At 44.0% G+C, this 59,033-nt stretch overlaps 2 protein-coding genes, 2 long non-coding RNA genes and 6 other non-coding genes across 13 annotated transcripts; 6 read left to right on the top strand and 4 right to left on the bottom strand.

The window, feature by feature from the left end:
• The first annotated feature begins 4,966 nt into the window (after nucleotides 1–4,966).
• Nucleotides 4,967–8,533, top strand: LOC141563877 (uncharacterized). The gene is made up of 4 exons (XR_012488531.1): nucleotides 4,967–5,101; nucleotides 6,624–6,662; nucleotides 7,216–7,253; nucleotides 7,608–8,533. It is a non-coding gene; the product is annotated as an uncharacterized LOC141563877 (long non-coding RNA).
• Nucleotides 6,344–6,542, top strand: LOC141565224 (small nucleolar RNA SNORA73 family). The gene has a single exon (XR_012488903.1). It is a non-coding gene; the product is annotated as a small nucleolar RNA SNORA73 family (small nucleolar RNA).
• On the top strand, nucleotides 6,940–7,142 carry LOC141565225 (small nucleolar RNA SNORA73 family). Its single transcript, XR_012488904.1, has one exon. It is a non-coding gene; the product is annotated as a small nucleolar RNA SNORA73 family (small nucleolar RNA).
• LOC141565223 (small nucleolar RNA SNORA73 family) lies at nucleotides 7,326–7,525 on the top strand. Its single transcript, XR_012488902.1, has one exon. It is a non-coding gene; the product is annotated as a small nucleolar RNA SNORA73 family (small nucleolar RNA).
• Nucleotides 8,534–11,715: 3,182 nt separating the features above from the next.
• RCC1 (regulator of chromosome condensation 1) lies at nucleotides 11,716–27,827 on the top strand. 2 transcript variants are annotated; one of them, XM_074305604.1, is made up of 10 exons: nucleotides 11,716–11,858; nucleotides 16,528–16,609; nucleotides 18,597–18,784; nucleotides 19,097–19,276; nucleotides 20,660–20,756; nucleotides 21,134–21,256; nucleotides 21,744–21,899; nucleotides 23,676–23,795; nucleotides 24,254–24,406; nucleotides 24,825–27,827. In XM_074305604.1, exons 2-10 carry the CDS (start codon nucleotides 16,537–16,539, stop codon nucleotides 24,998–25,000), a joined length of 1,266 nt encoding a protein of 421 aa, XP_074161705.1. In that variant the 5' UTR covers nucleotides 11,716–11,858; nucleotides 16,528–16,536; the 3' UTR covers nucleotides 25,001–27,827. The 2 variants fall into 2 exon arrangements, with proteins under 2 accessions (XP_074161705.1, XP_074161706.1); XM_074305605.1 differs by lacking the exon at nucleotides 11,716–11,858 and adding an exon at nucleotides 12,128–12,497.
• Nucleotides 27,828–30,071: 2,244 nt separating this feature from the next.
• TRNAU1AP (tRNA selenocysteine 1 associated protein 1) lies at nucleotides 30,072–44,108 on the top strand. 2 transcript variants are annotated; one of them, XM_074305607.1, is made up of 9 exons: nucleotides 30,072–30,224; nucleotides 32,437–32,534; nucleotides 38,937–39,036; nucleotides 39,695–39,747; nucleotides 40,320–40,451; nucleotides 40,699–40,818; nucleotides 41,695–41,851; nucleotides 42,219–42,252; nucleotides 43,855–44,108. In XM_074305607.1, the coding sequence occupies exons 1-9, from the start codon at nucleotides 30,198–30,200 to the stop codon at nucleotides 43,989–43,991; spliced, it is 858 nt and encodes a 285-aa protein (XP_074161708.1). In that variant the 5' UTR covers nucleotides 30,072–30,197; the 3' UTR covers nucleotides 43,992–44,108. The 2 variants fall into 2 exon arrangements, with proteins under 2 accessions (XP_074161708.1, XP_074161707.1); XM_074305606.1 differs by having other exon boundaries at nucleotides 30,073–30,224; nucleotides 41,689–41,851.
• Nucleotides 44,109–44,512: 404 nt separating this feature from the next.
• On the bottom strand, nucleotides 44,513–47,573 carry LOC141563876 (uncharacterized). Of its 2 annotated transcripts, none has more exons than XR_012488529.1 (4): nucleotides 47,256–47,573; nucleotides 45,789–45,849; nucleotides 45,101–45,165; nucleotides 44,513–44,717 (listed from the first exon to the last, which is right to left on the bottom strand). It is a non-coding gene; the product is annotated as an uncharacterized LOC141563876 (long non-coding RNA). The 2 variants fall into 2 exon arrangements; XR_012488530.1 differs by having other exon boundaries at nucleotides 47,260–47,573.
• Nucleotides 44,798–44,871, bottom strand: LOC141565278 (small nucleolar RNA SNORD99). The gene has a single exon (XR_012488954.1). It is a non-coding gene; the product is annotated as a small nucleolar RNA SNORD99 (small nucleolar RNA).
• LOC141565254 (small nucleolar RNA SNORA44) lies at nucleotides 45,378–45,507 on the bottom strand. Its single transcript, XR_012488931.1, has one exon. It is a non-coding gene; the product is annotated as a small nucleolar RNA SNORA44 (small nucleolar RNA).
• LOC141565239 (small nucleolar RNA SNORA16B/SNORA16A family) lies at nucleotides 46,139–46,275 on the bottom strand. Its single transcript, XR_012488917.1, has one exon. It is a non-coding gene; the product is annotated as a small nucleolar RNA SNORA16B/SNORA16A family (small nucleolar RNA).
• Nucleotides 47,574–59,033: the final 11,460 nt, after the last annotated feature.

Raw genomic sequence — 59,033 nt, 5'->3', positions numbered from 1 at the left:
CCACCTTAACAAAAGGTGACTGCTGCCTTCTTTGCTTTCCTTATCTAGACTGTTTCTCTTTTCCTCAAATCTTTTTCAGAATTCCTGCCTGCTTCAAACTGGCATCCAGGATCCTTTGTACTCTGATGCCATTCTTTCTCTCCAGGCGTATTTCACTTCCTTCCTCTCCACCCGTGGTATGCTCCAGACAAAACAAATTCCATTTTTGGCCCCAACAGAACACACCCAGAACTTCCTTTGCCTCTTTCCTTTTGCTGTATCTACAATGTCCTCACCTTGTCTTCTGTTGAATTCCTATCTATTCTTTCAAAACCTACTAAAATGGCCCCTACTCTAGGAAGCCTTCCCTTATCTTCCCCCAAGGTGTATAACCTGACCTTTTAGACTTACCACATAGGTAGTTTCACATAGCACTTATGTAATCTTGTACAGTAGAAGTATCTCTACAGGTGATTCAAGGCAATTCCAATAGATTCGTAATAAAACCATCTGCATCCAAAGAGAGGACTATGGAAACTGAAAGTACATCACAACATAGTATTTTCACCATTGTTGTAGTTTGCTTTTTTTTTTCTCTCTCATTTTTTCCATTTTTGATCTGATTTTTCTTGCACAGAATGACAAATGTGGAAATATGTTTAGAATTACACATTACTATCTAGGAAAGGGAGGGAGAAAAATTTCCAACACAAAGTTTTGCAAGGGTGAAATTTTCTTTGTATTTTGAAAAATAAAAAGCTATTTTAAAAAAAAATTATGTCTAGATATCATATTCCCCATTCCTATATAGTGAACTCAAAGAGACAATGTTTTACCTAAATATTCCATTTGCCAAGGACCCTGGGATAGTATGCTACAGACAGAATACAAGAAGGATGTGGGATTTCTTTGGCCCAGGGAATCTGCAATGTGCGAATTTTTTCACATTTTCACATTTGTGGAATGTCACACATTTGTGACATTCACAATTTTTGTGCATGTCACAAATCATACCCATCTATGATTGTCATAGGAGTTAGGTCATAGGATCATCACACAGCTAGAAAAGATAAGTAATACTTAAATTCAGATAGTCTTATCTCCAAATGCATCATTTTATCTTACAAAATATTTATTTTTAAAATTCCTTTTAAAAAAAAATCTGAATTCTGAATTTTGTCTCTTCCTCCCCTTCCATCCATTGACAAATATCATACATTTATATCATTTATACACATGAAATAATGCAAAACACTTCTATATTTGCTATGATGAAAAAAAAAATCAAGAAAAAGAAAGTGAGAAAATTGTGCTTCAATATTTACCCTCAGATTCCACTGATTCTCCCTTGGTGGATAGCAATTTTTTTTTTTTTTAATCAAAGGTCCTTCAGAATTTTCTTGGATCATCATATTGCTGAGATTGATCCTTAAATCATTCACAGTTTTTCTACTACTCTGTTGTCAGACTTTACCAAGGTATTTTCAGGGCTGTTCATCTCCTTTTGCTGACCACTTTTATTCATTTCTTACTTAGGGCTCAAAAACTGTAGTTTACTTGGGAAAAATTTTTACAGTCAGTGTTTCTGATAAAGCTCTCATTTCTCAAATATACAGAGAACTGAGAATTTTATAAGAACACAAATCTCCCCAATTGATAAATGGTCAAAGCATATGAACAATTTTCAGATGAAAAAATTAAAGTCATAGGCTCTAAAATCACTATGGATTAGAGAAATGCAAATTAAAACAACTCTAAGGTGCCACCTCACATTAGTTACTTTAAGGTACCACTTAGATTGGCTAAAATGGCAGGAAAAAAAAAAGATAAATATTGGAGGGAAAACTGGGACACTAATGCCTTGTTGGTGTTGTAACCATTCTGGAGAGCAATTTGCAACTTTGCCCAAAGGGCTATCAAACTGTGTATACCCTTTGATCCAGCTGTGTCACTATTGGGTACATATCTCAAAGAGATCATAAAAGAAGGGAAAGGATTCACATGTAGCAATTTATTTTATGGTGGCAAGAAATTAGAAATAGAGTGGATGTCCATCAATTGGGGAATAGATGAATAAGTTATGGAAAAAACATTCTTGGAAGGTGAAAATGACAAGTTCTCCCAAAGGGAAGTATGCAGCAAACTGCAAATGTTCCTTAGACCAGGCACATCCCCAGTCAAAGAAGATATGCTTGAACATAGAGTTCACTGAAGCTCATCAATGATTCATGAGCCTTCCTAGAGACTGCCAGATGTCCTTGCTATTGGAGAATAACAAAGAAAAAATGCTAATCCAATAGCACTCCCCTGGAAAAAAGTCTTGGAGATGACTGATGACCAGAACAGCCTTCCAAGAGGCTTCTGGGTATCCCAGTTATAGGGGGAAAAAAAAAAAAAAAATCTGATATCTCTAGTTGTCCCAAAAGAATTTGTAGGGGCAAAAAGTGGGTTAAATTCCAAGAGGAGTTAGGAATTAAGAAAAGATAAATTCCTTAGTGGAATTTACAATTAAATCAGGAAGAAGACACCATTAAAGGGAAGACTCAGTGAGATGGGAACAAGTCATTGACTTGGGGGGAGGGGACTAACTCTAACGAGTTTAGCAAGACCTACTGTACAAACAGGTCCTTTATAAGGATTTGACATTAAAAATAGCCTTTCTGATTGGATAAGTAAAGGTGGGGTTTCTAGAGACCTCTACCTGGGTGGAAACTGTAATAGAAAGTCCAATGAAAAAAAAAGGCCTTTTACCTTCTTAATTCTAAAGAAGATCCAATCTGTGTTCCTCCCACTTTGCCTTCCAGCTAGGCTCCCAGACTGTATACAGGCGGGGACTCTGAGCCCCCCTAGCTACCTAGCACCACGTCAGATCCTTTTCTCCCTCTGTACTCTATATTCAATTGGTGATCTCATCAGGTCCCATGGATTTAATCACATTTCCTACTCCAATCTCTCAGCTGACCTCCAATCTGGTATCTCCAACTGCCTTTTAGAAATCTCAGACTAGATGTCCCTTAAATGTCTTAATTTTCAGTATCTTCCAAACAGAGAACATGACCTTTCTCCCAATCCCTTCTTCCCACCTTTTCTTTTATTGTAGAAGACAAGATTCTCTTAGTCCCTCAGGCTCCCAATTTAGTAATCATCTTGATAATGGTGTGATGGTTTGAGTGGTCTAATTCCTGGTGGCCTAGAGGTTAGTGGCAATAAGTACCCTAATCTCTTCCCTTTGACCGAGTCTTTCTCCTTACTATAGCTAATCGTGATTAGTCTTCTAAAGCCTACTGTGGATTTAGTCTGCCAGTCAATGGTGTCCTCCTGTCTCTTGTTTATGTCTCTGTCTCACACACACACACAAACACCCTCCTATAGACTCCAATGGCTCCCCTACTGCCTCCAGTATCACACAAAAAAATTCTTTGGCATTTGAAACCTCTCCTAACCTAGCTTCCTCCTCTCTTTTCCGTCTTCTCCCTTATCCCCTGACAGGTGTTCTCTCATCCAGCGACACTATCTTTCAGGCTATTGCTCCAACAAGACATTCCATCTCTTGACAGGAACCTAAGCTGTACGGAATCCTTCCTCAGCTCCTTTAAGTCTCCAGGAAACAGTACGGGAAGTCTCCAACCCTTTTTAAGTGCCTTCAGTTTGTTAATAATCTCTGCTTGTGGTGTATATAACTTGCTCTGGATGCATTTGCTAGCTGGCTTCCCTTTTACAAGGGCTGATTTTTGGCACTTTTGGTATCTTCTGCACTTAGCACTAGGCCTGACACACACATGGTGCTTCATACATATTTATTGATTATATATTTTATCTCCTTTCAGATGTAAACTATTTTCTATGTATCTTCCCAGCATTTGGCACTCTTCTTCATCCGCAGGAAAACCGAGATAAATGCTTTTCTCATATTCATTTGTAACACAGTGCCGCACTTGAAGTTCTAGGAGACCTAAGTGAAGATTCAGACTTAGCTGTGACCCTGGGCAAGCTAATGAATGTCTGTAAAATGGGGGTAGTAATACCCCCAACTCCCAGGGTTCAGGAGGATCAAACGATATTTGTAGAAGCCTTTTGCAAGCTTCAGAGGCCAAGTGAGCACTACCCATCATTTCATTTATTCATTCGCTGAGGCCAGAGACAAACCATAGGAAACAGGACTACTTTGCTGTCCCAGAACAGTGTTTTACATGCACTGAGACAGGGCTAAATTATTCCTTCTTGCTTTCAGGGCCTTCTTCACCTGCACTTTCTCTTCCTAGAAAGAGGTCAGTGATTCTTTTATTCTTGGTAGGAGCTACCTACCAAGCTGGTTTTGAATTGGATTCACTCTTGTCTTTTTTTTTTTTTAATTAATTTTATAATTATAATTTTTTTGGAAAGTACATATGCATGGGTAATTTTTTTTTTTACAAGATTATCCCTTGTAGTCATTTTTCCAAATTTTCCCCTCCCTCCCTCCCTCTACTCTCTCCCCTAGAAGACAGGCAATCCCATACATATTAGATGGATTCACGCTTGTCTTAAGCCATCACTGAGAAGAGGCACACAGTTGGCACTTAGTATAGGCTTTTTGGGGGCAGATAGGGGGCGCAGTGGATGGAGCACCAGCCTTGAATTCAGGAGAACCCGAGTTCAAATCTGATCTCAGACACTTAACACCACCTGGCTGTGTGACCCTGGGCAAGTCACTTAACCCCGAGGGGGGGGGGGAGAAAAAAAAAGTATAGGCATTTTGAACTGCACTGAATATCCAAAAGTCTCCGGGAAAAAATACTTTTGTTTTCCTAAATTTGTTCCCAGGTCTGTTACTGAGCGACTGCATACAGAGCTTTGGCTGGCTGCCCGCTTCCCGGTGCACTTGGGAAACACGATCAACAAAACGATAAAATCCTAAGTCAGCTATCTCGCGAGACTTCCTTATCCCACCCTTCGACTGTCGCCATATTTTTCGTCACTTCCGCTCCAAGGTGCACTTTCAGCGCATGCGTCCAAATGTGCGCCTGCGCAAAACCTCTTACGCTCCCTCCGCGCCTTTCCCCTTCGGGTATAAATTGGTGTGCTCTAAGCCAACTACTTCTTTTCGGCCGTGATGTTGGGATTGTCCATTTCTGGTGAAGAGGTAAGTTCCCATGCTTTCCCCTATCCGCTTTCTCTGGCATGCCCTTCTTCGCAGTCTTCTGTTTTCTGACTTTGTTTCCTCCTTCCTGCTTGACTGCAGAGGAGTGCACGGGGCTCCTCGCGCTGAGGGAGACTCTCGGGTTCTCGCCGCCATGCCGGCTCTAAGGCTTTGCCGTGCCTTGGGCCCGCTGCTCCCCAGCTCCAGACAGCCTGGTGGTGCAGACCCTAGGGCACCGGGCCTGAAATTGGGAAGAGTGGATTTCACAAAACTGAACTCAGCCGTGGCTTTTAGCTGGTTTGCCTCGGTTTTCTGCGCTCTAACGGGGAGGTAGTAACTCTCCTCCCAGAGTCCACGTGCCTGGCACTCAATGGTTGTTGACTCATTTACTCCACCCCCAGGAGAGCCTTTAAATCCTGTCCCATCAGCGGTAGTTAATACATGCCCCGTGCTAAGATGCGCTGTGGGCAGAGTAAGCAGGCCAAAGATTGAGCCGGAAGGACCTTGGACCTAACTTGGCCCCTTACCTTAGATTCCACAACTTGGTTAAGACGTGAAAATGTGCTCAGGATGAACACCACCGTTCATCTCCAGGGGCTTGTGGTTATGTCTGATTGGCGGCGGTGGAGAGGGCAGAAGTAAAGGCGGAGGGAGCCACACTGAAATGGTGAAAGCTTAATGGAGGCACACTTAGTACAGGGTTAGGAAAGGTCTTTGGATGCACAGCCACCGGCTGTGGAAAGCGGCCACGTGGGCTGATGGTGCCCCCTAGCGGGAATAGGTAAGGTTGGCGGTAATGGAATATGTTGGAGTAAGGTGGGATGTTATGAAAGCCTTCTGAGCTACTTCACAGTGCCAGGGGAAGCTCATTAGGGAGCCACTCGAGCATTGGGCAGGGCAGTGGTAGCTGTAGGAAACGGGGCTTCTCAGGGTAAAATAGCAGCTGAGTAAAATGAATCTTCCATAATACTGTTTGATATTTGGAGTAATCTTGTAAGAAATGGCTTTTTCTTTTTCTCTTGGAAGGTGGGGTAGGTAGTCCTTGTAGAGAACCAATCGTACCTACAAAGAAAATGTTTGACTTAGAATGACTTATGTCATGGGTTTTGAGGGCATGATGGTAATAACATGGCCATGCTAAAGACAACTGACCTTCTTTAGAAAATAGTTGATAAAGCCATATACGAGAAATGCTCTTTGAGTCATGTCAGGTTTATTTCCGTAAGTTGAACCTTCCTTGAATATTCAACGTGGATATCCTGGCTAGATAATGCCAGGCTCTGTCCAAGTGGCGAAAGGGAGCGTATGGTCTTGTCCTATGACGTACAGTCCCATTCCACAACGTTGGAGATCAAGCCGGGCCTTGTGTCTGCACCTGCATATTCCTAAACCTTCTCAGAGTCCTGGACTATGACTGAGGAGACAAACCATGCAGGAAACAATATTACTGCTCCACTCATTTGGGGAGCATGAATTTGTTTCTTGCATTGAAAAATGTTGTAACCTGTTTTCTCTTGCTCTTTAGGGTTCTCATGCACAGAAATAACTCCTGAAGAGACTTGGGGTGAGTTCACAAGCAATTAACTTAAACGTCTGAAGCTACCAATCCAGTGCACTCTGATTGTCCTTTGGGAGGTGTTTAATACAATGCTTGTAGAAACTGTTGTATTTTCCTTTAACCTGTGGGAAATTTGTTAACTACCCCTTAAGTGTCCTGAGGTGGCAATTGGTAACTTGGCAAAATTTGGGAGTCCTGGCCCCTTACCCCCCTAGGTTTGACAGCTTGGTGAGACGTGATAATGTGATAATTAGTGCCCAGTTAATCTTTTTAATACCAGTATCCAACATAGATACCCTGTAGAGATGAATCTCTTCAGGCTGTGTCTTTGTGGCGGAAGGGAGTGTAGGGCTCAGCCCTATGACATAGAGTCCCATTCCACAATGTTGGAGATTAAGCTGGGCCTTCTGTCTGCACCTGCATATTCCTAAACCTTCTCAGAGTCCTGGACTGTGACTGAGGAGACAAACCATGCAGGAAACAGTACTAATTTATCCAAAATAGTTTTATATGCACTTTTTACATGACACAGGAATAAATTATTGCTTCTTGTTTTCAGGACCTTCTTCATCTGCAGTTTCTTTCCCTGGAATAGAGGTAATTCCTTTATTACTAGAAACCTGTGGTGGCTAGCTTTGAAGTTGAAAAACTTGTCCTAAGCCATTCATTCCAACGTGAATATCCTGAGGGTCACTCCCCAGGCACTGTTCATGTGGCGGAAGGGAGCATAGGGCTTTGCCCTGTGATGTACAGTCCCATTCCACAACGTTGGAGATCAAGCCGGGCCTTGTGTCTGCACCTGCATATTCCTAAACCTTCTCAGAGTCTTTGGACTATGACTGAGGAGACAAACCATGCAGGAAACATTTTTTAACATTTGATGTAATTTAACTGCTTAATTTTTTTAAACAATTTTTTTGGGGGTAGTAAAATATATTTTTTCTTTTTTAGGTAAGATTTTGAAGCACTCCACTGCTTAGTGACCTTACTTAAGGAATGTATGTGATGTTGACCCCAGATGACGCCTTTTTTAATAATGGTTTTTAAATAGACTGTTGGGTATTGTAGCTCTTAATATGGGTAAGTCAAGGATCATTCTAGTGCGCAACAAAAAGGGATCTCTCACCCTCCAAAGCACAAAAGTAAAATGTAGAAAAAGGAAAACAAGGAATGACAACCTTTTGCTGAAAGTAGTCTAATCCTCAGAAGACAAGAGACCTGGCAGCTGAAAGAGTTGTAGTTGCTTCTTCCACAGTGAAGGGGTATGCTGGACATTGGCAGGATGTCCAGACCAGTAAGAAAGCACCTGCTGACCACAGCTAGTCCTGGGCAAGACAGTACAAAGACTGAATGCTGAAGATTGGGAAAGTAATCTTTACTGATAAAACTAAAACTCCATTAAAGGTTACATGGAAATCTTTTGGGTTTTTTATACTTCTGTGGGTCTGGGACTCTTGTCTATGGTAAATTATGAGAAATTTTATGAGGTTAGATTATGAGAAATATATTGCTAGACTGAGGGACAATTCCTCCAAAATTGCAGAAAATCTCGAGTGGGGTATAAGCGTTGCAATATTGTCTTGCAACATTCCCCTCTTGCTAAAACAAATTGATCCAATAAATGGAGATAAACGTGCTTAAGTGTTTTGGGGACTCACCTGATTTAAATCCTGTAAATTTTGTGGTCGGTCCAGAAATGGCCTGCTCTTCATTTTGGCTGTTAAGTATGCCTTTGAAGATGGTTTCATTATTACAAAACTTGTCCATTCATTCCATGCTGAAATGGAATGATTGCAGCATAACATGATTAAAAGTTGCATGTTAAAAGATGTGAAAAAATTGTAATCTTTGATTTCAATAAATTTTGTTGACTTGTGCATCATTGTTGGTGTGTTTTATTAACCCTTAGAGTGTTTAGGTTTTAAACAATTGTAAGCCAATAATCAAGTTACTGAAGTAACCAGTGCAAATTAATAAGATAAACCTTCCTGCTCCTCATTGAGCCTAATGTTAATCCTACTGACAATTCATAAAGGATGGGAACTCATGTTTTGTGGACAAACCTGCTTGGCAGGTAGAACTGGCCCCTTGGGTACTTAACTTTGCATTTCCAAGCCTTCTACCTTTCCTTTTCGATTTAGGGTTTTTAAACCTCTAAGGGGAAGCTTTACCTGAACACAATCAGGCAATTATCCTTGCCTCTCCCCCCCTGAATTGGGGTGAAGCGACTTGCCCAGGGTCACACAGGATGTATTAAGAGGTGGACTGGTACTATATCCACTGTGCCATAACTGCCCCACCATAGAATACTTAACAAGGAATCCTTACAAATATATGTCCAGAAAAGGGTGGGGGAAAATGGTTTTTTGCAGTACTTGGAAAAAGTTGCTCAACTTTCCTAGGTTTCCTAGATTTCTGACCTGGAAGCTGTAAAACTGATCCTATGTATAATGGAAAAAGCAAAAATATGTGAATTGTCATTTGCTTTGCCTCACTTTGTTTCCTATATTTTAGTGTATTTAGTGTCACCTTGATCTGTCTGAAATACTTGGTCCAGCAAATTTTCACAATTGCTCAATCTTTTCAATACAAATTTGTGAAGCTACTCCCTAATATAAAATTGTTTAGGTATGACTCATTCCTACTCTGCTCTTTCCCTACTCTCCCTGAGTTAGGCAGTTAGGTGTTGACATAGTGCATATGTGTTGGCCCTGAAGTCAGGACATCGCTTTAAACTGCCTCAGTTTCCTCATCTGTAATATGAGTGGCAAATTAGGTATCAGCCAAGAAAATCACAAATGTAGTCATGAAAAGTTGAATCCAAGTGGAGAAAAAAGATATATTTCTATAGAGGGTCATCTCAGTGGAGTGGTGATGGCAGAAATAGCAAACAGGTGGAAAAAGAAAGGTGGTCACTGTAGGGGACAAGAAAAACGTAGAAGAGGGTTTTCTACCTGAGAATCAGCTTAGGCATCCTTAAATGTAAAGTTGGAAATCACTGGGAAAGGTTGAGAATGATATGGCAATCCGCTTTAGGATTGCACACTTGCAACTTATTTTTATTTATAATTTTTTTATAACATCCCTTGTATTCGTTTTTCCAGATTATCCCCTCCCTCCCCTTGATGACAGGCAATCCCATACATTTTACATGTGTTACAATATAACCTAGATACAATATATGTGTAAATACCATTTTCTTGTTGCACATTAAGTATTACATTCCGAAGGTATAAGTAACCTGGGTAGATAGTAGTGCTAACAATTTACATTCACTTCCCAGTGTTCCTTCTCTGGGTGTAGTTGTTTCTGTCCATCATTGATCAACTGGAAGTGAGTTGGATCTTTATGTTGAAGATATCCACTTTCATCAGAATACATCCTCATACAGTATTATTGTTGAAATGTACAGCTATCTTCTGGTTCTATTCATTTCACTCAGCATCAGTTGATGTAAGTCTCCAAGCCTCTCTATTCGTCCTGCTGGTCATTTCTTACAGGACAATAATATTCCATTATCTTCAATGCTTTAAAAGAAACTTTAACTTCAATTTCATGCATTCAAGTAACATGTATTTTGAAAGAAGGGGGAAAAAAACCCAGCACCATCCTTTCATTCAAAGGACTGCAAGTCTATTAGGTAGTTAACTATCATGTGAAGATTCACAAAATAAATTAGTTCAGGAAACTTGGGCTTTGAATGAAGAAGCTATCCCCCATGAGTACCTCCCTGGGCCCTGTGATGTTTGATTTAGAGCTTACTTTTGGGCAGGTGGAATTCCTAAAACACTCAATGAATAGCATTTGGAGATATGGACAAGAAAGTTTTGTCCAGTGGTGTGCTGAAATCCCACAGAAGGATAGGGAAATTAGAGTAACAATTTTTAAAGTTGAATTCATCTGGCAGAATGGAGAGTTTCTGAAGGTGATAAAGCCTAGAAATGAGGTGAATTCCCAGAGAGCTTTCCTTTTCAATACTGAAGCTCTCCAGCATCCATCCACCAGAGGTATGAGTTTCTCAACAGAATGAATCTATTCTGGAGATAAGGATCAGAGAAGTAGCCAGTTAGAAAATGAGAATTTCTTGCATCCCATTTTTAAACAGTGGAGGTTCAGGAAAGATTTATCTTTAGTATTCAGATGAAGATCCGAGATGTACAGAACAAAGATGAGAAAGCTATCCAAGACAATCCCCTTTGGATAGAAAATAACATCTGCATCCAGAAAAGGAACTATGGAGATTAAATGTAAAATAACACATACTGTGTTTACTTCTTTTTCTCTCCCCGATGGTTTTCCCCATTTGTTCTGATTTGTCTCTCCCAATATGATACATAAAGAAATGTGTATTAAACAAATTTTGAAGAAAATAAAATGTCCTCTGTAAACTGGGGGAGGAGGAGGGGATGAGAAAGCTTGAGGTGCAGAAACAGATTTTGCATGAGAAAGGAGGAAAGGAAGCATCAGAGATAGGCTCCTCAGCGACCAAGCAGTCAACTCCATATTTGCCTATTATAGATTAAAATAATCTATAATATAGATTAAAATAATCTATAATAGAGGCTGGATTTTCAAAGCTACAACTCTGACATACCTCAAGATTCACATCTGGAAGGAACCTCGAGTTCAATCTGAAGGGAGGTCTGAGGAAGCCTAGCAAATTAACTGAACTCTTGTCCATCTTCTCTCTTCTTGACAACTGAACGTGTGAGTTAGGAGTCTTGAGGGAGGAGAGAGGAGAAAGCATTTACTAACGTCTCCTACAAGATACCCGGAACTGCGCTCAGCATTTTGCAATTCCTATCTCATTTAGAAAGCCCCTACTAAGTGTGAGGCACTGTGCTAAACACTGCATTTGGTCCTCACAGTTACCCTGGGAAGGAGGCGCTGTTCTTAGCTCCATTCTGCAGCTGAGCAAACAGGTAAGAAAGTAAGTGACTGGCCCAGGATTACACTGCCTAGTGTCTGAGCTTCCTGTCTCGGGAGGAGGGCGGTGACTCCCTCCCTTTGAATCATCTGGATTAACTCGCTCAGCCGAAACCAGCCGGGCGTACTTCTCGGGGTAGCCAGCAGAGGTCGCTAGGCTTTTTTTTCCCCCATTCTCCCGCCCCCAACAGCGGAGACTGCAAAGCGCATGCGTGAGAGCAGTTCGCGGCCCGGCCTGGAGAGTAGGGGAGTTCCGTTTAGCCCACCTGGATTGAGGTAAAACACCCTGGGATCTAGGCTCTAAGCCTAAAATGGGAGGTGGGAGGGTACTGCTACAGGCCCGGCTTCTGCCGGCTTCGCGGTGAGGGAGAGGAGGACTGGCACCGGCAGGGGCGGACGACTTGAGCGCCGCGCGGCCCCACGTGAAGCCCGCCAGAGGAGGAAGCGGCGTCCGCGTGTGCACACCCCCTTCCTCCGGCTGCCGCTTCTCCAAGCTGGGTGAGCCGCGTGCGCGCGCGGTCTGTGCCCCACGCTGCGCGTCTCGGGAAAGGCGCGTGCGCCCGGTTCGGAACGTGCCCGGGAAAGGCGCGTGCGCCCGGTTTGGAACGTGCCCGGGAAAGGCGCGCGCACGCTGCCCTCCCCGCGCCGAACTTCCCGGGCGAGGCGCGTGCGCCCGGCTGTGAAGGTGCCCCGGAAAGTTTCCCGATAGTGCCCGACCATCAGCCGGGAGCCAGCCGCCAAGCTCCGTCCCCGCAGGCTGTCCCCGCGTCTGGCGGGTTCGTCGGTGCGCTCCCGCCGCGTGCTCTCTTGGGTCCTCCATTTAAGCGCTTGCGCCGGGCGGGAAATTTCAAATTGCGACCTCTCGGTCTTGAGCCCCGAGAAGCTGCGGGGAGAAGAGGAAGAGGTTGTTGAGCGGTGAGAGGGCGCCGGGAGGAGGGAGGGCCCCCACCTACGCCTCTGCTCGCCTCTCGAGCTCCTCATTCTTCGGCTGGCTGGAGCCGGGCTCGGGGCGTGCTTCTTCCCCGCCTCTTCCGAAGGGAGCGGGACAGAAACGGGGCTGGAGCCTCTGGCTCCGGGGGCTCCGAGGTGCCCGCTGTTTTGAGAGCTCCCATTCGGCACTAAGACACTGCTCGAGACCACAGGGCTGGGCTCCTGCGTCCTTGGGTCATGACCCACTCCTGTCACAGCTTCAGGTGCTTCCTTGTAAAGGGCTTAAGGTGACGTCAACTCTGAAGCTTCTTCCAGGGCTTCGGACTCTTCCAAGCATCCCTGCTGGCGAAGAAGGCTGACCACTCCGAGTCCTCCTAACTCACCCTTCTCCCCTAGCGCGTCGGCCAGAATCCCGCAGCCTCTCTCAACTGGCCCTCTCCCAGGAGAACTTTTCAGTCTGGGACAGGCCTTGGGGTGGCTCTCGAGGCCAAACAGCTGAAGACGGTCAGAGGTTACAGTGACTCCTCAGTGAGAGCCAGCGTGGAGAGCACTTGACAGTTGCTCATTTTTAAGCTTTAGAAACCATCTGGTCCAGGACTGGACCGGGACTTCCAAGGGCTCTCATTGTCGGATTTATGCCGTCCCAAGGGAGCGGAGGAGAGCGTGCCTGTCTGAGGGGAGAGGGCCTTCAGACAGATGGAACAGACCAAAATATGTGTCTGGCCATCGTTTGATTGTTCATGACCAGTTGTCCATTGGAAGCCAGGCGGCCCTCCATAGACAGCTCTCTGGGGTTTGTCCCTTGTGTTTGCATCTAGGAGAAACGTCAGAACTGGAAAGGACTTTAGAGGAGGAGGAAGAGTCTTTAGGGATTGTTGCAGCACTTGTTCAGTCATGTCCCACTTTCTGTGACCCCATTTGGATTTCCTTTATAAGGAATTTCCTTCTCCAGCTCATTTTACCAATGAGAAAACTGAGGCAAATTTATTTCTCTTTTTTTTTTTTTTTTTTTTGGCAAGGCAGTTGGAGTAAAATATCTTGACAGGGTCACACAGATAGGAAGTGTTAAGTGTCTGAGGCCATCAGGTCCTCCTAACTTCTGCATCATCTAGCGGCCCCCATGGAGAATATTCAGGAAAGAAGTGAGGAGTAGAAGTGCTGGTGTGAGGATTAGGTCTTTTCCAAAGTCTCATCTGATCTGTGCTTCTGTGACGGGTGGAGCACAAGAAACTGGAAGATGTTCAGAGAGAAAAAAGGAGACGACAATGATGTGCTGCTAAATGTGCCACAGCCTACTAATCTTGCAACACAGTTGTGTGTGGAGTATGAGACACTTCAGCCAGAGAGAGGGGAGTGTGTCTGTCTATCTGTCAGTCTGTCTAAATTTAAGTGTATTTAGGGTCTTGAGGAAAGGCAGAGGTGACCTAAAATATTGTTTTGTAAATTAATTAGGACCTTAGAACTGGTATTGTCTGAGCTACTGGTTAACTCCCTGGGGTAAGGGAAAGTTTGGTTTTTCTCTGAACTTTACACTCTGCCCGCAGCCCATTAAAAAAATACCTTAGACCCTGGAATGTTAAGATTGAGGAAGAGAATCGGGAATGCAGAATGATTCTCAGCTCTATGTGTCAAGCCCAACTCCCTCCTGAGCCCCAATCTAGATCATCAGCTGCCTAACATTTCCTCCCCAAACCCTCCCCTTTCCCAAACTTGCATGTTACCATGAAGGGCAACGATCTCCCAGTGGCCCAGAATGAAAACCTCAATCTCATTCTTGACTCCTCAAGTATTCAGCCCCTTGCTACATCTTGTCACCTTCAGGTCTATCATGTATGTCCTAATCTCTTCACTCACACTGCTGCTGACCTGGCCCAGGCCCTGTCACCTTTCTCCTGCAGTAGCCTTCTAAGGAGACTCCCTGGCCCAATTCTCTGGCCACTCTATCAAAATGATTTTCCTAAAGCACAGCGTTGACTGTATTACTTTCCCCACTCAGTCCAAAAATGACAGTGGCCCCATTATTTCTAGAGTTAAGTAGAAAATATTCTTTTTGTGCATTTATATCTTTTTACAACCTCTACTCTTCTGGTATTTTTACACAGACCAGAGACACTAATAAATACAGTACCTCATTTCCCAGGCCTTGCCTTTGCCCTGGCTATCCATTGTGCCTATAAATGTTCTTCCCCTTAGTCCTGATGTCCCAGGTTCCTTCTGCAGGAGGCTTTTCCCAGTTCTCTTCTTCCCCTTTAAACACTCCCATGACCTCCTTGAGATGACCATATTTGGGTACATACCTATATCTATATATATATATATATATATATGTCCCTGTGTTGTCTTTTCCTTTAGAATGTAAGTTTCTTGAGGGAAGGTGCCATCTTTGGGCTTTTTTTGTATCCCTGATACTTAATAGTGCTTAGCTATTGATGAACACATAGAACCACTAGAACCAGATCGATATGTGATCAATCAAAAATTTCATTAACTGGCAGCTAGGGGGAGCAGTGGATAAGGTCCCAGGCTTAGAGTAAGGAAGACCTGAGTTAAATTGTGCTTCAGATATTTACCTGCTGTGTGATACTGGACAAATCACTTAACCCTCTTTGCCTCAGTTTCCTCAACATGTAAAATGTGTTGTTTTGTTTTGTTTTATTTTTTTGTCAGGACCAGATGAAATATTTGTAAAGCACTTAGCACAATATTTGGCACATAGTAAATGCCATATAAAGTTAGCCATTATTAATTATGCATAACAGATGAATTCAGAGACAGAATGGAGTTGGCTTTCTCTCTTTTTTAGACTTAGGAGGTAAGGAGAAAATAGTTCCTTGGTCAAGTGTCTTCTAAGAAGAATATAGAAGAGGTTGAGAGGCATTCTAGGGGAGAAAGGAAAGACGAAGGAAGTGGGGAGCATTTATTAAGCTCTTAAAATACTTTAACAAAGCCTTAGAATACTAATTCAAAAGTAAGACTGTCAAGGACCTTCCTTTCTAATGGGGAGAGCTTTGCAACAAAAGTGTTCTTGGAAGATTAGTTGTTCTTTTAAATTAATGATGATGGTATTGATTTGATTCTGTCCAGAGCAGGAGGTTGAGAGCTTGAAAATGGCAGCTGCCAAGTGGGTGGCCAGGGTGAACAGTTGGTTGGGATAGCTATCATTGTGTAAGACTGGCTGGACAAAGTAGACAAGATGAATTTATCCTCACTTCCCAGTCAAGACAGCTGAAGCCCAGGGCTGAAGTCCAAAGATGGGTGGCTTGTCCACCCCAGGTTCCAGCTGTCTGGGAAAGCTGCATGAGGTGGGAAGTATATACTATTTGGAGTCTGATTATACCATAATCCAACTCAAATACTCTTTATTTGTGGGGCCATGGACGAATTCTTGCACCTCAGAAGCAAGGTTTTCTCATCTGTGAGATAGAAATGATGTTTGCTGATACTGTGTCGGTTGTGAGGAAAGTGTGTTGTAAACTATTACACAGGAATAATGACCATGATAAGGAGAGGAAGCATTACATAGTCTGGTCAAACTTTAATACTAAAAATTATGAAAAGTAGATTCTGGTTTTCAACACAGCTGTTTCTTCTTAGTGCTCCTCCCTTCTTTCTTAGAAGTTAAAAAAAAAAAAATGTTGGCCATGTCTGACTGCGTGTGCCACATGCCAAACCTGTAGTCTACCATCTCTGCCAGGATCAGTCCTTTTGAGTCAAGATTGTTTACTGCCCTGGTAGCAGTTCTTTCTGGGATGTTTTCTCAGTTGTGGTGTCCAACATTCTCTTGGTTTTGTTTACTTTGTCCTGCATCAGTCACCTAAATCTTAACAAATTCCCTTGGATTCTTCATAGTCCTTGTTTCTTAAGATTCTGTAACACGTGTGTGCCACTACTTATTTATTCCTAATTTTGCTGCCTCCCAAAAGTGCTTCCCATCCTCTTTGCCTTATAACAAGGCCCTGATGTATTAATTAGGAGTAGTGGTGATTAATAAGGCTTTAAATTTTTTTTTTTTCAGCTCTCCAAGATGCCAGCCAAACGCTTGAACAAGAGAAGTCCTCCAGCAGAAAATGCCACCATAGAAAGCAAAAAAGTAAAAGGTAATTAATTCATTTGAATGAGCCATTATTAACAGCTTGCTGAATGCCAGGTGCTGTACGAGGATCCAAAATGATACTGTCCACAAGAAGTTTACCACTTTACAGGGTGGAGAGGCCACATCTGCATACATCAGGATAAGAGATCAATAAGGTAGTTCAAAGTAGACTTCTCATATCATTCTATCTTATTGCCCCCCAAGAGCAATAGCTGCCCTTTGGAATGTTTGATGCCCCTACTGTATGTACTCTTAGCTCCCCTGAACAGATGTATCAGAATGGGTGCGTCAGAATGTAACAGCTGGGAAGATCCTTAAAACAGAAAGTATCAGAGCTAGGAAGACTTCCAGAACTCAGAATGTCTGCTAGGAGGGTCTTTACAACATGAGAAGTCAGAGCTGACGCTTTAGAATCCAGGATGTCAGAGCTGGTAGGACTCTTAGAACACAGGATGGGGCTTTAAAAACCATCCTAGGTGTGCCTAGTCTAATTTGCTCATTGTACTGATGAAGAAATTGAAAACCTCAGGGCAAGGTGTCACACAGATAATTAGTGGCAGAGCCAGGGGCTGATCTCTTTGTTCCCTATTTCAGATTCTTTTCACTTTGCCCTACTGAGGATACATAGAGAGAGCCATCTCTATTTCCCATGCACACCATATAAACCTCTCTTTCCTCAGGTGTATAGGCGAGGTGGTACATGAGGGGAGGGGGGAGTGAGACATCCCAGGGCCAGCACAGTGGGTTGGCTCTGTAAGCAGGGCGCTTTGTGCTTGGGGGAAGGTAGCAGGGAGGTACAAGGAATGCTGCCCCTGGGGTGAAAGGCCTCTCAGCAGCTGGTAAACTCAGACTCTGTTTCTTCCTAATGCTGGGGCAGATGCGAATCCACCAGTCACAAGTAAGAGCTGTAACTTCCTGATGTTCATCCCTTCCCTGCCCGCTCCTTGCCTGACCTCAGTCCTTCCAAACTACAGCTCAGCTGATCCCTACCTTTGGGCTTAGGGGGAGAGAGGTGGCAGCCACTGCTGTGCCATTGTCCTTTCTCCCCCCAGGTTCCCACTGCCATCCTGTCCCATGCCCAGGCCTGCCTGGTTCTAGACATCACCAATAACTGAGGGGGGAGGGACAGTAACAGTAAAACTTGGACTTGAGACCTTTCTGGAACCATTGGCAGAGTTCTGGGCTCACAAGGAGTCACCAGAACAAGCATGATTATTCCCATTTTACAAGTCAAGTGATTGAGGGTAAATGAGACAATGGCTTGCTGAAAGTCACCCCTGATAAAGGCAGGACTGTCTGTGGGAGGTCTCCTCATGCCCATATCCAGTGCTCATGATATTCCCTCCCTGACTCCCACCACTTCTGCTTCCCCTGATCACCTGAGATGGGCATGACCCTTTACCTGTCTTTATCTGCTCTCAGACTAGGGAATGAATTGAAGGAGAGAGAGGGGGTTGGTTTTGTTTTTTTGAATGAATTTTCTGTGTAATAGTTTTGGGGTCATGAAAAAAAAAAGTCAAGTCCGGCCAACCCAGAGTTTCCTTGAAGGCCCAACAACATTCACCACATTGGACTCTGGGATTCAGCCTTCCATTCCCCGAACTGTAACTGACTACAAGTTTTCTGCTTTGTGGCTTTGGCTCCCTCTCATGCCCCCCATCTCTGGATTGTCAGGGAACTTTGGGCCCTCTTAACCTAAAACGGGACCACTTAGGAAAATAAAGCCACCCAAAATAATGAAAATTACTAAGTGGGATTCTAGTGCTGGCTCCCACATTCAGGGCTAGCTGTCTACAGCTTTGTTTCTTCCAAGCAGAAATAGAAGCAGCTTTGGGCTCATTGGGCTGCCTTCTGTTAAGAACTGCTTTTCTGCAAAAGCTCCCAGTCAGGAGCTTGGAGTCTTTGTCTGGTGCAGAAAAGCAGTCCATTTCTCTCCCATCCTCTGAACATTTCCTCCCTTTTTTCTTTCCTCCCTTTCTTCTGGACTGCAGTTGGCCACAGGTCTCACCGAACAGAAGCAGGCTTGGTGCTGACCCTGGGCCAGGGGGACGTGGGCCAGCTAGGCCTTGGGGAGCATGTGATAGAGAGGAAGCGCCCAGCCCTGGTCCCCATGCCTGAAAGCATCGTGCAGGCCGAGGCTGGAGGAATGCACACCGTGTGTCTAGGCAAGAGCGGTCAAGTGAGTATGCAGGGGATAGAGGGAAACTTCCCCTACATTGGTGGAGAGGATCCTCCACCTTTCCCCACCATTGACTATTGATGGGTCTCTAGCAGTGACGCATCCGTAGCCACTAGTGAGGGCCCCTTGTGCCCCAGGTGTTGACTGACAGTGCGGGAGCTCACAGATAGCTGCTGTGATTGAGCCGACTACTCGGGTGGTTATTGCCCTGGACCCTCTCGGCCACCCACACAGAATGCAGAGTAGCAGATGCTGAGCCCATGGCTCAAACCCCACTTGGGGCTGACAAGTGGGCTTGTGTTCTGGGAACAGGTCTACACCTTCGGCTGCAATGATGAAGGTGCTTTGGGAAGAGACACGAGCGTAGAGGGCTCGGAAACGGTCCCTGGGGTAGTGAATCTGTCGGAGAAGGTGGTCCAGGTTTCAGCGGGAGACAGCCACACTGCGGCGCTCACCGAGGATGGCCGAGTTTTCCTCTGGGGCTCCTTCCGGGTAAGGCCGTCACTCTGAGGTCTGGGGGAGGGAAGGCACCAGGCACAATGCTTATGTGAGAGTCTGAATCCCAGAGATTGACAGTGATGGGTGCCCACCTTGGGACAGAGCTGTGCTAGCTCTCCTGATTGTGCAGACTGTGATTCTCTTGTTTGTACTTGTCTCTCAGGTCAGGGGACCACCTAGATAGGACAGTAATAAGGGACTTATTATAATTGAAATGCTGTCTTTGGCCTTAATGATGTACAGTCCAGTGGGCAGGTGGGTGACCAGTTGGAAACTTTATGAGTGGCAAAGGATCATCATCCAAAGGGGCAATACTGGAAGGGACAATTCAGGAAAACTTCCTGTGATCCTTTTCATTTGATACAGTAAGACAGTTTTTTTGATGCGTTTTTTTATTACAATGCTGTCACTTCCAAATGATACCTCCTTCCCATAGTGCCCTCTCCCATAACAAAGAAACAGCTAGATCACTGCTTTGATCCCTAATTAAGGTGTCATTCAGTAAATCAAGGCTGCCATATTCAGACAGGAGATATCTCTAGGTGTCACAGGGACTTAGAAAATCCAAAGTTAATATCATCTAGATTGTATTTTTATTTATTTTGTTAAGCATTTCTTAATTGTGTATTCATCTGGGTCCAGCTGCTCTGTTGCTTGTTTGACATTTCTTCCCCTTGAATCACAAGGTTCCCTTAATCTCACTGAATTCTTCTCAGTCATTTCCATTGGCACAGTTACAGGCTATTATCCTCACATACTTACATGTTACTGTGGGAGCAACCTTTCTCCAGCCTCTCACCTCCCATTTCTGCTTTGCTTTTTGCTACTACAAATATTGGTGCTGTCAATATTTGTACTTGGGAGGTGAGCCTCTGAATTTGACTCAGAGGAATATATTGAGAGGTGTGAGGTAGAGTGTACGGTGTGCTGACCTGGAAGTTGTGGGATTAACTTTTGCTTCATACCTCCTAAGGTTGATGTAAGGATCAGATGAGATGATGTCTGTAAACCTGAAGGTGTTGTGTAAAGCGAGTGACTCTCCACCCATCCATGGGACAGTGCTGCAGCTGCACTTAAGATTTGTTACAGTTTCTAGTGTAGAATTTTCTAGTGTTGTTCCAAACTGTTCTCTAGAACAATCGGTCTGAGAAGGCTTCCTGTAGTTGGTGACCAGAGCTGGGATGTAACCAAGAAGGGAAGAGGCGTGGGGCAAGCAGAAGGGAGGAGGGTGGTTCGAATTCCAGTTATGTGGGCTATTGTGGGTACTGGGCTAGGAGGCTAGCAAGAATGAAATTAAATGCAGGGAGAGAGCCTGGTGAAGGAGGAAGGAGCAGCCATGGAATAAGTAACACATCATCTTCCTACCCCCACTCACAGGACAATAATGGAGTCATTGGCCTCCTGGAGCCCATGAAGAAAAGCATGGTTCCTGTACAGGTCCAGCTTGATGTTCCTGTGATCAAAGTGGCATCAGGTAAATGCAGAACTCTGGATGAACCTACCTTTCTCATTCCCCCCACCAAGCAGGATTTTGATTTGAAGAAGTATAGAATGGCCTGGGACAAGAATTTGTAGGGCCTTAGAGCCCAGCATGTCAAAGCTGGGAGGTACATGAAGGAGCTCACATTTAGCCCAGTGTGCTCCTTTTGCAGGTAAAAGTGACCCACAGATGGAAGAGGACTTGGCAGGGGTCACATAAGAGATTAGTGGCAACACATATGTTGAGCTAAAATTCATGTCTCAGGCCAGGAGAAGGAGCCTCCAAATGATGCTTTGGCCATCACCTGAGGATTATTCTGGCCAGATGCTAGGCTACCTGGTATCCCCAAGTTGTCTTTCTCTCTCCTTAAGGCAATGACCACCTGGTGATGCTGACAATAGATGGCAATCTGTACACGTCTGGTTGTGGGGAGCAGGGCCAGCTGGGCCGGGTGCCCGAGTTCTTTGCCAATCGTGGGGGCCGAAAAGGACTTGGTAAGTGACTTGGGCAGAGTTGACCTTAAGGACACAATGGAGACCTGCTTTTTTCATGGACCTCTTAGGTTCTGGAAAGCATCTCTGGCTCTGTATTCCCTTACCTCACTTCAACATCCTTCTATATACACTTTGGGCTGAGCCACAGGGTTGAATAAGTAGAAGAAATCCTAACAGTCAAAAATCCTTTGACTCAAAACATTGGGCCTTTGGGAGGGTTGTATCTGGCCAGATGTGTTGCGGTATAATTATAAGTGTCTGGGCTGAAATGATCAAACTATGGTTCACAGAGTTGAAACTGAGGAGGGGTGAAAGAAGGTTCTGGTCTCTATGTTCTCTTGCCACCCAAGAGTGAGTAGAGTGTCCAGCAAGGCCACCCCAAAGATGGCCAAGAAAGAGGTTGATTGTCCTCCTGCCCAGCACTTCCCTTCCCCCCCCTGTACTCTCCCTGTTCCCCGTGCTATGCTTTCTCCCTTTCCCCTTCCAGATCGATTGCTGATCCCTCAGTGTGTGCTCCTGAAGTCCAGGGGCCATCGGGGCTCCGTCCTCTTCCAGGATGCCTTCTGTGGTGCCTATTTCACCTTCGCCGTTAGCCGCGAGGGCCATGTTTATGGCTTTGGCCTCTCCAACTACCACCAGCTTGGTGAGTCTTTGGGCCCTTCCTGGGAATGGGTCTGTGGCCCCGGTGCCTGAGACATCCCCTGATCTGCCCATAGCTTGTCTGAGACTTCTTTCTCAGTCCAGCTTTTCCTCCTCCTTCCTTTTTCCCAGTTGCTCTCTGTGACCCTCTGCAAGAGGTGAGAGGGTAGAGTCATAGCCTTGTCCTAATAAGGTTATGTGACTTGCCCAGTGTCATATAGCTAGTGCCATTGTAATGGGATGTAGCTCTCCTTTTCAGCCCAGAGTTCTTTATACTTTATATTGTCTGACATCATAGTGGATTGACTTTGGGAGACAGGCTCCCACTGGGAATGCAGCCAGTCTATCTCCCTCAGCCTGTTGGGCTCCTCATCCAAGCACCCAGCATAGGCTATCTCTGAGCTCTCTGGGGCTAGATACCAGAGGGACGAAGCTGGGGCTGAGCCAACCAGGAAAGGAAGCCAGGGTGGGGATTTCCATTGGCCAGGGCTATGAGAAACTGATTCTTCAGCTTTTCAGCCTATTTTGTGTTAGGAACCTCCTCTTAATTTGGCAGACTGGAGAAACTAGTCAACCCCATCTCAGAATAATGTATTATTTTAATATGTAAAATAAATATTGAAATGCATTTATCCAATTTAAAAAATATATATAACTTAGTACATTAAGTAACAAAAAAGCATTTCAAATATGGGCAATATTTTAAAGATGTATCAATGTGAAGATTTTTGTTTTTGATTTCTGTTGGCAAAAAAATTGTAGTGTTGATTATACTCCCCTTGGTTTGTCATCTTTGTTCATTATAGAAGGAAATTTTTTTTTTTTCAGTTAAAGGTTAGTGAAAATAAATTTTTAATATTATTTCGACCTATATTCACAGACCCCACCTTAAGAACTGCTATAAAACTGATAGACTCCATGATGTTGCAAGGAAATTGCAATTACATTGTAAAGTCTAGGGTCTCCCTCATTGAAAAACCATCTCACTATAAAAATTCCTTGAAATTGTTTTAGATTTCCCTCCGTCTTCACCAGCCTCTCTTTATTCAATCTTCGCCTTTTTAGTTCCCTAAGACATAGTCCTAGGTCTTAGTAAGGCCCTATGTTTTAGGCTTAGTAGCATGAATTTTAGCTGCCCAGGAATGCTCCCTTTTTCAGCATAGTTTTCATAGGTCTCACTGACTCTAGTAATGTTGCTTCATCCACTGCTTTATTTTTGTGGGCTCTGTTAAAGTCAGTCAGGATGTCTTTAGGCTTTCTAGAAGCAGGGTTGAAGTCTCTGGGCACAGAAAACAACGGCTGCTATAAAATGTGGAAACTCTAAGGGAAAGAAAGCCTGGCAGGAGTCAGGTCATAGGGATCCAGTAGGGACAGGAAATGGCCTCCATTCTTCTCTCTTGGTGTCCATACAGCAGAGCATTTCTTAACCTGAGGTCCATAAACTTAGGTTTCTTTTATTTTGGTAACTGCATTGCAATATGGTTGGTTTCCTTTGCAATCCTCTGCATTTTATCCTTGTGCATGTTATTCTGAGAAGGGGGCGGTGGGCTTCATGAGACTGGGCCAGTGGAGTCTGTGACGCATCAAAAGTCAAGAATGCCTGCTACAGCAGTTAGGTGCTGAGCTGCTGGAAGCTCTGTCAGCAGGTGGGGCCCTGCCCAGCAGTCTGCATACAAGCCCACCAGGAAGGAGGGGCCATAACCTCAGGGAAGTCCCTAGGGAAGATGGGCAGGAGCCACAGGACTCCTGCCTGACCACATGACTTGGGATCTCTCCTTAGGTACTCCAAGCACAGAGCCTTGCTTTGCTCCCCAGAGCCTGACATCGTTCAAGAATTCCACCAAGTCCTGGGTGGGCTTCTCTGGAGGTCAGCATCACACAGTCTGCTTGGACTCAGAAGGTGAGCTGCTCTGGTCTGCCCCCATACCTCAGACTGTTAGTTTTGGGGTTTGAAAGCCCAACCAGCCCACTCCCCAATGTTTATTAACAACCTATATGGTAGACACTGTCCTGGCTGCTGGGTATATAAGTACAGGGTTGGGCGCTCTCTGTCTGACCTGGCTCCCCACCCCTACCCCAACAGCTTCTCCAGAGCCCCTCAACTGACAAGACTGAGGGAGTTTTATGAGGTAATTCCTTGGGCTTTCTGACTTCTGGGGTACTGCTCATTTCCTTACGGGGTAGCTGAATCCACCAAAGGCGCTGAATCATTGTTCCTTGCATGTGACCCAGCCTTTTGTCTTCCTGCCACTTCTCAGGGTTACAGGATGGCAGGCCCTGATCCCAGGAAGGGGCACACTAAGGGTTGGGGGGAGCAGGGTCAGGGGTCTCACCCTCCACCATTCCTCCTGACTCCAGGTAAAGTGTACAGCCTGGGCCGGGCTGAGTATGGACGACTGGGCCTTGGGGTAGGTGCCGAGGAGAAGAGCTGTCCCACCCTCATTCCCAAACTGCCCCCTGTCTCGTCGGTGGCCTGTGGAGCCTCTGTGGGCTATGCCGTCACCAAGGATGGTGAGTCAGTGCCTTGTCTGGCCTTCCTGGGGAGACGTTGTGAGCCTGGCGGGCTGGTAGCTGGGCTCTGATCCAGTCTCTGCCCTTCAGGGACTTCTAGACAGAGGGGAAACCATACATTTAGGCCAGTCTGTGATTGTCCAGGCAGGGATCGTGGGGTGAAAGTGTCCCAGGAGCAGGGGGCTAGGGGAAGGATTGAGGGTAGATAGTTGGGAGTAGAACCACAAAATCAGTCATACTAGAAAAGCCTTAAAGTAGTGGGAGCTCATGTCTTGGGGAAGTCTCGTGGTAAGGACATTTGTGCTGGGGTGAGCCCTGGGCTTGGAGCTCCAGAGCTATTGGTGAAGGGGGAGGGGGTGGGACATGTGGGCATTTGGGACCAGGCACAGGGCACTCACTTTTCCTCCTCTTCCCCCAGGCCGAGCCTTTGCTTGGGGTATGGGCACCAACTTCCAGCTGGGCACAGGAGAGGATGAAGACGTCTGGAGCCCAGTGGTGATGTCGGGCAAGCAGCTGGAGAACCGGGTCGTTTTGTCAGTGTCCAGTGGGGGGCAGCACACGGTCTTACTGGTCAGAAACAAGGAGCAGAGTTGATAAAACCCTTAATGAAACTGTCTGCTCTCCCTGCCCCCTCCTCCACGGGACAAGACTCCTTCAGCTGTCGCTGGAAAGCCTCTATCTACAAACCTTTACCTGCCCCTCTAGCAGCAAAAAGTGAATCTTGGCTCCTTTAGGGAATCATCTGGGAACATCAGGATGAAGGGATTGCATTAAAATACGCAAGGAATGAATGGACACTTCCCACCTCAGAGCTGCTGCCCTCTTGTCTGTCTGATCCTCCTTCCCCTTCAGACCCCTCCACCCCGGATGACTTTGGGTTAGTGTTTCCTGGAAGTATGTGATGGGAGCCCTTACAGGTCCTGTCTCTCGTGCCTCTTCCCCACACCACTGAGAAGCTGAAACTTTCTCCCTTGGGATGTCCAGTTCCCATGATTTAAAGTCATCAGAACATTCACTGAACAACTGGCTTTGTCTTCCCTCCCTCAGTCTCTGTACCACAATTGATGTCACTCCCCCTTCCTCATCCATCTGGGGCTCTCAGTTAAGGACAAGGCTTGCCCACTTACCAGAAGAGGAACCGGGACAAGGTTTACTCCCAAAACCTTAACCAGGTATCTCAGCCCATGTCCCCCAGAAAGGTGCCTGTCCAGGCAAGGGAGACACTTGATGGGTGGCTGTAGAGCTTGGGGTGCAGACCTAGCCACTTCCCTTGGCTCACAACTTGCTCCAGGATGATGAGTGTCCAGGCCAGAGACAGGGCAAGGCAGACCCAGGAAAAGGAATTAATTCCCACAATTCAGCCTGGCCTAAACAGACTTCATTCATCATTCCCCTCAGACCAGTCTTATGCAGTGCCTCCCAGTGACTTCTTGCAGGCAGATTCCAAACATCACGAATGGCAATTGTGTTTTTCTGGGAAAGAGAACTATCTTTTTATAAATTAATTTTTATCAGTATAAAAATATAAGGGGGGTTAGGGGACTGGTTTTTGGAGGAGGGGAACGTCAATTTGTACAGTAGCTCAGAAAATAGTTTTGCTTTTTTTTTTTTTTTTTTTTTTAAAGAGTGTTTAAAAATATTTTGGTTAGGGAGAGTAAGATCTTTTAACAGTGAATAAATTTTGAGGATTTTTTTTTTTTTTTTTTTTTAAGGAATGGGTCTGTTCTTATCTTTACTCCATAAAGGGGTAAAGTTTGCAGTGAGGGCAGGGGAAGTGAGGGGTCTCTGTCCTTCTGAATCTTAGCATCTAAGATGACTAATTCTCCAAGTCTCTTGGCCTCAGATGAGCTTTACAGACAGAACTGGGTTGGCAGTCATTAAAAATTAATATTATTTGAAGTCGATCCATCTAGGGACACACTTGACTATGTCTGTCCACTGGTGTCAGCCCTGTGTCTGTGGTTACCCATCCCCCCATTTGTTGCTTAGGTGGGGCCTGGCTACTGTTGTGGAAACACTAACATAGATCAGAAGTTCTGGTACTAACAACTTGGCTTTCTGTTTTTAGGCAAATAATTTTACTTTCTGGGCTTCAATTTTTGTGAAATATTATTTAGAACTGGATGGTGTCTTTTCTAATCCCCTCATTTCCTAGGGGTGAGAACTGAGGCTTTAAGAAGTCTACTGCCTCATTCAAGATGACACAGCTAGTCATTGGTAGAGCTGGGATTCCAATACAGAGTCCATTGAATTAAAATTCTGAACTATTTTTTCTCTTCCTATGCTTTCCTTGCTTTCAACATGAGGATAATCACAGTTATCCCATCCACCTGGTGGGGCTGTTAAAAAAGGATGGTGTAGAGACCATAGAATACTGTGTTGCCATAGAGACATTTGTTGCAATTTTCATTTTAAAATACTAAGCAGGAGTAAGGTAGGTGCCACAAGTCATGGATGAACAACATTTGTAGCTGGAAGGGACTTTAGCTCTAGTCCCACTTCTCTCATATTCCATAGGAACAAACTTCTGGTAGACAGGTCCAAAGCCCAGGAGGACCTCTCAGCTGAGGAATACTTGATCACTGTGTGTGTCCAGAAGAGATGAGGGCCTTCTTACTAAATCCAAAACTAGGAGAAATGCTAAACTTGCCAAGAGAACCAAAGTCCATTTTTAGTGGATCTCAAGTGTTATAGTCTGTCTCTAGTCTAAATCACTTAAACCCTTCATTAAGTTAGGGGGATATCCACAATTGCTTATAAAAATGGTCCTCTTCAGTTCTTCTTGGGAAACAGCCTGGCAGATTGGAAGAAAACTATAAATTCTGGTTCTAGCCCTGTTGGGATGAGTGAAATCAGTAACCTAGGGGTCATGCCATATGAAGACTTCAGGGAAAGCTCTCCAGCATGTTCTGTTCCCTTTTTGGGCTGACCTGATAGGTTATGGAATATCTGGCTTTAAATTTGTGGTCTTTGCTGGGCATAACTAGGATGTCTGGACTTGGCAGTCTGGGGGGGTGGCTGGTAAAGTGGCTGCAAGGGACTGAATCTGGCTAAGCTCCAAGCCTGCTGGTGGGGCAGGATAAGTGGAGAACCTCGGATATGTCTGTTTGTCTTTGAGTAACTTCTTTGTTTGGGGCAAGTTGTTGAAAGGGTTAACCTAGCAGTTTTCTAAGAGTTGATAACCATACATTACAGATTCTTTATTCATCTGTGAAACCCGGGTAATATCTTCCTGGCTCCTCTTGAAGGGCTGGAAGATTGCCATGGCTGTGAAAGTATTCTTTGCTTAAGATAATTTTCCATTATAAAGTGGCTAACAAAATATAACCAGTCAAACAACGAGGAATGAAATCCCCAACAAAACCATGGAATCCAAATTATTTTTTCAAAAAATACATAAATATGACAAAATGATAACAAACCTTGTGTTTGGTGTCTCCCTTTTGAGTCTCCTTTTTGAAAAAAAAGTTTGTCATTGTTTTTCAAATGTGAATTTGCATGTTCTTACTCCATTGGAGGAAGTTAGTGGGAAAAGTTGGGTTTGATTTGTAGCCACGGGTCACAAGCCTCAGGTTTCTCATCTCCAAAATAGGGATAATATCTACTTGAGATATGGAGACAACCTCTTGTAAAATACTTGTGCGTTAGTAGGCACTTATGTCTCAGGTGCTATGATAAGTATTGAGGATACAAAGGGGAAAAAAGGATCGTTCTCAAGATGTCCACATTCTAGTGGGTGGTATCACTTCAAACTGCACGTAGAGGATATATATATATTTATGTAAATAATAGATGGATAGAAATCTCAGGGGAGACTGGGGAAAGTCTGAACAGGCTGGGAACAGTTTGAGCTAAATCTCAAAGCTAGAGCATCCAGGAGCAGAGGGAAATAGGGAGGACATTCAAGGTTTGGGGAATGATAATGCAAAATTCATGGAATATGAAGAACAAGTCAATCATTTTAGCTAGGTCATGATGTGTAAAGGGCAACAAATGACATAGACTAAATACCAAATAGGAGATTTCGTCTTTAACTTAAAATAATAGGGAGCCATCGAAATTTATTTAGCACTAAGAGAAAGGGATGTGTGTAGATCTTAAGGGTCAAATATATTTTAGGAAAATTATTTTGGCATTTGTGTGAAGGAAAGATTGGAGTGGGAAGAAATGATGCCAAGGGATTCGTTAGAAGGTTCTTTCAGTGGTCCAGGAGAGATGATGCGAAAGTCCCCCCCCCCCAAGGTATTGGATATGTGGAGTAATAAGTAGAAGATCAAACTTAGTTTGTGAACTTGGGTGCCTGAGAGCATGATGATGCCCTCAACAGTCATAAGAATCTTAACGATATAATTACTAATAGCTAACAACAATATCAAAGAAGAGGAGAGGATTTGCAGGGAAAGAGAATGAATTGTTTTGAATATAACAAGTTTCGGGTACCTATAAAGGAACTAATTTGATATTTCAAAAAGTATTTGGTGAAGTGGGACAAACTCAGAAGAGATGAGAGATGGATACATACTTCTGAGAATCATTGTATAGAGAGAATAATTGAACACAGATACTTATGAGATTAGGTTAAAAGAACAAAACAAGGAACAGTCTTGGGGAAGAAACTTGCATTTTCCCAAAGTTAATAGACATAGACATTATTGAAGATCCAACAAAAGAAAATGAAAAGAATCAGTCAGGTAGAAGAACTAAGAGAGCAGAATCACAAAAACAGAAGAGCATAAGGAGAGCAAGATCAAATGCTGCAAAGATCAAAAAGGGTGTAATCCAAAACAGACTTGACAAGCGGTGATCAATGACAGGACAAAGGAACAAAGCATTCGAGATATGGTAGAGTTGAACTGATTTGTGAAGAGGTCATGATATTTAACAATTTAATAATTTTTTTTTCTGTTACATGTAGATAACGCTTAATAATGAAGCATTTTTTAAAGCACCAATAACAAGCAGGATTTTATTATGAACTTTAAGAAAATGTCAGGTCAGTGTTTTTTTTTTTTTTTTTCCAGTCTTCTCTGACTTCATGGCGGGGTAGATGAGGAGTGGTTTGTCATTTTCTTCTGCATCTCAATTTACAGATGAGGAAACTGAGGCAAACAGGGGGAAAGTGACTTGTCCAGAGTCACACAGTATCTGAGGCTGGATTTGACCTCAGGAATAGGAGTATTTCTGATGCAGGATCACTGTGCACTATGTCGCTCCCTGGCGGATCTAAGAAAAAGCCAGCTGTAGATAACAATAGGCAATTAATAGACTTGCAATTTTATGAACACCTCCTATCATCTTTTGCTATTCTACTAAGTATTTGGAAAGTTCCATGTTATTTGACGTTTGTTATAGATCCAAAATTAAAAAAAAAATTTTTTAAATCTATCATTCCTGGGACTACCCAATGTAATCCTCGCCGGATCTTCCAGCCATCCTCGATCTGCCCACCCTGAAGCAAGGGGGCTTATACAGGCCACTCTCTTCAGTGAATCCTCCCCAAGCCCCGCCCCCAAGATGCACGTAACCCTTACACATTCTAACCCTCCCGCCCGGAAATGGAAGCTTGACCCCGCCCCTAAAGGTCAGCCTCTGGAACATCCAGGCCCCTCCTATTCGGTGAAGAGTCTGGCTTCGCCCCGCCCCCTCACCGCTCGCGGAAGCTACGGCGGGCGTCAGGGCTGAGCATGCTCAATCTGCGACAGCGCATGCTCAGTGGCAGAGACCGGGTCTGTGCGTGCGCGGGAGGCGCCTCGGCCTCCGAGAGCCCTGGGCCGCGCGGGGTCGCGCGGGCATGGCGGCCTCTCTGTGGATGGGGGACGTAAGTGAGCACGCATGAGCAGGCAGGGGTGTGCGGGCGGAGCTGTGGGCGGGCTGGGTGCGGGGGCATAGGGTGTCAGGGGGCCCCCCCATCAGCCGGTGGTGTTTTGAGCCGAGTCGCCTGGGGGATGGGAGAGACTTGGGTTCCAATCTCCACCTTGGCTCTTCCTTCTTAAGTCTTCTTCATGCCTCAGCTTCCTCCTCTGTAAAATGGGCTCTTGTGGCAATTAGTGCAAAAGACTTTGGGCCACACCTCCGTACTGTCCTTGTCCATTACCGATTTTCGGATTAATAGGGATGAGTTCCGGTCCTTGAGCCTGAAAGAAGGATGCTCCCAAAGAGATGGAGGTGGTATTCTGACAGTTATAATACTTCACAGAGAATTTATTAAATGCTTACTGTATACGGGATGGAGCAATTATTAAACACCCACAATATTCCAGGCAATGTCCTGAGAGATGGGGAGAGACCAGAAAATCGAACAGTGTCTGCTCTCCTGGGGGGAATTCTAATGGCTCTTAAGGCCTGGCCCCCTTCCTATCTTTTCAGGCATTTATCCATGATTATCCTTCTTCAGCCACAGAGGATCCTCACCCCCCTACCTGCGTGTCCAAACTCCAGACCTTTTCCCCTGGTCATTGCCCAGTTGCCCTTCTCAGAGAGAGTCTTAGCTTTGATTTGAGTCTTAGCTTCCTCAGTTTCTTTCAAGATAGCGTAGTCCCACGTCTGCAAGAAGCATTCCTTCTGTCCTCCCACCCCCAGTACCTTCATGTTCGCGCCTAGTTATTGACATCCTGTGTCCCCTGCCAGAATGTGAGCTGTGAATGAAAGCAAATTTGAAATTGATGCAAAGGGGCTAAAATATTCCTACCATTTGACCCAGAGGTTCCCTTGAAAGGTTTACATCCCAAGAAGGTCCCTCCAGGTATTTATGCAGCACTGTGTAGCAGCAAAGAATTGGGGGGAGGGGAGTAGTTGCTCATGGATTGGAGAAGAATCTAAGCACATTGCGGTCTGTTTTAGCATGAAATATCACAGAGCCTTAAGAGGTGAGGAGCACCGGGGTGCACAGAGTGCCTGAGCCCAGATGACCCCGGCCCAGTCACTGCATGCTGATGGCAGTTAGTCAGTGAGCAAACATTTACGGGTCTGCAGCTGCTAACATCCAGGATAAATGGAACAGAGCCTGGAAAGTCACAGCAGTGAAAATGGAAAGAAAGAATCACTACTAAAAATGTTAAAATATCCTTAAATTACAAAGCACAAACATGCCTCCAAAGAAGAGATGAAAAGACACCCTTAGCCCACCCCTTTGCGGACATTGAATATATTTTTAGGTACTACACCCATGTGAAGGCTGAATTTTTTTTTTTTTTTTTTTTTGTCTTTAAATACATTTTTAGTTATACAGGATAGTTCTCTGGGAGAGCGAACAAAGGGAATATTGGAAGAGATTTTGGTGATATAAAAAAAGACAAACACACTTATTTTTTGAGGAATGTGAACTCTCTGAGAAGTTTACTTGTCTTTATGCTTACTTTCATGAGTTTACTTTGCCTTAATACATAGTAAGCACTTAATAAGTGCTTGCAGACTGATGAAATGGTTAAATTGAATTTGCTAAGCATTGAATAAGAAGCTGAAAGAGAAATAACTCCTTTCAGAAGCTTACATTCTACAGGAGGTGGATGACTATTAGTCTGTAGATGCAAAGAAAATATAAAATAACTGAAGAAACCCAGAGGGCCTTCTGTAGAAGATAGAAAGAGAGGCAGTATTTGAAAGTTCATAAACTATTTGGTAGGTTAGCTATTTCCCTTAATTCTCACACAAAACACTTTACTTTTTCTCATTGGATCCTCTGCACAAGCCTGTGCATTAGACCCATTTTACAGATGAGGAAATTGAGACTGGGAGAGGTTAGCATGAGCTTGCTGGGGACCACACAGCTAGTAAGGTTTAAAAATGAGATTCAGAGTTAGGTTTCCTGTTTTGAAGTCTGTTTGGTCTTAGGAGGTAGATATTCCAGGCATTATTTCTATGTTTCAAATGAGGATTGTTCCAAGAAGTTGGGTCCATGGCAGTGTTGAATAAGGCAGGCCTGGCCTCTCCCTGCTACTAAGGGGTACGAGGATGGTAGTAGAATAGGGAAAGAATGGGAGGGAAGGGGCCTTAGGAGAAATGATTTCCCAACAGTGCTGCTTTTCTTGTAGCTGGAACCCTACATGGACGAGAACTTTATCTCGAGAGCCTTTGCCACTATGGGAGAGACTGTGCTGAGTGTGAAAATCATCCGCAACCGGCTCACTGGGTACTGTATTTTCCATAATGCTTCTGTTAAGAGGATTGTGCAATGGTTTCTTGATGCTCTCTTCTTACATCCATATCACTTCCCAATCACTTCTCCCTAGTAAAACTCTCCTTTGTAACAAATGAATAGGCTCAACCAAAATGAATCAGTGTGGTCAAAGCTGAAAAGGTGTGTCTCCTTTTATCTGGTCCTCCACCATTACTCTTCAAAGAGGTTAGAGGACACTAAAGCATCCAGCAAGCAGCTAGGGTGGGACTTGAATCCAAGCCTCTCCCTTTATCTTCACCAAGCTGTATCTGTTTCAGTTTTTTTTTTTAAATAAACTTTTTTTCAAATCAACGTCCTTTCCCTACTATCACCCTACTCCCATGTATGCTCCTAATGAAGAAGCAAAGAAATTAAAACTCCCACCGAAAAATATTGTGGAAAAACTTATTGTTTGAGCCTAATTCTGCATGGATAAGAGCCCAGACCTCTTGCTTAGAGACCAACTCACATATTATTTTTTTACTTTTTTTAAAATTAATTTTATAATTATAACTTTTTTTTTATAGTACATATGCATGGGTAATTTTTTTTACAACATTATCCCTTGCACACCCTTCTATTCCAAATTTTCCCCTCCTTCCCTCCACCCCCTCCCCTAGACGGCAGGCAGTCCCATACATGTTAAATGTGTTATAGTATATCCTAGATACAATATATATGTACAGAACCGAATTTCTAGTTACACAGGAAGAATTGGATTCGGAAGGTAAAAATAACCTGGGAAGAAAAACAAAAATGCAAACAGTTTACACTCATTTCCCAGTGTTCCTTCTCTGGGTGTAGTAGCTGATTCTGTCCATCATTGATCAATTGGAACTGAATGAGATCTTCTCTTTGTTAAAGATATCCACTTCCATCAGAATACATCCTCATACAGTATCGTTGTTGAAGTGTATAATGATCTCCTGGTTTTGCTCATTTTACTCAGCATCAGTTCATGTAAGTCTCTCCAGGCCTTTCTGAAATCATCCTTCTGATCATTTCTTACAGAACAATAACATTCATATACCATAATTTATTCAGCCATTCTCCAATTAATGGGTGTCCATTCATTTTCCAGTTTCTAGCCACTACAAAAAGAGCTGCCACAAACATTTTGGCACATACAGGTCCCTTTCCCTTCTTTAGTATTTCTTTGGGATATAAGCCCAGCTGGATCAAGGCATATGCACAGTTTGATAATTTGTTGGGCATAATTCCAGATTCTCGAGAATGGTTAGATTCTTTCACAATTCCACCAACAATGCATCAGTGTCCCAGTTTTCCCGCATCCCCTCCAACATTCATCATTTTTTTCCTGTCATCTTAGCCAATCTGATAGGTGTGTAATGGTATCTCAGAGTTGAGACTAACTCACATATTGGCTATGTCTGAGAGCATCCTGCTCACAGGATATTCCATAGGACAATAATATTCCATCATAATCACTGTTATTTCCCAATTGATTTCTAATTTTTTGCCCTAAGAAAAGAGCTATTATATTTTTGTACATTTAGACCTTTTTCCTTTTTTTAGAAAAAGAATCTCTTTTGGGATACTTGCTGGTAATGATGTTATTTGATCAAAGGGCATGCATGATTTCATAGTCCTTTGGGCATAGATCATATCTTTTGATCATTTAATCTCAATTGGGGAATGGCTTTTTCATATATATATATAAATGTGACTTGGTTCCCTATATATTTGATAAATTTGGCCCTCATCAGAGAAACTTGTTTCAAAATTCTCTTCCCAATTATTATTGCCAACTGAATTTCCCGTCTGTTTATTCTATTCTCCCTTTGCTTTCATCCTGTTCAAATTGGCCATGTCCAAAACAGATACTTCAATCCCAACTCTTGAGTCTGTCACTTCTCTATCAGGAGCTGGGTAACATGTTTCATCATGAATCCTCTGGAATTGTGGTGGGCTGTTGTGTTGATTGGGATTTCTAAGCCTTTCAGAGTAATTTGTCTCTGCAAAATTATTGTTATTTTATAAATTGTTCTGTTGATTCTGCTCATTTCACTTTGCTTCAATTTGTACAAGTCTTCGCAGGTTTTTCTAACACCATACCCTTCATTATTCCGTATAACATAGTAGTATTTCATCTCAATCATATGCCTTATTCATCCATTTTCCAGTTGATGAATAAACCCTCAGTTTCCAATTTGTTACCACCACAGATAGAGCTACTATAAATACTTTTAGACCCATGAGTCCCTTTCTCTTTTATTTGAGGCATAGACCACAGATGATATTACTAGGCCCATTAATATGTAGCTTAATGGCTTATTTGGGGCCTAGTACCAAAGTGCTCTCCAAAAGGTTTCCACCAGTTCATAACTCCACCAGTAATCTATGAATATATTTGTTTTCCCACACAGTTCATCCAGCATGTCATTCTCCTTTGTTGTCTGCTTTGCTAATCTAATGAGTGTGAAGTGGTCCCTCAGAGTTGCTTTCATTTGTATTTCTCTAAAGTATTAGTGATTTAGAGCATTTTTTCATATGGCTATTGATAGCTTGGGTTTTTTTCTTAGAAAACTATCTATTTCCTATGACCTCTAGTAATAGAAAGTACATTACAAGTACATTAAGATTGAATAGCTATATTTAGGAAGTTCTTCCTCTTATTGAACTGAAATCTGCCTATCTGTAACTTCATAGAACCATAGATCTAAGGATGGATAGGACCTCAGAATATTTAGGCCAATCCTCTCATTTTATTTTTTTCCCCCTCAGTTTTGAAATGAGGAAACAGAGGTACAGGTGGGTTAAGTGACTTGCTCAAGATCACAAAGGTAGTATGCATCATATTTGAACTCAGGTCCTCCAGTGGTCCTGCTAGTCTTTTAGCCATTTTCATTTCCATTAGCATTCTCAGATAGAACTAGAACAGAGAGAAAGGAAACCTAAGTGAATAAGTAACTACTCTTCTCAGGACCTCAGTTTCTCCATCTGTCAAATAAGGATGATTCCTGAATTCCCTTCCAATTTTAAGCTGAATAGTTTTTATTCAGAACTTTATACTTTTCAAAGCTTTGCATAAGACTTTGTAGCTAGAAGGTTGATAGTTGAAGGGAGAGACTTTTGGGCCTGGAGTCAGGAGGACCTGAATTCAAAGTCAGGCCCAGACACTTAATAGCTTTGTGACCCCCTCTTCAAGTCACTTAATCCTGTTTGTCTTAGTTTCTTCATATATAAAATGGGGATAATAAATGAAAACACCTACCTCCTGGGGGTGTTGTGAGAATCAAGTAAGACAATATTTTGTAAAGTGAATAGCATGGTGTCTGGCCCATAATAAGTGCTATATAAATGTTTGCTATTTGTTAACTATTGGCTATGTGGTCCTGGTAAAATCATTTAATCACCGAATACCTTAGTTGCCTTATCTGTAAAAAGGAGAACATATGCATGGGTAATTTTTCAATATTGACTCTTGCAAAACCTTCTGTTCCAAAATTTCTCCTTCTTCCCCTTACCCCTCCTCCCCTAGATAGCAGATAGTCCAATACATGTTAAATATGTTAAAATATATGTTAAATCCAATATATGTATACATATTTATATGAAAAATCATCTAGAAAGAAAAAAAAAAAAACCCTGAGAAGAAAACAAAAATGCAAGCAAACAATAACAGAAAGAGTGGAAATGCTATGTCGTGGTCTACACTCATTTCCCATAGTTCTCTCTCTAGGTGTAACTGACTCTCTTCATTACTGAACAGCTGGAACTGCTTTGAATCATCTCATTGTTGAAGAGAGCCATGTGCATCAGAATTGATTATTGTATAATCTTGTTATTGCTATGTATAATGATCTCCTGGTTCTGCTCATTTCACTCAGCATCAGTTCATAAAAGTATAAGGCCTTTCTGAAATCATCCTGCTGGTCATTTCTTACAGCATAGTAATATTCCATAACATTCATATACTATAACTTATTCAGCCATTCTCCAATTGATGGGCATCCATTCATTTTCTAGTTTCTTGCCACTACAAAAAGAGCTGCCACAAACATTGTGGCCCATACAGGTCCCTTTCCCTTCCCCAGTATTTCTTTGGGATATAAGCCCAGTAGCAGCACTGCTGGATCAAAGGGTATGCACAGTTTGATAACTTTTTGGGCATAGTTCCAAATTGCTCTCGCATTGCTGCTACTGAGCTTATATCCCAAAGAAATACTGAGGAGGGGAAAGGGACCTGCATGTGCCAAAATGTTTGTGGCAGCTCTTTTCGTAGTGGCTAGAAACTGAGAGAATGGTTGGGTAAATTATGGTATATGAAGGCTATGGAATATTATTGCTCGGTAAGAAATGACCAGCAGGAGGAATATAGAGAGGCCTGGAGAGACTTAAATCAACTGAAGCTGAGTGAAATGAGCAGAACCAGAAGATCACTGTACACTTCAACAACAATACTGTATGAGGATGTATTCTGATGGAAGTGGAAATCTTCAACATAAAGAAGATCCAACTCACTTCCAGTTGATCAATGATGGACAGAGGCTGCACCCAGAGAAGGAACACTTGGAAGTGAATGTAAATTGTTAGCACTACTGTCTATCTACCCAGGTTACTTATACCTTCGGAATCTAATACTTAATGAGCAACAAGAAAATGGGATTTACACACATATATTGTATCTAGGCTATATTGTAACACATGTAAAATGTATGGGATTGCCTGTCATCAAGGGGAGGGAGTAGAGGGAAGGAGGGGATAATTTGGAAAAATGAATACAAGGGATAATGTTATTAAAAAAAAATTACTCATGCATATATACTGTCAAAAAAATTATAAATAAAATAAAAAAAAAAAAACAAAAACAAATTGCTCTCCAGAATGGCAGAATCTGTTCACAACTCCACCAACAATGTATCAGTGTCCCAGTTTCCCCACATCCCCTCCAACATTTGTCATTATCTTTTCCTGTCATCTTAGCCAATCTGACAGGTATGTAGTGGTATTTCTGAGTTTTCTTAATTTGCATTTCTCTGATCAATAGTGATTTGGAACACCTTTTAACATGACTAGAAATAGTTTCAATTTTTGAAGAAGGTACCTTTACCAGTTAGAGTTTATGCAAAAAAATGGCCAGAAACTAAAGCTCACACACAAGGACCACATAGGGATCACTTGAAGACTGAGGGGAGCAGGCTAGTGATAACAAAGAAGAATGAGACTTCTACTTGGACTCAGAGGACAGAACAAGGGACAATTGGGTTGTTGCAAAGAAACATGTTTTAGCTTAACAGGGCTCAGCATATTAAATGCAGAGCTGTCCCAAAGCAGAACAGCCTGGCTTGGGAAGGAATAGATTCTTCCTTCCTGCAAATATTTGGTGCAAGTTAGATCCATGATCTTGTAGTTGGATTCATTGTAGCAGAGTTGTGATTGAGTATGGGAATGGCTGAAATGAGTTTTGAAGGTCTTCCTAACTTTGATCCTCTTCTGCCAGACATGATCTCACCCAAGATTACTGATTAAATTAAGATTTACAGGTTACAGATGCCTTGGGAAAGAAAGAGCATTCACCATTTGGGTATTGAAACAGAGTTTCTACTGGGGAGACTATTGAGCTTCTTGTGTGGGAAATTTCTGTGATTTCATTTTGCCATCCTTTCCCTTGCCATAACCACTAACAGTAACATTGATATTCTTATGTATGGAGGAGAAACAGTGTGTCATAGTGGAGGGAGACCAGACAAACACTTGATTTGTGAGCCAATCTGCTTTTGTTTCATTGTTGTAGACAGCTTCCCAAGCCTCTAAGTCCCTAGAAAAGTGTGCTCCATTGGTTAAATGGGGTTTTCTCATCTGAGATCAATATAATCACACATCTAATTCCTGTCTTTCCCATCTACACACCACTCTAGCCAATGCCAGGAAGTCCCAAGTCAGACCCGATTGCGTGACTCTGGGCAAGTCATTTACCCTCCCGGGGGAGGAGGGGGCAAGCAGCCCTCCAACAAACATTTTTTAATTATTGAACCCTTAATGGGTTCCCTTTGGTAGAGGCAGCTCCTCATCTGGGAGGTACATTGATTACCAATTAAATTATGTAAGAGCAGAAATCCAGTGGGTAACCAGCGGGAGCTTCACTGGACTGTACTGCTTCCTTCCACAGAATTCTAGATTCAGAGCTGAAAGGGTCTTGATGAGCACCTTGTCCAGGTTATACTCGTAAAGAAGCTGACCAGAAGCTCCTGGTCCCAGATCCCAGGTTGCCAGGCTGGGAGCTGACTATATGTCCTCTGGCCACCTCCATCCAGGCTTTTCTTGTACACTTCCAATTAAGGCCTGAGAGGTCACTAGGTGAGAAACTAAGTTTCCTACCTTAACCCTGATCTCACCTCTCTTTCTCTCCAGGATCCCTGCTGGCTACTGCTTTGTGGAGTTTGCCGATCTGGCCACTGCTGAGAAGTGTTTGCATAAAATAAATGGAAAACCCCTCCCTGGAGCCACACCAGTAAGGACCATGAGTTTGTCCCAGGAGCTGAGTGAGACTCGAGGTCCCAGAATAGACATGACCTATAGGCCAGGATGCATGGTGCTCTGAGGGCATCTTGGGCATCTTAGTGCTGCCCCGTGAGGGCCCTTTGCCCCAGAAGGCCCACCTGACCCACCAGGAAGTGGATAAGCTTTAGAGGGGCCTGAGGCTCAGAGAGGTTAGCCAACTTCTCTGGGACCACACAGTAAGTAAGTGCTAGAGGAGGGATCCCAACCCTGGACCCTGTACTTGGGCGCCCACTCCTACTGGCAGCTGTTGACCATTGGTGGCGACAGCAAGGATGCTGAGGAAGGGCTTTCTCTCTGTGATCTCCTTTGTTCCTCACAGCAACCCTCTAGGGTAGGGAGTGCAAGTGTCATTATTCCCATTTTTCAGATGATGAAACTGAGGCTCAGAGAGGTTTACTGACTTGCCTAAGGTCACCTAGCTTGTAAGTGGTGGAGCTGGAACTTGAACCCAGGTCTTCTGACTCCCCAGTCCCGGGTTCTTTCCACTGCACCACCCCACGCTGTACCGAGTTGGCACACCAGTGAGTACATCATGGTTATTTCATGCCTCTTCTGAATGTTGTTTGGCCCTAGAGTGACCCATTCCTAACCTTGCCCTGTTGTTTCAGGCAAAACGCTTTAAACTGAACTACGCCACTTATGGGAAACAACCTGATAACAGGTGAGTCGGGAAAGACCCCAGAGCCACCTCCTGTTCTGGTGGCCACAGGGTGGCCGAGCCCCAGGTGACGTCTAGCTGGGACCATGTCCAACTGTCAGTTTCTTTTTTTTCTTTTTTCTTCCTTACAGTCATCTTCTCCTTTTTGTATCCCTTCATGCAAAGACACACACACACACACACACATATGTGCATGCATGTACACACATGCAGATACCCAGCAAATAGGGGGAGGGCATAACATGGTCTCTTTCTCAATACAAATTTTAAAAGAGGCCATAGCTTTTAGAACTCCTTCTGGGCTTAGGATCCCTAAGTCACTCCCCTTTGGAACCCTGCCAAGTTATCCATAACCACACCAGTCCACATGGGGTTTCCATTCCTGTGCATCCCAGGGATGACCGTGACATCAGTGACAGCTGTGACTGATTCTGTACAGAGTGTGGGTCTCCTCAGTGACCAGGGGAGTCTCCCTCTAGGCCCAGAAGAAAGGGAACACTGAAGTAGATTAGCTAGACAAGTTTCTGAGCAATTCTCCCGCTCTTGGTCTCTGAATTTTGTTCTCTCTCCCTCAGCCCTGAGTATTCGCTCTTCGTAAGGGACCTCAGCCCGGATGTGGATGATGGCATGCTTTACGAATTCTTTGTTAAAGTCTACCCCTCGTGTCGAGGAGGCAAGGTGGTCCTGGACCAGGCAGGAATCTCTAAGTAAGGCTGCCCACCCCCCTCCAGCCCTGGAAGTTGGGGAACATTTGGCGGTGGGCAGTGGCCCGCTGGTGGGGGAAGGTCAGGCTAGGAGGCAAAGCATGAGGGGAGATTGAAAGCAGATTCTGAGTTCTTCCAGGTCCCAGCTCAGGAATCCCCAATGGTTTTGACAGTCCTGCCTATTTCCCTGGGAGGACCCGAGCATGGCCCAGTGTGACCCCTGGGACTGAGCTGACACTTCTTTCTCCAGGGGTTATGGTTTCGTGAAATTCACAGATGAGCTGGAACAGAAGCGGGCCCTGACTGAGTGCCAAGGGGCAGTGGGGCTGGGCTCGAAGCCAGTGCGCCTGAGTGTGGCTATTCCCAAAGCGTAAGTCTGGAGCCTGAGGGAGGGGTCCTGGCATTCCTCTCAGCTAGGGAGGGACCTCCAAAGTAATTTAGACCCACAGCTCCCTCCTTTGAAAATGAGGTCACACAGGTAGGCAAATAAGTGGCAGAGGCCAGATTTGAACCTGGGCTCTGCAAAGCTAAAGCGGACCCTCCTGCTATACCCTACACCCCACTGACTGGCTGCAAGAGTGCAATTGCTCTCAGAGGAGTGCCTTCCTGCACTCAAGGATGTGGAAATACTAGAAGCTCTAAACTCTCACTCTTCAGAACCAGCCTGAGATTTGGTGGTGGGAGTCTGAGACTGGGCTTTGGAAGGAGAAGGGGTCCTGGCTGGCTGGTCAGCCTGAGACACTCACCTTCCTGGATCCCAGTGTCTTCCTTCCCCTTTCCTCCTTACCAAGCTTTTTAGGCAGCAGAGCAGAAGGGTGCTTTTGGCCTCCTGGGTTCTTCTCCATCTCAGGTGGTGGATAGGGCTGGGGATGGGGTGCTGCCTTCTTTCCTGGGCATTTGTTTCTGAGCTGCCTGGGCAATTTCCAGCCTGGTAGGGGAAGGGCTATTAGTAGTTAAGGACTGCCAAAGCTGATATCTAAAGAGAAGGAAGGAGCAGTTAGCCAGGATTCATCCCTGACCACTGTGTGACCTTGCACAGGTGTCTGTCCTCAAAGGTCTTAGATGCTTCATTCTCAGATCTAAAGGGCTAGCCTCCATGACCTCGGAGGGCCCTTCTCAGACACTGGCCTGCCCTCCTTCTTAAGGAGTGTCCCCTGGGGCATCCTAGCCTGGGAGAGGTCCAGAGCTGGGGCCCAAGATGACAGAGGCTTGTCAGCTTTGTCCATCCCTGTGCCCTAAGGAACAGAGTGAAGCCTCTGGAGTACAGCCAGATGTACAGCTACAGTCTCAACCAGTATTACCAGCAGTACCAGAACTACTACGCACAGTGGGGCTATGACCAGAACACTGGCAGCTACAGCTACAGCTATCCCCAGTACGGCTATACCCAGAGCACCATGCAGGTACCTCTGGCTGGGGGAGGAGGAGGGAGCCCATCAGCCAGCCCTGAGGGGGGACCTGTGGGAGGATGGGGAGGGCTCCAGGGAGAAGCAGATGACCACACAGCAGGGGGTAAGAAAACCTGATTCAAGACAGAACAGGCCATCTTGTTCTCTTCCTGGTGACCACATGTGACTCTTGTGTCTTAAGTGATTGTCTTTATTTTGCTTTTCACTGGCAACATAAATGTGGTCCAAACTTTCTGTAATAAAGTTAAAATTGATGATAGTGTTGATGATGGGGTCCAAAGTCCCGAAGGGCCCCATTTGGTTAGCAATTGTTGTGGATTCCTGGGGGTCCTCACCTGCCTCTCCCTTCTCTCTTTGGCAGACATACGAAGAAGTCGGTGATGATGCATTGGAAGGTAATGTGCTTCTTTCCCTGAGATACTTGCCCCTATCTGGCTGAGGCTCTTCTAGGGCCTCTTCTCTGAAGTCTCCAGGACTCTACACTGTGCAACCCACTCCTTGTGCTTACTTCACTGGTGTTCAGCTGAGGGGATGGAACAGCCAGGGACCCCAAACCTTAAATTTGTCCTTTCCTGGTGATGGCCATAAAGCCAGAGAGCTGAGAAGGCCCACAGTCCTAACACAGCTGCTCCTGGCTGAGGCCCAAGAAGGCCAAACTCATAAACTCTGCAAGAGGCTTCTCAAGGCCTCTCCCCACTAGCCTGCTAGAGGTATGGGCCCCAGACAGCTCCTGCCAAGAATAACTAAAGACCACCCACACAGTGATGCAGCATTCTTCTGAGGTGCCCCCCCCCCTTCTACCCATCACAGCAGAAGGGAAGTGTGAGATTGGTCATTAGAGTTTAGTTATGTATGTATGTCATTCTCCTGGTTGTTCTTTCTATACAGTTTCATGAACAAGTCTTTTTCTACTTAGATTTTATTTTATTCAATTATCAACACACACACCCCTCCATGCACATACACAAAGGGAAAAAAATATCAAAAACCTTTATTACAAGTAAGTACAATTTGACAAAATGAATTCCCATATTGGCCATGTCTACAAATGTGGGTCCCATTATGCATCTTTTGTCCTCTCCCTAAGGAAGCAGGCATTGTCCTCACCATTGGTCTTCTCCAGTTATGCTTAAGAGTGATATACACACAATAACATGTTTCTTAAGGCGGTTTTTTGTGGTTTTCTACCCCATTATCCTAACGAGTGGCCATACTACCTTAACCACAGTGTGTGTTAAGTATATGTGTGATTTTGAATTAGAAAATGCTAGAAATAGAGAGATGGGGGATTCACCAAAAACTGATTTTCAAGCCACAGTGTACAAACCTACATATGCCTGCCTTTGCTGATTTGATGAAGTAGGGGAAAATAACTGATTCAACCAATATGAAGTGTGGGATTAGTTGAGTAATACAGTGATTTAGAGCTCGGGCTCTTTTTTTTTATTTTGAGGCTGGGGTTAAATGACTTGCCCAGGGTCACACAGCTAGGAAGTGTTAATTGTCTGAAACCGGATTTGAACTTGGGCCCTCCTGAAGAGTGAATAGAGCTGGTGCTCTATCCACTGCACCACCTAGCTCCCTCCAGGACATGAATTCAATCCTCAAACACTTGATACTTAGTAGCTATGTGATCCTGAGCATGTTACATAATCCCAATTGCCTCACACAAAAAAAAAATAATAATAATTTCAGGAGAGTGCTGCCCAGAGAGGAAAAATGTGAGGCAGGAAAATACTCCTAGTTGCAAGGGCCTGCCCACCATTACCTTCTGCTCCTGATACAACAGGTGAAAGAGTGTAGGGTTAGTGTAGTTTCATTGTGAGCTTATCTTAAGCCCTCAGTCCCTTTCTTCCAAGACATGGACCTGAATTCAGTTCATCACTTGAGGATGCCCTCTAACAGTGAAATCTTTTAGTCCCCTTCCCTAAAGTCTTACCCTTATTTGCAAGGGTCACAATATTTTGCTCACATGCTTTCCTCTCATACCTGTCTAGACCCAACACCCCAGCTGGACGTGAATGAAGCCAACAGGGAGTTCATGGAACAGAGTGAAGAGCTCTATGATGCCATGATGAACTGTCACTGGCAGCCTTTGGACACTGTGTCATCAGAGATCCCTCCTGTGATGTAGGCTGGCTGAGCCCAAAGCTCAGCACTTCTGCAAGGACTAGGGGAGGAACATTGAAAACTTTTAACCTTTTTGAAATGTAATTTATAGTTTTTAATAAATACTTGCTCAAATAGCAAATATACTCCAATTGATTGGAGAGCAAATGAGGCCTTCCAGTGTTCCTCCACGGAAAAGGGTTCACTTTCAAAACGGGGTTTGTGACAAGCCTGCAGCCCTACCTAAATAAAGGCTCTGCAACTAGTCTCAAAAGCCTTTAAAAAAAGGCTTGTTGAGCTTTTTCTCTGGGATAAGCATATGTTGTAACTCAGTTTAACAGAGTAATAATCTGTAACATGTATTATCTAATTCAGGGATCATTTGGGAACAGAGTCCAAGTTGCCCCGCAACATTGTTGGGTATAAGTTTGGATTCTTGTCCAGTAACAAAGTTTCCAGTATTGGGGTAATAATGACAGGCCTAAAATCACCTATTCATTAGGTTGTAGAGAAGACCCTCTGAGTTTTCACACAGAAAAAGTATAATTCAATTTGTATTTATATTTTTTATTGATAGCTTTTCCCAGTATATCCTTCATGTAACAAAAACTAGTAACTTACAAGTGATATGTGTTGCTCTACACTATGCTTATACAATGCCCCACCCAGATATAAAAAACCAAAGTGATTTGCTTCAGCCTTTTCTGAAAGAAGTCAGCAAACATCTTGTAGAGGGTCCAGCAGGTGGTTTCTGTTGGGGGGGAGGGAAAGCACAAACACAAATCAGTAAACTTAAACCTTATGACTGGACCCAACTTCATGAGTATTGGTGTCTGGTCTCAGTCCCATATCCGCAAGTGTCATCCAAGTTATGTCCACCAGATTGAGATTCATCCTTGACCAGTCCGTTTATAATCCAATTGAGATCCCTCCCTGACTTGGGCAGAATCAAACAGGCCTATGAGCTGTTCCCAACTCTCCAAAGTCTAAGAGGGCCTTCTCAAATACTACTTGGCAGAGGTGCCAGCAAGGGACACCAAGACTGCCACATCATATATATGTACCATAGGATCCCCTGTTAAGACCTCAACACAGATGTGGCTACAACTGGCTCCCCAGAAACTTGGGACTTACCTGATCCGACAGAAACTAAGCAGGTATCTTTATCAGACGTGTGCTTCAAGACTTGCTTTTGGGCACTAAGGGTAAAAAAATAAAGCCGACTTGAAATCCAACTGGGAAATCTAATCGTGCAACACCAGACTTGGTCCTTCAAGCCCCAATAAATAGCAGGTAAGCGGCTAGACAGAAAAAAACCCAAAGCCTCACCTTTCATGTAGTGAATGGGACTTTGTAGGAGATGCGTAACTGATTAAGTCCTTCCACCTACTTGTCCCTGAGTATGTGTTTATGATATAGGAAAGTTGAGTGGCAGCTACAGATATACAGACCTGAGCTGTCAAAGTCTTTCCAGTATGTTCTCGCATGTAGTTGGAGACCCTGTGGCTACTTCAAGCCACAGCCCTTGATGAGACATGCTACTTTGCATTATTCAGAATGGAAACCCAAGTTCATCTTAGCTTGGGTACCCCCCTCAGTGGTATGCTCTACCTATGAGTACGGTGGTAAGGCACTTACACATTTGCCAAGAGGTGGGGTTGGATCATTACCATTGAGGGCCCGGAGGCTGGACAACCTAGTAAGTTAGGTTTCTGAACCTACCCACCACTCAAGCTTCAAGAAATCCTTAATGACAGCTCAGGTAATCAGATGCTGGACAGTAATCAGTAGACTGACCAAATTTCCTACCCAATCCACTCACCTGCTAATCACAGGCCAATTAGGTCATCCACTCTTCAACTCATGGTCAGTACCAAATGTTCCTGGACAAGAAGTGAAAATACAATTTGAGTAAAAACAGAAACAGAGGGTCTTTTGTACTAGTACCAGCAGTCCTTTGACTTCCTTCCCCTCAGCCTTAGGTCTCTTGGTTTGGAAATCAGGGCTAATAGGCTTTGCTATTATCTTCACTATTGTCTTCAAAGAATTTTGGAACACATGTTTTACACCCTCCAACCCTTAAGACCTTGTTAAACCTAATTTCTCAAAGCTGTTATTCAGTCAGGAGGGCCAATGCCACCGCACCAGCAGAATCCAGCTAACAGAAGCAGCTTGTGTCTTTTCCCACAATGTTGCTGTCCTATTACAGTGTAAAATAGAACAACGACCGTCGGGAAACTGTCACTCTGGGCTCCTTTTTGACTGCAACAGCTATAGCAAGAACTGCAGCAGCTTCGATAAGGGCCAGGTACCAAGGCGGAGATTGACTCCTCTTCAACAAAACCTCTGGGTGATAATGGGCACTCGGGCTGTTTCGTCAAAAGCACAGATCCTGGAGCACGAGGGCAGGTAACCCCCATGCCATCCACTGGGCACTCCCTAGGTAGACCCCAACCAAGGTCTGGGTTTAAGGGCAGCTCTACACTGGCTAGTTTACCCAGCCCAATTGTCCACAGGATGTTAAAACGAAATGGGATCTCATTCTCCAAATGCCTCCTGTACCTCCCCTATCTTGTTAGGAGGGGCAGATCCGGCCCCCTGCGGTGCTCCCCTCACACCACTTGGCCTAAGGGGGGCAATGAGTATCAAGGCCCAAACACGTGGAGCCCGGAGACTCAGAGCTTCAGAGCGAAAATTGTGGGGATGGAGAAAAGATCACCAAAGTTCTGTTACAGGGCTCCTTCCAGCTCCCATTCGTCAGCTCTGGTGTCATGGCGCCCAGTAAGCGCTTCGCAAATGTCTACTGAATTTAAAGTCACTTGGACCTCGAGTTCTTTCACAAGAGTCACCCGGCCCAGGAGTTAAGCAATCTGCCTTAAATAGGTCAGAAATTTGTTAAAGGGGGAAAACCTTCCCAAACCCTTTTTTCTGAGGATTCAGAGTTGGAAAAGTCCACCCGTTAACCGATCTAACGGCTTTATTTTACAGGGAAGCAAAAGGAGCCCTTCCCCCCACGGGGTTTAGTAAACTCATTTCCAGGGGCAGCTAGGTGGCGCAGTGGATAGAGCACCAGCCTTGAAGAGTTCAAATCTGGTCTCAGACACTTAACACTTCTTAGCTGTGTGACTCTGGGCAAGTCACTTAACCCCAGCCTCAGAAAAAAAAAAAAATAAACTCTCAAGGAGAATTTGAACACAGACCCTGAAAATAAGGGTTTTTCCAACCCCACTTCTCAAGCGCCCCCCTCCCAACTGCAAAGCCCGGACAGAAGGCGCCGCGGCCCACTCACCTACCGATCCCGAAGGCATCCCTCGCATGTTACTCCCCCGCCTCACGGTTCAGGTCACGTGGTGTGCCTACGGAGGGTCTTTCGAAGGGCGTTCTGCTCTCATCGCGCACGCCCAGAGTGCTTCGCCCCTCAAGCACAAGCCTCAGCTTCGCTTTCCGCAACAAAGCAGCCCATTCCTGTCGCCACGCATTCTCCATCCGGCACCCTGAGGAGCCTCGTGGATCCATCAAGACCGAAGGCTTCCTCTGTTGGGATGCGGAATGTGGAGGACGGCCACAAACACACCATGCAGCTTGGGGTAGGGAAAGGACAACCACCTCTCGGGAAATCCTTTATATACCCATTGGCTTAGGCCCGGCATGCCTCCTCACGCCGCTTGGTGATTGGCTGTTGTCAGGACGCGCGATGCCGTGGCGCTCCTGGGAGTTGTAGTTCTTGCCCGCCGCGCAGACGAGTGATGTAATCTCCGGCACGAGCTGCCCCACGCTTGGCACACCTAGAACCTTCGCTTTTGTCCGTGTCGGGCCCCTGAAACACCTTGCGGTTTTGTCCTACTGGCCTTAGGATCAAGAAGACCCATATTTGGGGCTCAGGAGGGCCTGAGTTCAAATCTAGCCTCAGACGCGTTAACACTTTCTGGCTGTGTGACCCTGGACAAGTCACTTAACCCCAATTGCCTCAGAAAAAAAAACCCCAAAACAAACAAACAAAAAAAAAACAACAATGTTTGAATTCCACCTCAGTGGTATATTTACTTCAGCTCTACGAATCTCAGTTTCCTCATCTTCCCACTTCCCGGCTCGGACTATCCGACCTCTCTTCGCTTCCTTCAAAACTCATCTTACGGGGATCCTCTCCTTGCCCCCCCCCCTCCGTCTTCCCTTTGAGATCCCCTTGAATGACCTTCCCCTACGCCCTCAACCCTCCTCCCCACACACAGGAAAACACAGGCTCCTGGAGGGCGAGAGCTAGTGTATCCCCGAGCGCCGCCGTAGTGCTAAATACAACACTTGGTTTGACTTGACTTCAGAAACAAAATATCTCCCCAAGAACTCCACTGACTCCCTGGCGAATGTGGGAAAGATTTATTTTACATTATTGCAAAACTGCGTCTCTAGATGAATACACAATGCTGCGCGACTGCAAAGGCTACATTTTATTTCCTATCCGGAAGTCCCAAGTCCCTCCCCCTGATTCCCCATTAATTGGATGTTACAGAAGGTTACGTCATGAATCTCTCCCCTCACCACGTAGGCAGTTCCGGCTCCCGAGGAGCTAACATTTCTAAAAAGGGAGACGGTCACAGGAGGGAGAAGGCAAAGAATAAAAGATTTCCTTCAGATCTCGGACTTTATTTCTTTTTTTTTTAATAGCTTCTTAATTACAAGATATATGCATGGAGGGGCAGCTAGGTGGCGCAGTGAATAGCGCACCAGCCCAGAATTCAGGAGGACCCGAGTTCAAATCTGCTTTCAGACACTTAACACTTCCTAGCTGTGCGACCCTGGGCAAGTCACTTAACCCCAGCCTCAAAAAAAAAAAAAAAAAAGATATATGCATGGGTAATTTTTCAGCATTGACAATTGCAAAACCTTCTGTTTCAGCTTTTCCCCTCCTTCCCCCCACTCCCTCCCTTAGATTGGCAGGTTGACCAATACATGTTAAATATGTTAAAGTATATATTAAATGCAATATATGTATACCTATTTATAGTTATTTTGCTGCACCAAACCCCCCAAAAAATCAGATGTAGAAAGAAGGTAAAAATAACCTGAGAAGGAAAACAAAAATTCAGGTGGACAAAAACAGGAGTGGAAATGCTATGTTGTGGTCCACTCTCATTTCCCAGAGTTCTTTCTCGGGGTGCAGCTGGTTCTCTTCGTTATTGAACAATTAGAACTGATCTGGTTCATCTCATTGCTGAAAAGAGCTACATCAGACTGATGAGGTGAAGTCTAGTTTTCAGGGCTCCCAGTGTGGGAGCCAAAAATGTGATGAAGTTTAGGTTTTGGGGGTTCCCTCTTATAGGGAACTAAATGGTAAGGTCTAGATTTAAGGAACCAAAACGAGATTGGGGTTTCTGGGGGTCAGGGAGTTGAATGATAAGGCCTAGTGGCAGGTTCAGGGTTCAGGGAATCACATGGAGAGGTTTGGCTCCTCTGAAACCACTTGGGATTCGGCACAAGGGTAGGGAGTTTGGGGAACCCCTTCTGCTGCAGAGATTCTCCATAAAGGAATTTACAAACCCGAAAAACCTAGCTTGATCAAAGAGGTTTATTATAAGGATTGAGAAGTAAAGTTAGAAATCCCAACACAGAGGCATAAAGTCTCTTTAGGGAAATAGGTGAGGGTAAAGAGAGGGTAGCACTGAAAAAGAATATTATTCCAGTGGACAGAGGCTTCCTTGGCATAGCATGGCATGTTTAGAACATCTGCAAAGAGAGGATTTTAGATCGGCTCTTTTATGATAGGAGCTTTGGCTACAAGCTGAAGGGGGCTCCTGGGTGGCGTCCCAAGTTGCCTCATCTATCTACAAGCTGGGTTTCAGCTTGAGGTGGAATTTTAATAGAATTGAATGAGTTTCTTTAACTCAATAGGGTTGGAATTCTTTTGCTCAGGACTGAACCAACCTCACCTAGATAGCAGAATGAAACTGTCTTGTTTCCCTCAGTGGGTCCCTCACTGAGATTTCCTCCTTCAAGGATTTTTTGTTTCTGGGTCCCTTCTTCAAGACTTTATTTCAAAAGTCTGTCTCTGCTCCCAAGACGATTACTTTATTTTGGGGAAGATAAACTCCACCCTTGATTATTCCTTGATGTCCTTGTAGGCTTCAGTTTTCTAATTTCAGTTTCATTTCTCTAATTTAACTTTCCTAACTCTGGAAAACAAATGTCCATTCGTTTTTCATAATTCTAACAGATAAGCTGTGTGGCTCAGAAATGGTGAGGGGTCATCATTAAAAAAAAAAAAAAAAAAAAAAAAAAAAAAAAGCTGGAGAGATCTCTAGGAGCAAAACAAAAGTTCATTGTATGCTCTCGGGAGATCTGGTATCCCACTCATCCAGCAGGCAATGGAAGGGAGGAGGCACCTTTCAGGATGATGAGGTCTAGAATTGGGGTGCCTAAATGAAATTAGGATTTAATTGAAGTCTAGTGGCAGGCTCGGGGTACAGGAAGTCAAATAGAGCTCTCCTGCAACTCCTTTGGATTCCGCGCAAGGATAGAGTTAAATGAGGTCTAGTAGCGGTGCAAGAGTCCCCAGTAAAGAAATTTACAGACCTGAAAACCTGGATTGATAAAAGAGGTTTATCATGGGGTTTGCAAGTAAAGTTAAAGTCTAGTTAGTAAAAAGTGAAGGTAGAGATAAGAGGGCACTAGAACCAGTGTTCTAGTAGGCAGAGATCCAGGAGTAAGCTGCCATGTTTGGAACCTCTGTAAAGAGAAGGCTCCAGTCTGGCTCTTTTATAATGAAAGATTTAGTTAAAGGGGCCTGTGGGTGAAGTCCCAAGTTAGCTCAGATCTGATGGGGGCTGGGACAGACCCTGATCTCCTATTGGAATTCAAAGGGGTGCTTTTAACCACCAGGATTTGTGAATCAAAGGTCCTAGCTTTCTGAATTGTTAACATATTAGCTAGGAGGGGCTGGGAATCAGAAAGGAATCTGAAAGGATTATTTTCTTAAAGAGACAATAAAATGAAATCATGGGATTATAGCAGGAAAGGGACTTAAGTATGCCCTTGAATCACAATGCTCAAAGACTTTCAGGCCTACTGAAACTCTTAAGTAAATGAAGCCTTACTAGATTTTCACAATTGTCCTGAGAGATCTCACCTCATCTAGCTGCACCATAAAGAAGAAAAAAAGAATCTGGGCTCTAGCCCAGAGTTTGGGGATGATAAGGCTGAGTTCTCTTCCTCCTCTAGTAGATATTCCCCAGGGACTTTTGCTATCCCAGCCACAGACTCTGGATGGGATTATAAGGAGGGAAGCTGAGACACAGAGAGAAGGGATCATTTTCTTTTTTTTAATCTTTTTTTTTAAATTTTATAATTATAAATTTTTTATGAAACTATATATGCATGAGTAATTTTTTAATAACATTATCCCTTGTATTCATTTTTCCAAATTTTCCCCTCCCCTGCTCTACTCCCTCCCCTAGATGACAGGCAATCCCATACATTTTACATGTGTTACAGTATAACCTAGATACAATATATGTGTGTAAATCCAATTTTCTTGTTGTATGTTAAGAATTGGATTCCGATGTATAAGTAACCTGGGTAGAAAGACAGTAGTGCTAACAATTTACATTCATTTGAAGGGATCATTTTCTAATCTGTTTCATTAACGGCATGAAGAAGGCAATTAAGAAGCACTTTAATTATGAAAAACTTAAGGAAGTTACCAAGGGCTAAGGAAAATGCTGCCCTCCCCTCTTTTGGGAGTGTCTTGTAGAGGCTCTAAGAAAATATGATAATCTGGCCCCACTTTTCCAGAGGGAATCACTGTCCTCAAAATGCATTTTATTAGTCAGTCTGCCCCAAACTTTGGGAGGAAGCAGAAGTTAGCTCTGGGTCCTCAAACTCCCAGATACAACTGCTGGAAATAACCTTTGGAGTTTTCAATAATAGCTAACAAGCTGCAGCAAGGGAGAACAATGCAGAGCCAGGGGATTAGAGAATAGGCTCAAATTTTAGCCAATTCCACAATCTGAGAGAAACCCTCAGGCCTGTGCCCAAAGTGCAAATAGGAGGGGCATTGGAAAAGACTGCCTGCAGTGGGGTCAAGCGTCCTCTTCCCAATGCTAAGTCCTTCAGGCTCCTCAGGACCAGGAGTGATGGGGCCTGGGATTTGGCCAGGCTTCCCTTCACTCCTTCCTGATGGCTAAACACAGTATAACTTTGAATGTGGCAGGTATGTCCATTGAATTTCTCTGACTTTATAGAAGCTGTTGGGTGGAGTAAGGTATGGTGAAGAATTTACAGATTAAGCACATATTGATCAGAGACTGCTAGCTAACATAAAATCAGGACTATAGGCCCCAGTCATGTGAAGGCCTAGGCTGCATTCCTTTGCCCAAATAGGGATTAACCTATACATGGCCGAAGAAGCTATAAGTCACATTGCCAGCTGCATTCCACTGACCAAATATGACCAATCACAACCTATGGAGGGTGGGATTTTGAAGGTTCTTTGTCTGAAATGTATAAAAGTATAAAAGTGAGCATCTTCAAGGGAGTGGCTCTCTCCTGCTGTGAATCTGGCTCACAGACCAGGATGGGGTCTGCTTCTCGAGATTCTAATAAATAATTCTGCTTTTCTATGAGTGATCTCTGAGTAGTCATTTTTGGATAGGATTTTCTATCCCTCACAATATCCTTTGATCATTTATTGATTGGAGAACGGCTTGATTTCTTACAAATTAGAGTCAATTCTCTACATATTTTGGAAATGAGACCTTTATGAGAACTTTTAACTATAAAAATGTTTTCCCAGTTTGTTGCTTCCCTTCTAATCTTGTTTGCATTAGTTTTGTTTTTACAAGAGCTTTTCAGTTTGATATAATCAAAATTTTCTATTTTGTGATCAATGATGATCTCTAGTTTTTCTTTGGTCACAGATCCCTTCCTCCTCCACAAGTCTGAGAGGTAAACTATCCTATGTTCCTCTAATTTATTTATAATTTTATTCTTTATGCCTAAATCATGGACCCATTTTGATCTTATCTTGGTGTAAGGTGTTAAGTGTGGGTCCATGCCTAATTTCTGCTGTACTAATTTCCACTTTCCCCAGCAGTTTTTGTCAAATAGTAAATTCTTATCCCAGAAGACAGCTTTCTTAGGGAGCAAGGTTCTGTTAGGAATATTGCAAAGATGGGTTTGCACTGAGAAGAAAATATCTTCATCAGTGGCCAAAATCCTGATAGGACTTCTCCTAAGATGTCTGGCCTACTGTGCTAGATATATTGGCTCTGCTTTGATCTTTGGCCTTGAGCTGGAGGCCTATCACTGGATGAATCTGGGAGACTGGTTTTTCAATTCAATTCAAAATTGAATGAGATTACTTATCTTGAGAATTTCTTTTATGGACAGAAGGGTGTGCTCCTCTTAGAGGAGAGTTTAAGACCCGATTCACCTTTCCCCCAAAGATTAAAGGAGACACCGTTCACATCAGGACCTCTCCAACGCTTCCCCCCAAAAGATCTCAGTTTATATCATTCCCCCTCAAGCCATCCCCTCAAATTCATTTGGGACAATGCATCAAAGGTCTCATCTTCTGTAGTTGCTTTAAACTGACAAGGGGCATATAGCTGGCCCTACCCAATGGGATCCTGACTGAAGAGGGGAGATGAGTGAGTTGTAGGCGACAGCAGCATCTAGTGCTGAATGTCAGAATCAGGACTCAGGTGATTTCAGGTTGACCAAGTGGTTGAAATTTCATGACTCGGGGTCTGGGAGAAGCAACTCTCGCAAGTATATTAAAAATACAAGGACTAAATATGAGCAAAAGAGAAAGAATAAACAAAAGTGTAGTTAACATGAAGTAACCAGGAGCCAGAAACCCACCCAGAGGAAGGCTTGGGGTGGGGATAGGGGGAAATGAGGCTATGTCTCTCATCTAAACAGCTTTCCTAGGATAGCTACCAAAGTATGTTTTTCCCAAATTCTTGCTTTTGTTTCCTCAAAGGAGTACTAGCAATGGGTAGAACATGTGCCTTTCAGTAAGTATGATCTCTTTTGGCAAAAAACCCTTGAGCCTTACAAGGAAGGTTTTTACCCAATTACTACAGATGTTAACAAAACCTTTTGAACTCCCTGCAAAGGGCACATGTGCAGGCCCTTTTCAGAATTTACGTGCCTGGGAGCTATATAAGGGAATGCAGGAGTCAGGAGTTGAGGAATTAAAGTTGTCATAGTCAGAGGCAAACAATCCAACAATCCTGAATGATTATAATGAAAGAAAAAAGGACACAGACAATTTCATCCTTCTTTCTCCAGAGTTTTCACAGGAGCACACTGAAATACCCAAGAAGTAAAAGCAGGACTATTTGTTGCTTTGCAAGGAGCTAGGCAGGCTTAGGTGAGGTATCATCTCTCTTAGTAAGTACCTTGATAACTCCAGAGCCTTCTCAGTCCTGCAGGGAAAAGCTGGTGGTGGGGGGGGTCTTGGAAGAGTCTTGAAAGAAGCACAAAAAAGTCACTTGGAGGTTTGAGAAGAGAAAATTGGGTCTCCTTGAGTGAAACAGGAAACTGAGGACTTCTCAGAATAATAACCTTGGGTAATTAAAGAGTCAGCATCAAGACTATTTAATCCTTAGACTCTGGGAGAAGACTTGCTCTTCCAGCAGTTAGTAAAGGTGTCAACAAAGATCAAAAGCAACTTGAAACTAATCTCCCCTGGGTATGTGTCCCTTCTCTGAACAGGCTTCAGGACAGGGGGAGGTTTAACAGCTAAAAGCTGGCATAAGGGCATTTGTTCTGGTGGGTTATAGGGAGGGGTGTAAGAATCAGGGAGCTGGGGAAGCAAAGCCAGGAGTGAGTGGGCAGCAACTCCAGCAGCTAGATTTGCAACCCTATTTCCCTTGGTTTGAAGTGAATCTCCCTTCTGGTGTCCTTTACAAAATATGAATGGGGAAGGGGGCACCTAGGTGGCAGCTAGGTGGCGCAGTGGATAGAGCACCAGCCCTGAATTCAGGAGGACCCGAGTTCAAATTTGGTCTCAGACACTTAATACTTCTAAGCTGTGTGACCCTGGGCAAGTCACTTAACTCCAGCCTTAAAAACAAACAAACAAAAAAAATATGAGTGAAACCTCTCTGGGTTTATGGATGGCTTGTAATAGCTATAGAATTTCTCCTGCATATTTAATAGGAAAATTCTTTGCTGTCAAAAGTCCCCTTTCTTTCCATATTGCCCTTTGACCATACAAAATATGAAAAGCATATTTGGAGTCTGTATAGATGTTCACTCTCATTCCCTTCCCCAGTTCCAAAACTCTGATTAGGGCAAGGAGTTCAGATTTCTGGGCAGAAGTCCCAGGCTTAGCTTCTAGGGTACCATTGAGATTCACCACAGAATATTCCGCCCTTCTGTCCCTATTTTCAAGAAAGCTCGACCCACCTGTTAACCACTCCCCATGCAAGTTGTCAAGAGGAATGCCCCTTAAGTCAGGTCGACTGGAGAAGAGAGGAGAGGAGAGGAGAGGATCTAAATCACAATTATGAATGATGTCACTGACTGAATGTTATCAGGGAGCCCAGTGGCAGGATTTAGAGTGTGACACACCTGGAGAGTCAGGTCTGGGGTGTCTAGCAGGAGAGTGATATTTAGTAAGCCTCCTACTAGCAAACCAGTGATGCTTTTTGGCCTCTAAAATGCTCAGAACCTTTACTTGTGGGGGGTAAAAACCTCCAATGGCTGCCCCAAAATACATTTCGAGTCTTCTTTAATTAGAAGGGCCATGGCTCTAAGGCAGGAGAGCCATCTTAGGGAAACTGAGTCCAGTTCCTTTGAGAAATAGGCAACTGCTCTGGGATCTCCCAGGGTATGATCTTGCCTTTCAGGACTTTGGATCAAGATAAGAATGCAGAGCAGTAGCTCCAAATCTCTTAACTCTCTAGCTAATAGCCTGTGCTTAAGAAATTTCTCAATCCTGACTAAGGCTGGAGTGGCCCAAACAGAGAAATTTTTTTTTCTCCCAGATTTCAGAGGGAATATGGGAGGGTCTTGAAAGGAGCACAAAAAAGTCACTTGGAGGTCTGAGAGAAAATTGGGTCCCCTTGAGTGAAAAGGGAAATTGAGGACTGCTCAGAATAATAACCTTGGGTAATTCAAGACTCAGAACTAAGACTGTTTAATCATTAGGCTCTGGGAGAAGAGCAAAGACTTACTCTTTCAGCAGAAAATATTTAAGAGATAACCCCTTGTGTAGTACGGAAATGGTGAGGGGTCACCATTTAATAAAAAAAAAAAAGCTGGAGAGAGCTCTAGAAAAAATCAAAGTTTATTTTACATTCTCATGAGAAGGGCATCCCACTCTTTAAGCAGACAATCGAAGAGAGGAAGCGCCTCCTGTGGGCAGGACAGTACCTTTAATCCCTAAGGCAAAAGGCCCGCTCCCACCACTGACTCTCATCCTCATTGGCTGAGAGTCTTACATTCTAAACTCGAGATCTACCCATGAAACTGAACTTGACCAATAAGTACATAGTTGTCCATATTTGGCTGAAATAGGGAGGAGATATCATGAGAGGGGAATTATGCCCTTGACTGGATGTTCACAGTCCTTCAGGCCTACTCAAACACTGAAGTAGATGAAGCCTTACTCGATTTTTATGACTGTCTTGAAAGATTTCACCTCATCTCATTCACCCTTGATCTTTATTCAGCTGCTTGGCTGAAAAACCCTACTAATTGTTTAATGGCCTAGAGATTTCTAGCCATCCTTATTTGTTGATTGAGAAAGGCCAGAAGTGAAACAGACCAAATCTCCTTAGTTATTAGCTCAGTAATTTAGAAACCTTTAACCCCTCTTGCTTAATTGATTATTAACCTTTGAAGCAAAACAGACCCCTTTTTCTTAATATTTTGAAACATTTATTGTTTAACCAAGACCCTCGTATCACAAAAAGCCCACTTGTATTCCAAAGATAAATAAGGAATAAAGACCTGTTGCGATACAGGAGCCACCTGTGCCTGTGGCTGCTGGAGGTCTAACTCAGACCTGTAGAATGAATCTCTTCATGTAAGAGGACTGCCTCTCAGTCGCGTTCTCTGACCTCTCTCCTCTTTCCTCTGCCTCCAATTTATTTTATTCCCAATTCACAAGGAACCTCTTCGAAGGATGCTTTGCAACTCCTTCAAGGGTTATGATTCAATGCTGTGGAGGCTCTTAGAGATTTGACCTGCCTCTTCACTTAGGTTTAACAAAGATCAAGTTTGCCAATGATTTTAAAAGGATTAACAGAAGATGGGAAGGTGAATAGTTTCTGTAAACGTAGAATATGCTCCTTACTACTTACTACTGTAAAATTGGTTTTCCCTGCTCCAGAATTTCTGATGAAGGGACTGCCCCATTCTCTAGAGAATTGAAATAAAGAACCTTTTGTTTTGTACATGTTTTGTACCATGCCTTTGAGCAGTCAATTTGAGTTAGGATCTTTGCATCCCACACACCAATTTCACCATTAAACTACACCCCAATAAGGGAGCAGGATAGGAGGGAATAATCTGAGACTGGTTTTCAATTCAATTCAATTCAAAATTGAATGAGATTATCTTGGGAGTTTCCTTTATGGATAGAAGGGTGTGCCTCTCCTAGAGGAGAGTTTGAGACCCCAATCACCTTTCCCCCACAGATTAAAGGGACACAGTTCACATTAGGGCCTCTCCAACCCTTCCCCCCAAAAAAGATCTCAGTTTATATCATGGGCACATGTGTAAAATCTATCTGCCAGTCCTCCCCAGGAGCCCTGCTCTGGAGGGGTTCAGGAGAGGAAGTTGTTTAACAACCCCTTCAGGATTTACTTGGGCAGACACCAGACAGGGCTGGCAAGGAGGAATAGCCCTGAAGAAGGATTTTCCATGTTAATTGGTGGAGGTAAATTTCTCCACATTTGCCCATTAAAAGGCAAAAAGAAATCACAAGTCTTTTATGCAGTGTTATAAAAAGAAAGCATCTTTAAGGTATAAAGTAGAAAACCATTGTGGGTACCCTGGGATCTTTCAGGAAGACCGTCAAGGAACCAAAAGCTTGTGCTTAAGAAATATTTCAATGAGGTATGGGGGGTTGCAATCTCTCTCTGGCCTCTGGTTTCATGGGGAGTCGCACCTATTAGGGAACACAGAGGCACACTAAAACTGGGTGGCAAGTGTAGCCTGCCCAAAGATACTTGGTCCCAGAAGGAGGAATCTACTCCCTCCCATATTTCAGATGGAATATGGAAAAGCTTTGAGAGAAGCACAAAAGTTACACCCAGAAGTCTGAGAACGGTAAATTGGGTCCCCAATTTCACTATCAAGTCACACTCCAACAAGGACAGGAGGAGATGATAAGAAAAGAGTGTTTGAATAACAAGTCACCAAACTGACAGAGGGAAGGTCTCAAAACAGTTCCTAAATTTTCCTTCAAATTCCATCACCTTATGAGGGGTGAGGGGGAGGAAGAGCAAATGGTGCCCGAGAACTGGAACAGGATGGAATACAAGGTGTGAGGGATAGAAAATCCTATCCAAAAATGACTACTCAGAGATCACTCATAGAAAAGCAGAATTATTTATTAGAATCTCCAGAAGCAGACCCCATCCTGGTCTGTGAGCCAGATTCACAGCAGGAGAGAGCCACTCCCTTGAAGATGCTCATGACTTTTATATATTTCAGATAAAGAACCTTCAAAATCCCACCCTCCATAGGTTGTGATTGGTCATATTTGGTCAGTGGAATGTAGCTGGCAATGTGATTTGTAGCTTCTTCAGCCACGTATAGGTTAATCCCTATTTGGGCCAAGGAATGCAGCCTAGGCCTTCATGTGACTTGGACCTATAGTCCTGATTTTATGTTAGCTAGCAGTTTCTGATCAATATGTGCTTAATCTGTAAGTTCTTCACCATACCTTACTCCACACATCCCTCTTCTTCAAGGAAGGAACACAACAATATCATTAATCATTTGTCAATTCGGGAATGACCTATATTTAGTTCAGTTCCCTATATATCTGAGAAATGAGGCCTTCATCAGAAATCCTTGTTGCAAAAAAAAATTTCCCCAGTTTCCTTTTAAT

Source organism: Sminthopsis crassicaudata, chromosome 3 (genome assembly GCF_048593235.1).
Source record: "Sminthopsis crassicaudata isolate SCR6 chromosome 3, ASM4859323v1, whole genome shotgun sequence".
Classification (NCBI taxonomy): domain Eukaryota; kingdom Metazoa; phylum Chordata; class Mammalia; order Dasyuromorphia; family Dasyuridae; genus Sminthopsis; species Sminthopsis crassicaudata.
This window is presented reverse-complemented; position numbering and strand designations above follow the sequence as displayed.

Bases quoted from the DNA above. Each gene is read 5' to 3' on its own strand.
- RCC1 (XM_074305604.1), top strand. From the start codon at position 16,537: ATGCCAGCCAAACGCTTGAACAAGAGAAGTCCTCCAGCAGAAAATGCC. The intron at 16,610-18,596 runs GTAATTAATTCA...TCTGGACTGCAG, and splicing joins AGAAAGCAAAAAAGTAAAAG to TTGGCCACAGGTCTCACCGA. The intron at 24,407-24,824 runs GTGAGTCAGTGC...CTCTTCCCCCAG, and splicing joins CTATGCCGTCACCAAGGATG to GCCGAGCCTTTGCTTGGGGT.
- TRNAU1AP (XM_074305606.1), top strand. From the start codon at position 30,198: ATGGCGGCCTCTCTGTGGATGGGGGAC. The intron at 40,452-40,698 runs GTAAGGCTGCCC...TTCTTTCTCCAG, and splicing joins GACCAGGCAGGAATCTCTAA to GGGTTATGGTTTCGTGAAAT. The intron at 42,253-43,854 runs GTAATGTGCTTC...ATACCTGTCTAG, and splicing joins CGGTGATGATGCATTGGAAG to ACCCAACACCCCAGCTGGAC.